Below are 72,089 nucleotides of genomic sequence, written 5' to 3' on the forward strand. Positions count from 1 at the left end.
TTTGTTCTGGTCTCCTAAAGTTTATTTTTCCTCGAGCTTGAAATCCCGGCCTTTTTTTGAAACGATTCTGAAAATTCCCTGGTCCTTTCTCTTTCTGAGCTGCTTCGCTTTCTCCTTCAATAATCATAGCCTTCTGAACAACAGCCGTATAAATTGTCAATTCAAACACAGCTACCCTGCTATGAATCCATGGTTTCAGTCCTTGCTGAAATCTCTTGGCCCGCTTCTCATCCGTATCCACCTGCTCTGGAACAAACCTTGCCAATTCAGTAAACTTAGTCTCATAATCCGCAACCGATAAGTTGTCTTGTTTCAGCTCCAGGAACTTGATCTCCATCTGGTTCTTCATAAAACGAGGAAAATATTTCTCCAAGAAAAGATCAGTGAATCTGTTCCAGGTCACCACACCTTCTTCCAAAGCTTTCTTTGATTCCCACCAGTAATTAGCTTCGCCTTTTAGAAAATAGCTAGCGAAATCTGTCTTCTGCTCTTCCTCAACCTTTACCAACGAGAAAGCCTTTTCCATCTCTTTCAGCCAAGCCCTCGCTTTTGTAGGATCTGTGGAACCCATAAATTCCGGTGGCTTCACCGACTGAAATTGCTTGAAATTAGTCGTAGGTGCTGCGGGTGGTATTTGATGTCCTGGATGAGCGGCTTGTTGTAACATCTGTTGCTGGAACTGCTGTTGCTGCTGCTGCATTTGTTGTTGCATCATCAACATCTGCTGTTGCATGAGATTAAACATCTGATCCATCTGTTTATTATTGTTTTGGCCATCGGTGTTTCCATTCGATGAGTCAGGCTGCGCTTTTCTCTTAGGTGCCATTTTTCTGGTAAATAAATAATGGATCTTATTTAATAACAGTATATTACACATATATTAAAACAGTCGATTTGAGAAAATAAAATAACTTATTAAATGACTGAATAGATAAAACAGTATGATATGTTTTAAATTTTTTTTTTTTTTTTTTACAACATGATCGTGAATAAAACTACATTTGTAAATATGCAATGGTACTGAAATAAATGTAAATGCTTAAATGACTGGAAATAAAATAAAGAAAACGTGCAAAAGATTATCTCATATATATATATATAGGTAGAACACCAGCTACAGGTGTCAGTGCTTGATACAAAAACCTATGACATAACAGTCGTACTGCTACTACTATCAGTCAGAGTCAGTAGCTACACTCATACAATACTATACTGCCTCTATCTACAAAATATACATAATACAGCACTCATCGATCTGCTAATCTCAAAATCCTGGTGGTACATGGCTCAACTCCTCCTGCACTGCCTCTAGCACTGCCTCGGTAAGTCCCAATGCTCTGCGATATGCTGTCTCCGCACTAAGATCCTGCTGTCTCAAATCAGTAAGCTGCTGAAAACTAACCCGGTGAATATGATGTAGTCTCTCTCTCAGTATATAATCCGGTCGTAATGCTCTGACAGGACCATCCGTCTGTGTCTCATACAATCCAAGGATCTCTCTACACTGGTTCTGCCATCTAATCCTCTCCTCCCTCTCTGCCTGAAAGCGCTGGTAAGTCACGGTATGATGCTCATGAAGATCAGTGCTGGAACCTCGAGAAGGTAATGGTCCATCTACCACGATCTCATCCATAAACTCTGGCTGAGGAAACTGATACACTCCTGGAACAGGTGCATAAATGGCTAATGGGGCAGGAAATAAGACAGGCTGCTCCATAGGCGCATAAACAGGCGGCTCTGCCTCTGGCTCCATCGGTGGCATCTCTGGAATCTCAACTGGTGGCATAGGAATCTGAGGCTCTAAATCCTCCCACTGCGGAAGATCAACCATATCAGGAATATCAAACATCGGAAACTCTAATGGTGGAATATCTGGTATCTCTGGCTCAACGTATGGAAAATAATCTGCAAAACCTGGTACCTCCGGGGGAAGTGGTATCTTTGGTGCTGGCTCAGGTGGCAATGGAGGTAAGACCTGCTCTGACACTGGGGCTACTACCTGTGCATCCACTGGATCTGTCTCGGTCCTCTCTGTAGATGATGATAAAGAAGCCATCTAATATACATAAAAATAATAACACAAAACAATCAAATCACAATCCTATAACTCATAACTTCTAATCACATAGACAAACAATCCTAACACTCTTACCCTCATCCTATCTTATTTTCCTATCTTATCTTAACCCTAACATTCTTGTTTTCCAAGGTCAATCCTAAGCTCTGATGCCAACTATAACACCCTCCAAATCCGGGGTATAGATTTGGGGCATTATTAACAACAATTACCAACTATACCTGCACAAGCGGAATATTAATATAATAATTACCCCGAACTATCACTACTCAGGATCTTTTAAGGGTTGAGTTTGGAAATAAGAATCATGCACTACACTTTATTACAAACCCAACTAAATAAAACCTGTCTCAAGAACTCTCTTTATTACAAAACTTTATTCTATCTACAGTTTCACTACGCAATCTTTTATTCAAACTACACAAAACTTTTATTCAACCCAACATTACTACTTATCCTGCTACACCTGATCTGGCAATTCAAAGCTCTCTTCGGGAATAGGAAGGAACACTCTTGGTATAAGAGGGTCCCGCTGCTTGACTCGCTTCTTGACTATGCGGGTTCTGATGGGTTTCATTCTCTACCTTAACTGTAAAACAATAGGAGTGACAATAAAAGAAATGAGCCAAAATTGCTCAACAAGCCTGCAACAATATATATATATATTATAAAGAGAGAAAAATAAATGAACCAATAAGCTGCTGGTTTGAACAACCATCTGTATCTGTATATGATAATAATTTGCCAATGATGGCGAGTGCCAAATGAACAAGACTGGAAACAAGAACCAACATATGCACTATAATCTGCTGATCAGTCAGAATATAGTGCGGATCTATACCCAACTGCATAGACCCAACCAACATAAGGAGTACTCAGGCAACTGTGGCCTATTAATTAATGGTCTGGGAAAAACCCAGCCTTTATAGTAACCATCCAGTCCAAGGCTGAGCATCCGGAACAATCGGTATGCTATTGATATATCCCAACACCAGGATATACCGGAATATATGTAGGGTAAAAGAATTGAAATATGAACAGGGAATTCAATAAATTGGGTAAATCAAGAATTGAAATGAAACTGGAACAAGTAATAATAAATGGACAACAGTGTATATGAACAATGATTATCAAAGAGAATTGATATGATAGAAAAGAAATATAATTCACTATTCTGAATTTAGAATAGGGGAAAAACTTGCCTTGCGCGTACTTAACCTGGTTTAATTCACTGCCTTCTGACCCTAGCTTGCTCTGCCTTGCTAACACTGAACAAATCATGGAAAGATAGGTGTTTAGATAACTTACTATATACGTGTATCTTGAATTGATATCACGCAACCTTATCAGTCTACCCATGCGTTTCTATCTGACTCGCATATATATATATATATACATACATTTATACAGCACATCTATTCATATAATCACATAAAGCACGTAGCACGTAAAGCACATAATTAATTTCTAGATTTATAATTATTTTTAGAATCAATTCTAGGCTTATACCTGCATTACTAGTCTTATCTGATTTTATTATAATTTTTCGGGATTTATTCGGCTCAATTATATCCCTACTAGGACCTACAAACTATCAATTATCACCAAACCACTCTTTTTCAGAAGAAATTATAACTTACAACTATTTTTATTGGATTCGTCTCATTTTTCTGAGTCTAGGGGTCTTCGTTTCACTTAAATCGGACTAACGGTTGAATTGTTATGAATTAAACACTGATAATTCAATTTATTATTCAATATAGATAATTATTACAACCTTTTAAATCCTAAAATAATTTTTAAATAATTATTTAATAAAAATCAAAGTCAAAAATAATTTTTTTATAATTTTTGGAGTTAAAATGAAGAAGTTACGATTTATTGAAAATTATGTGATTAATTATCGAAATAATTAATCACTTTTTAAATATTGAATAAATAAATAACTAATAAATAATTAATAATTGCTTATTTAATAATTTAAAATAATAAATCTCTAATTATCAGGATTAATCACAATTTATTATAATATTTATAACTTATCGATATTTATTCGATTAGATCGATTATTTACAAATAATCAATCGATTCTATTACGGATACGCTATTTATCGAATATCTACTATGTGCTCGAATTATAATCTAACTCAACGATTAATTACTCGTATAAATACGAGCTACTCGCAATCCTCACATAATTATCGAACTATTACATTATTACTGAAACTTATACGATTCGTTAATCAATTAATTATCGGTATTTAATTATACGATACAAATAATCACTACAATATTATTCAAATAACTATCGCTCGAATAATAATTTTCATTATCGAATCATTACTCGTAGTAATAACTAATTATCGAATTATTAATCATATTATTTAATTATTTTTAATCCTTATTTATTAATTAATTACCTAGTTATTAATTAATTACCTAATTATTAATTAATTAGATAACTAATAAATAATTAGATAAATAATTAAATAATTAATTAAATAATTAAATTCGAATTTATAAATTAATAAAATAATTTAGAAATTAATAATACTATTTTTCAAAATTTAGAACTAATTTTTAATTAATTATTAGAATTTTTAAAATCTGATTTTGATTTACTAAAATATAAATAAATAATTAATAAATCAAAAACACAATTCAGGGAATTGGTTTCAGGTTTTGGGGATCAAACCCGGGTCGATTTCCGGGTTGGAACCGGGTCGTACCCGGGTCGACGAAGAACACTCCTGGCTGCCCAGAAACCCGACGCCGGCGGGGATTTTCCGGTGAAAATCCGGCGAACCAAAACAACGTCCAAACACCACGGTTCCAAGCTGGTTTTGCTTCGTTCTTCACCGAAAACACCACAGGGACGTCCTCCTCTTTCATTCGTCCTTCCTCCCCGTCGAACCAGACCGGCGAACACGAACAGCGGCGGCGTCGCCGCTTCTCCGACAACCAAGAAACGGACACCAACAGGCACGAAACCGGTGCCGTTCGACTCGCAAAACAACGATCTAACTGCTTGTAATCATCAAAACATCCAACAACAACTCAATCACAAAACCCGAATTCAAGAATTAAACCCGAAAATACAAATCAAAAATCAAGAAATCAAACAACAAAAACGGTTACATAATCATAAACTACGAATCACCAGCTTCAATTTGACTACTTACATGAACGATTTGGACTCCGGAATCACCCTCAAATTCGCGATTGATTATGCTGCTGTTCTTCACAAAACCCTAACCCTAATTCCCCTTTTCTGATTTTCTTTTTATTTTCTGATTTTTAATTATAATTAACTGATTTAATTAATAGTAATTCAGGTATTTATATTTATGAAAATAATACCCCTAAGTAAAATTAAGGGTCTAATTACACTCCTAATAAAAATATTTGGCCCCAATTTTTATAATTTTTGGGTATTAATAATGAATTTTTAAATATCCAATAAATACAAAATAAATACTAAAAATTCCCAAAAATTGTGAAAAATACAAAAATACAAAGAAAAATGATATATGATAATTTCATAATCATATAAAAATAAGAATGTGATTTTTGTGGGGTTTTTGGTACCCGAAGGGGTCCGGAAAAGTCGTTTTTCGCGAAAAAGGTCAATTTGTAAAACGTCTAGGGGTTCAGAATAGCGATACGGTATAGGGCATTTTTGGCAAAATAGGGCCAATGATTTTGTTTGAAATACGGGCTTTTTAAAACATAGTTTTGAGCTGTACAGGTTTTGATATAATATATATAACTGACGATAAAACGCTCAATAAATATCCAAAACACGTTTGGATCAAAACATCCAACACATAACACATAGCAGTTAGGGTTCAACGACTTAACACATTTAATCACATAATAATATACATAATTTATTATTATTATAATATAATACAAGCGTAATTCCTCGGTCGTTACAATAAGCTCGTAAGTACTTATCGATGAGTGTTTGTCGACCCAACTTATAAGTTGAATTTACAATTTATAAGCTCATAAGTTGAATGTTAGTAATGACGTACTTTTTCTCAACTTATTATGGTTTTTTAATTTTTTATTAATTTTAGTTTTCAAATTTATGTTTTTAAATGTTAAGTTAATTTAAAAATCATGAATTAAGATAATTATATTTAAAAAATATTTATTTTAGTTCATTTAAGTTAAAGAAAATTCTGACTTATAAGTAAAATTAATCAAACACTTAACTAACTTATAAGTATTATCCCAAACGGACACAAAGTGAGAATCGGGTTAAAGTTCCAATTTGCACTCGATTAAACATAAGGTCACTTTTGTACCTGGCACAGGCCCGAGATAGTGTCAGCATCTATCTAGCTACAAGCTTCTTCTTGTTTTGATATGTACCTAATATTTACGTGTACATCCACCACATCTTTTCAAAGGGATTGTTTTGTGATCCCTACTCGAGGGCTGCATCAGCCAGACAGCCACTAATTATCTTATAGTTTAATCATGTTTATGTGGGCTAACTTAATATTCCTCGGCCCTTGGTTTGCAATATAATATTACTCTCTATGGTCGTCCACCAATTTTTAGAATAAATTCCTTAAAAAAATTAAAATACACTATGAAGTACACAGACTCCAAAACTAATTGCCATGAACACATTTTCATATATAGCTAGTAGAATCATAAATAGTTAATTATATATCATTCGTAGACAAAATCAGATCTATTCTACTGAGATACATTCCGATTAATAATTGTTTTGTTTATAAATAAATTCGAATTAAAAAGATAATACAAGATCCAAATACAAATAAAAATAGCAAGGAAGCACATGTCAATTTTAATAAACTCCCCGTTAAATTATATCAACTTTTAAACCAGTTGATGTGTAATTAAGAAAAACATATTTGTGGTGATTTAACGGGAATTTATCCTTCCAGTTAAATTGAAATCACCAAAAAAAATAGAAATCACACTTGTAGTGGTTACGAGTTACTTACAATAAAAAAATACTATTTGTAATTGGTCATGCAGTTACAAAAGTAGTTTAAACAAATGTTTGTAAATACGATCAGACATGCAAATATAATCAACACAAATTCATACTTTTTACTTTTGACACTTTCGAACCATTCACATCTGATACTTTTGAGTTTCTTAGGAGTACAGAAAATTATGAATGAAAATGTTCCGATTACATACTCGATTGAATATATTTTTTGTAGGACAGGGTTTGTTATTGAACGAGGTTTTACCTGTACTTTGTTACTCACTTATCTCGTACAACTTTCTTCATTCCACAAAACTGGTTTATTTTGTTTAAAGTAAAATAATATTTAGAGTGGGTTTTTTTTAAAAAAAATAATTCTAAAAATTTATACGGACTATACCGTTCACGTTCTACTTCAAAAACATAGACCATCTTTTTATGAAGTATTTAACTAGGTTTTTTAATTGTTAAAATACTTATTATATATGCTTGGACACCTTAGATGTATTTTGCCATACCTATTCAAAAATTCAAAATTTTTGTTTGGAGTCGTAAACATTTGTTCAAATGTCATTTTATCACCAATAATTTTGCAAGCTGTTAGTACAATAATGTGTTGTTGACCTGAACTTCAACGTATTATGTGACCGTGACAATATATTGGAACAAGCAGCGAAGTATAATTTACTCCCAACAGCAACAACCGACACTGTAAAAAATAGTTCTCAGCACCATGTACTATAAACCTAGATACACTACATTAATTTTGTTAGTTCTGGTAAGTTACGGACCAAACAGGATTTATGTTTTGGAATCACAACTGTTATGTTTATCAAATTAGAGCAATACAAGATCTGGGACAAGGGCATGGGCACAACATTCAGGTACAAGGAACGATCAGATAAACCCAAAACAGTAGCACATATATATTACATCATCATAAGCTGTTAAGATAAGACTACATAATTATAATATTTATCCCATATGATAGCACTCCACTATCCCTTGTCGTTTAAAGCTTCTTTTCTTTATCCCGCATGTGATTTTGGTGAACATTTGGCCCTACTCGTATCATCCGTACATGTTCATACTCCAGTCCCAGTCATTCCTTGCTTCTACCCACTTGTTTATCATGTGAAATACTTTTCAACAATTTTTTTTTAACTCAAGCAAAGATCTGTACCATGTTATATGTTGATCTGGTAAGCTAACAGTCCTAAAATTTCCGCATGAACTGGAACTGGACTGATGGTGATCATCTCATATTTTAACATTCCCTCGCTCAAAAATTCATTCATTTGGATTTGAAAAGTGCTTCACCGGGTGTCTCTTCCTTTTGGGGTAGTAGGAAGTATTTGCACCTAATTCCTTTTTCTGTCAATCTAAACCCGACACAATGTTAAGTTACCAATTCTCTTAAAATCTTATAATCTTATAATGTTAGGAATTTATTTGACTTATCACGATCATATCTCATATCTCGTATTTCAACATGATTTCCGTACATTTCCACGCTTAGTATCTGTAGATAATTCATCGCAACATATATTTGCCGAATCTAGTCTCCGTATATTTAAATGTGTTTAGGGGGTGTGCAAAATAGGAAAATGAATTTAGTATTTTAAACAAGAGCGAAATTTAGGTAAGGCTAACCTAGGCCGATAACCAAAAAAAATTAGCAATTATATATTTAATTAAGTACCCAATTTTCAGCTTTACTTTAAATTCTGATTAAAATTTTGAAACTTAACGATGTTATTTATTTTAAGCCCGTTCTGTGTTGTGATCGTGGATGCTCCTCCCCCGGTCATAGATGGGATGTAAATGGTCCATAACTGAATCTCTAAGGAACCAAAATTTAGTTGAATCGAGATGTCATTTAGTATAGCTACCTTATCTTTAGTTAGTAACTTGTTGAAGAGGTTACGTAACTAAATATGCTACCATTCTGGATAATGATAATTCTGTTACTATCTTGATTTTCAAGTCTGCGAAGAAAAAAACAATTTCTTCTACAAGTAGGTAAAAGAGAAATTGAATTTGGAAACTACAGTTTCCCTTTTGCTTCACCATAAATAGCGTAAAACTGGAAAAAGAAAGGGAAAAGAACGAGAAAGCAAGTGGGCAAATAGAAGAAGATAAAAAGAGTGGGGAGGGTGTAGTACTGGAAGCACGAACGCTCATCACGGACGAGTACAAAAGCAAATAATAATTTTTTAATAATAAATCCCTCGATGTTGGATATTGGTAGGGTTGGGTGAAATTATTTCGTTTTCAATCTACAGGATAATTAGGTCAGGAGTATAATTGTAATTAGGCATTGCCAAGTTGTATTGTATAAACTAGGCCCCGCAAGAATCGACTCTTTAAAAAGAAGAATTACTATGCTCTTGACCATAAATTCAAATATCACGAGATAATAATTTATAATTATTCCTTCTGATTCAGAGTCTGTCGCTTAAATACGATTTACTTTGATTCACGTAATTTACAGGCTATTATATTAACTCGTGACGTTTACCTGATATACACTCAAATGATAACTGCTGCGGCTTTTTTATAATAAAAAAAGTTGTATTGTATAAACAAAGTAATTGGTGTGATGAGTCTTCATGGACAATTATGTTTTGCTCCCACTTTCTACTGTTTTATAGTAATCTCGTAGTGCATTTGCTATGTGAATCTTATGACATCTGCAATCAGGATCTGTAATCGCTTTTTGCGCAAAACAATGTGCGTTATCTTCCAAGTAACGCCCAAGTGCATAGGACACATTTTATTAGCACATAAATCTTAAAGTTGTAAACTGCTACTACTATTTTTGGATGAACTATTAAATGTTTGTAACGGTCATTCTTGTCACACAGTCATACTTTTGAGTTCTGATAAAAAATATGTAACGGTTTTTTTCAGAAACAAATATGTAATGGCTATTTATGATAAAATTTAATGTTATATTTTTTTTGTCAGAAATTTAATTTATGTTTGATTGGGGTGAACGAAGGGAATACGATTCAAAATATAAAATGACTAAATACAATAATTTAAAATCGAATGCTCCATTACTTACAACATTCATTTTCTTGACAATTCTTATTATAAAAATTTTGTACCATTTTTTTTAAAATCTTTTTCTAATTTTTATTAGTAACATAAGAGTAATCGAATTTATGACTAGTATGATAAGAGATATTATTATCGTGTTTTTATTATAATCATACACTCATATATTACGTTTTTTTAACATCCCCGATCTCTTTTGAAACTGACCTGCCCTGCAACTGCAAGAGATAATGGTTGAAACTGACAATGCAAAATTATATAGCTATTTAAAGAGGAGAGTGCATGAGTCATCAAGTTTTGGCAGTAAAGTTCTAAATATGAGAGCATGGATTTAGGAAGATTCTGGAGTGTTTGGGTAATTTTGTAAATTTTGATGTAATTAGTTTGAACGAATAAAAGATGTTGATGTTCTTTCCCGTTAAAAAATTAGGAAGATGTTATTTTCAGATTATTTTTTTTTATTTTTAGAGCTGAAAAAAATATGAAAGGATTAAATTATCGTTATCTTATTTTTCTTTCTTCGTATGCGGCCATGTGGGGCACATTTATTTTTTCAAGCTTATTTGTTTTGAAAAAAAAATAGCTCTGAAAATATCATTTCTCAAAAATTAAATTATAACATTTTTTTTAATTAATTGAAAATTATAACATTTTCAGTATTCAAGTGCGTGTACAGGTTTACCCGTTCTACTTGCTCTTGAATTCAGTAACATGGAAGAGAACTCCGCTTGAATGTTATATTATTATTTGTAAAAAAATCAAAGAATCACAGCATGTGTCAAGTCCAGGACCCGAAAGATTTGTTTGATTCGAATGCAATCGATCGCACTACACACTATTCTCTGTAGTCTACGAAGATATCAACATACAGCATATAATAAGAAAATGACATTGGAGACAAGATTTTATAAAAGTACACTTCCTGTTTCGTCATTATTTGTTTCTAATGAAATTTAAGGCCAAACGCCAATTAATAATAATGCACTTACGAACCCACATTATTATCACTCTTCTTGGCTCTCGTTGCAACATTACTTTTTCAAATACCTCCCTGTTCCGTTTTGGTTCATACTTCCACAGGTGCTAATGCCACAACATACAGAATACAGATACTTCTAACTATTAGTCCAGAATTAATCGAGGTGCGAGTAAACGGTACTCCTGACATTCTTTTCTTTCCGTGACGAAATAGAACTTCTAAATATTCCCCTTTGAGTCGGACGAGCAAAACAATAAAGCGAAAAAGAAAACCAAGAAAATAACAGCAGCTAGCTTTGTTTAGACTTTATATGTTATGGATTTATCTACAGTTTGGTGGATTTATTTTCCACTAGTTAGATTAGTTAAAAGCTTAATGATTCAATTATGCATATGAAAAGTGCAGGGAAGATAAGATAATAAGTTTTGAATCTGGAATTAATAATTTATAAAATATGAGTAATATTTACATTTGGTATCGATTAATCTAGAGGCACTGCTATATGTTGTGGCTTAAGTGGTTTCTGCACCTCTACAATAATCTTCTGGGCTCGCAAAGGCTCGCAGGGACAAGGCATAGCAATGAACTTCGCAATTTGATCTCCAGGCATTATTACCGGCAAGCTCTCATTCTGTTTTTGCTTTAGATCCTGCAAAGTATCAAGCAAAAAGATAAAACTATTAATATACAGACATTTGAAGAGGTTGTTAGAGGATAAGATCCTGAAAAGGGCCGTTCCCTGCAAGAGACGGAAAAAGAGTGAGTACCATGTGGTTGGATTTGGGCTTGGACAGTGAATCATCATAGTTGCCTGCCTCGAGATCATTGTTGAAAGCGCGGCGCAGGGACCGAATCTTCTCCCAGTGGTAGCAGCAGGAGAAGATGCCGCTGAGGCTGAAAATGACTATCAGAAGAAGAGCAGTGCCTAAAGGAAATCCCAGAGACGGACGAGACGAATCGAAGTGTGGTGGTGCATAAGGGCTCTCCATGAGGGATTTGATAACAATTTCGATGTCGACGGTGATGAATAGTTTTGATAGTACCAAAGTTTTCTACTCCTCTCATGAGGGGTGGAAGAACACAGAGTTGGTGTTTTTCTTTCCCTTTGGGAAGGAAAAAGAAGGAGATAAGGGAGTTTTTTTTGTTGGTGTTAAGAGATTTTGGGAGATACAATGTGAGCATTTAGAAGGGGGGAATGTGAGAATTTATAAGGAAGTTGGGTACGTGTAAAGGGTACGTTTTGATGTCTGGGCCATGGGAGGTACGGAGTGGGACATTTGTTGTGGCGGCCTTAGCAAATGGGAATGCTCATAGGCCCAACCAGTCTTTAAACTGTCTATTTTTTGGTGCTCTGCTAAGTGCTAATCTCCTAACTATTTCTGTATCTTAGCTGTGAATTGTGAGCATGATGGCTCAGTTTGGTCTTTCTTGGAAAGTAAGAAAACCAAGTTGTGTTCAGGCAAGCAAGCAATGTTCTAAAGGATGCTTTCGTTGCTCAAACCCTCAACTTCTTGTTATCGCGAGAAGAGGCGTATCCATGAGGCCACTGCTTAAACCCTCGACATCTTGTTATCACGAAAAGAGGCGTATCCATGAGGCCAGACAAACATCAAATTTGTTGTCGGACGGAGATGTAATTCCAGGTTTTGATGTAAAAAATTCAATTGAAGAAGTAAACATATTCCGACCTTAATTTACTGTAAATAGTTAGGTCATCATTTTTGTCTCACTTAGTATTCACTTAATAGCAAAGGAGCTGAAGTTGAAGGCTGCAGTGTCTGTATCTCAGTGAATGCAGCAATTTGGAATCAATCTTACTCTTGTTCACATGGGATTATGGGAATGACTATCAATACTTTGTAACAACAAGGCTTGCAAAGTTATCATGTAGATATTTAAGCTAGCTAGTATAAGGAGAGGTGACAATTGACATCCCACTAGACATTTTTCAGTAAAGATAAGCAGGAGTGCAGGAGCCTATGGAACATCATGTACATTGACCCCCATCTACATTGAACCCCCATCTACATATGAAAACGAAACAGTTTTGTTTGAATTACAAGAGGGAATTGGAAACACACTTTAGCTGACATATAAATATCTAATATTTTTCTAGTATTTGTCCATGAGCAAATGATAAACACGGAATATTATAAGTTTAGCTTATTTTAATTAGTGAAGTTTTTGTGTATGCAAGAGGTCCACTATTATTAATAAGGGTACCTTTAAATCATTATTTCAAGAGTTCAGATCTAAGTATTTTTTTTTGGGCATTTCCGTGAAAAGGCATTTCTCCTTTCCGCTAATAATATTCGCGGAAAGGAGAAATGCCCTTCCGCGGAAGGTTAAAAAAAATTCCTTAAATCTAGTCCCTTAAAATATAAATCCTATGCCCCTGCATTAGTATGTTAGATAAATGCAATCAAAATGAGTTAAATTGATAAGATTCTGCGCTTAGCATGTATGCCTGGACACACACCGGAAATACCGAAATATCTTATAGCTACTATGACTACATTCACTTTCACTGTTACTTTCCATCTCTGTTACGAGTGCTCAAATGCAGGATATTTTGATAGGATATTTTGATAAAGTAGTCTGAACTTTGTAGGAATATCAGATGCCAGTCCTTTTTTAGTTAAATAGATTAACACAAACTAAAATGAAAATCATAATTCTACATTTCAATACTTCTCTTCTTTATTACTAATATAAATGTATCAATAACATTCTCATTCTTTTCTCTCCTCGGAAAACTGAATACGTAGAAGAACATATATTTAGCAACCGTAATTAGTTCTACTTGAGTATAATATTTTACATCGATAAAACATAACTTAGACGCTTATATAAATTTAAATACTCACGAACACACACGTATTTATACAAAAATTAACCTTCTCGAATTCTTGTTTCCAAAATATACTCATCCTTCTTCTGACGTTGCAACTGGAGAGAAACATGTAGTGGGGCCGAAAACTCATAGCTTTGATGTACAAAATTCAGTAGTTGCAATCTGTTGAAGTCTTTCTCATCCCATAAATGGTGGTAGTCTAGTAAGAGTAAATATATACTATTTCTTAATCTAAAGATGTTGATCTCCGTCAAGTGCTTACGTATCATAATGATCTTGTTCCCTAAATGTGGTTTACAATACAACATATGGAGGGTTTTTGATGGGTTTTCGTATGCCTAATCTCAACTTAATTTGCACTTATCTTGGCCTAATTCCCGTATCACTGGAGATCTAGAAAATTAAAGTATCGTGCATCCGAAGCCTCTCCCTTTATAATCCGTAATTCTACACTCTTAAACAGTTAAACGTAAGAAGCACATATTCTCGTAAACCTCGTAAGACCAGTGGAAAATAATCTCATAAACCTCGAAATATAGATTTTAGCAAATCTAGTAACCAAACTTCGAACACTTGTTTACTAAAAATATAAGAACATATCGGGCATATAAAAATTGTAATTTACTAAAAGAGGCAAAAATAAGTAAACAAGTAAATGTCTATTTTCTTCAGGATGAACTAAATTGTGGTATTAACTTAATAACAAAATTGATAAAACTAAAAATACAGCAACCGATAGAAAGAACTAGATGAATCATAAGTGCGACAAAGTCTCGACTCTCCACTGGTTATTGGCAAATCTACTTAGCTAAATTTGTGGCCCAAATTAACAATGCAGGGAAGGAAAAAAAAGAACAAATCAACAGAGAACCAATGATAATAAAACTAGCATGATATAACAGATCATCAAAGACAACCGAATTGGCCCTAGCCAGTCAAAATGCTTCCCATTTTAAATGCTAAGAATAGATATGCCGGGAAATTAACGTCAATGAATACGACATACAACATACTGCCGATTAACCAACAAACTAACACAACGGATAAGCAAGTTTACAATTTTAGAGAGAAAGATGCACAATATTCTACACAGTTTTGAGGGGAGGGAAATGGCAGAAAACTTTGTACATATACATCGGAGCAACTGACCACCAGGTCCACCAACAGACTAAAAACAACAAATAAACAATACGGAAACTAGAAGTTCATAAATTATGAGAGATAGAGAGGGGTAATTTGGCAACAGCAGTACAGATCTTAACAGATCAGAAATGCAGCTGTCTGCACTGACCTACCTCAACCTCAGTCGGGCAGTATGGGCACTTGAATGGCCGAGTGCTGTTGTTCTTTGACAGCTTTGTAATAGACTGCTTGCACAGCACATGTCCGCATGATAACAACATTGGCGGATTCTCTTCACTGGCCTGGTCCCGGCTTACTGGACATACAAAAATAGAATGAAATTGAAGCTCCTTAGCAAGATCAACCGGCACAGGCAAGTGCTTCATGGATTGCCATTCCTGCTTCCTACCTGTCATCACATTCATCAGCTTCAAGAGAGTTGGCAAACCTTGAACTCCAGCGGCTATAGTAGTGCTCAATGGGCTCTCATATGATTCTCCTAAAAGCTTGCAATACTGCTGAGCCAGCTCTTCTGCTAATTTTTCCGCATGGTGCGGTAAGAAAAGATCATAGTATGGGGAGCATTCAACCCTGCCTGCCCATAACAGACATGCCATGAGCTTTTGGATATCTGGCATACAGACATGTGCACAAGGTGTCATATACTTTCTGCAATATTTTAAAGCTTCATCTCTGCCTTTCTTCTGCAGAATATCAATAAACTGCAAGCGGCGAAGCTGTAATTCAATGTTTGATCCATTTTGATTAAGTTTTTCGCGGTTGATTGCTGCCCATTCCAAAGCGGGTTCTAAATCTCCAGATCTCATGGCTTTGAGTATCCTATACATTTCAAGGAAAGGAGACTTCTTATCAGCATATTCTGGCTCCTGTGCTTCCTCAGTGAAGCAGTCACCTATATCAAAAAGGCCTTCCCTATAGAAATGGCTGGCTAATATCTGATTGACAGTGTGAACATCAGAATCAACATTTCTGTATGCCTTTGAAATATCAGGATTAAAGAATTTTTCAAGGATCTTAGGGTATTTGTTTAGAGCGACGCTAAGTTCTTTCTGAGGGTTGTCCAGCTGACTCAGCGGAGATATCTCTTTCAGCTTTGTTTTCACTTCAGCAAGAACTTCTTTATGATCAGGTTGGGATGTTGTGCCAGATACCGATTGCATTCTTGAGATTGCCTGTTCGATTTCTTGGCTCACTCGCTCAATCATATCTTGAGATTTAGAAGAGGAGAGTTTTTGCTTCTTCACAACACGATCAAATGCATCTTTGATGGTATTCAGTTCCATATTACAGTGTATTAGCTTCTTCTCACCTGACTTAAGAAAAGGTGAAACAAATATAAGAAAGACAGTCTCACAAATGTCCACTTGATCATTGGTACCATTCAACATTACACGATAAACTGGAAATTTTTTTGTCTAGCATCATATATGTAAAAGAACATGGTATCTATAGAGCATAGCTAGATGAGAAAACAAGATATCCAGTTTACATGTTCAAAAAAGAGGTGTAGAAAAACTGTTTTCCTAATAGGGGATCCAAATGATTCCAAATTCCGATTTTTTCTCTTGATATTTGAGGAAACAGGCCATCAGATAGCCGGTCATCCTAAATTCTCAATCCAGACAAGTATGAAAGAAAGAAGCTATTAGCTACATAACAATATGGTGAGAACTAATATGCTGATGGCAACCAATATAATATAGACAATGTAAGAGCATCCAAAGTAATTAAAACCATCCTAAGAACATACCTGAATAAAACATTGCTAAACAGAAGTACCCTAACATAATATCAAATATATTGGTAAGTGGTAACAGAATGGGAAATGTATAATGCCTAAAAAGGTATCTATATTACATGTGTATTTATTATATTTGTAATACATAATTTTTTTTTACAGCACTGCATCAAACATATAGGAACAACTGAACAAGTTTGACACTCGTCTATCATATAACTTGCATAGTGCAGCAATGCTTATGTATTAATGAAACTTAAAATGACTGAGTTTTAAAGTGTACATGGATATGAATATCTATAATCTATGAGACTATCCCTGTATTTCAATCATTTTAAATTACGATATGTTTTTAGATAGAATAATTATAACGTCTCTGTAAATGTTGTTACTAAACATTAATCAATTTGAAAATATTTGTATTGCAGTAAATATTTATTATTTATAAAGCATGTCTTTTAAATAATAATCCACTTATTACATTAAATTATACAGAATCCAGACTTAGATACACAAATATCAATATTTATAACCATTTTGGATTAGGTGGAGAATCTTCCCTTTGGTTGTTAGACACATATTCAATATATATTGGGATCCTAGGTTCCCTCTCCAACCCTAGATTAAATTCACCTAATTTGACTAAAAATTTAAAAAACATTCAGCATTTTCATCGATGTTACAAACAAGATATACTTACATTTCATATAGGGTCCGAGACCTAACAATATTGCATCAATGAATTGGTTGGGAAACGTGTCTTTCATATTGTTACTTAAAAGGATATCAACCGAGAAAACAGACAAGTCAAACACTAGTTCCTCAAACCTAAATCAAGCATTCTTTTTTAAGACAGTATTGTCATTTGTAATATTAACATTCACATAATTAGTTGCACTGGCATTTGATAACTTGATCCTACATTTACTAATATCCCCGTATACATAGACCAGATATTAAGACAGTAGTTGTCAGACAGCCTATAGACTAAAATGGTGGTGGAACTAGAAATTACCCCTTTTCAGCATACACTACAGTTATATCAAGGTCCAGCTCTTAAAAAGTAACGCTGTCACTTCATTCATATAATCATATCTATAGATGTATATTGATGAGTATTTTAAACAATTGGCTGTCTAGGTAGCATTAAACTTCTCTTCATATAACTTCAAACATGATGTCCATAACACAAACAGTAACATCTAGTTCATTTTGACATATTTATGGTAGTTCAACTAGGGTTTAATCCTAAAGCATTATTTGCAACAAGACATACATGAAATTAAATTAAATGCACATTACACGATTTTAAATGCATAATTACAAAGGAAAAAAAACTAGTCAAAATAGTATACAAATATCTCTTTATTCCTTAAATAATTTTTAAAATATCAAGTTTAATAAAAATGAAACGATAATATACTCACTGAAGAATCAGGTTCAATTGAGAACTCATTTAAAAAGCGAAGTGAACCGATAGAGAAAAAAATATTAATTAATTTCAAATAAATCATGCAAAACTTCAAAAAATAACCGGGATTTTCAAACAGATTTTGAGACACTCAAACAGATTTTTTAATACTTTTAACAAAAAGAAAATTTTGTAGGTAATAAGATTTTTGAAAATGGACGAACAATGTGGGAATATCTATAACTTTTTCTGAACTTAAAATTTTATTTTAGGTGGACCTCTTGGTTCTCTTTTTAAGAAGGGTATCTTGAGCTTTGGCTACCATCCTGTCACTAAATTGTGTCCAACAATGTGGATGATAGCAGTCTACAAGTCATGTATAACAATGATTGTAGTATAGTGTATGACAATGATTGTTGTAAATGATATGACGCACTTGGTTGTTAATATATATGCAAAATGTTAGGATGACTTACCGTTCTAAATGTGTGATTTATCTAGTTGTATTGTTATTAACAATATACACTAACAACAATTATGTTAATGAAGGAATGTAAACATAAATAAATAAATAAAAGCCAATTCCTACTTATCATTTATTATCAACCCACCCATAGCATTTAGGAATAATATTTGTATATGTGATGACAAGAAAACAAGAAACAAACATGGTTTGTAATTTTTGATTCCGATAAATCCACAAAAAATATACACAAGAGGAAACGCCCAACAAAATATAAGATGCTCGGCATGGGATCATAACCAACTGAAATTCTTTGTAACTATAACCAAAAAACTAGTTTCCATTATCTAAACCGCATCTTCTTCTTCTTTTAAAAAAATTATAACATCTAGTCTAATTTTTGTCAAGTTTTCTTAGAGTAGAGTCTGCATGCCATGGTCACAATGAAAAAGAGGACAGTGCATATAATGTCTGAGAGTCACATATAAAAACTCTACATAGCGTTGGCCGTTGGATTTAATTCACCTTAGCCTTGGAGCAGTGTGGAGTGTAAGATTATATGGTAATGAGTGAGATTAAGAAATAATGATTATTTCCGCAATGAAGGAGCAACACATACCTACCCTATATTACTTCTTTCGATGATAGTTCCATCAAACACTTACAGAAAGGTAGGGCAAGAAATTGGTATGAACCACATAAAATATGGTAGAAACGAGAATATATTTCAGTAATCAGTATACTGTTCTACTTTCCAAGATAGATACTCCACACACCATACCATGCTGCAAGTTTTAAAAGCTCGTGCTAATAGGAAAGAGGGGATCAACCTATCAAGCTAAAGCCCTTCAGTTCTGCATCAGCCATGTAAAGATGCTAAGGGAGAACAAGTACGTCGGCTGACACCAACTTAAAGGATAAATTCGCAAAAAGCTTTTATGCTCTTACCATATCCAGGAGAACCACTCTTATTGGTAATTATTCTGATGAGATGTAATGGTCTTGAAATGTAAACGTTTGAAAAATACAAAAGAAATTAACGCTTGGTCAGAAAGTAGAATAGGTTGTTTTGCTCATCCAAAAGCAGAGGGATTTAGTTTCCTTATAGTAATTTCATAGGCAAACTCATTGGACTAAATACTACCTATATTGATAGTTTCAATGGCTGCTCTTCTCTACTCGTGACCAAAGCTGAGCCCAGAAGTTGGGTATCCCCTATGTTACTCGGAATCTTCAATTTAACTTCGAGTACCCGTGTCGGACACTCGACACTCGGACATGGACACTTATTTTAAGCCAAAACCATGTATTTTTTTCAAAAAGTTGCCGAGTCCGATACTTGGACACGTGTCCATGTCGGACACTTCTAGCCGAGTCCAAGTAACATAGGGTATCCCTTCCTAAAGAGACACTAAAACTCCTCAGCTTGCTAGCTAGGGGCTCGGTATTTCAAGATTGAAACTTTCCCCTTCTAGTGAGACATATTTACAACCCACAGGGCTATAATTGGAGATACCATTGTTTCTTGCACTGTACCGAAAAGTAGGAAATGCCCTACTTTTGAATAAGGTTTGAATTATTGATTTACATATTTGGAAGTAACCAACTAGGTTTACCACAAAACAGCATTTCCCACAAGATTATCAACCTAAATCACACAAAAGTAGATAAAAACGGTAGAATTGTTCTATCGTGTACATGCACATGCCAAGACCTTTCTATTTTACGGAAAAGTAAGTCCACGAGCAAAATGTTGTGCATGAAGGCCCTAACCATTTTCTTTCTAAAAAACCATTTCGCCACAATCCCCTCCCCCGACTGAACTAGAATCAGTTAACACAAAATAAAACACAATTCAGTTAAAAAAAACCGAGAAAAAACTGATCTTCAAACCATAAAAAAGAAGTGCCTAATAAATAGTCAAATCACCTGCAATTACTTATTCTTATAAGACAAACTGATTAGATCTCAAAGAAACTACAAGGCAAGTAAAAGAACACGCACATACTAATATCATTTCAAATCAAAGACTTGTATCAATGCATATCATATAGAATTATAATTTAATTCACACATCCATTAGCATAAAAGTAAAAAAGTTGTAATCTTTATCAATGCTACAGTGAATCAATTCATAAAGATTCATCACAAAATAGAGAATTAAGAGGATATGGATCGAAGCAGATAAGATTAAATTGTAACAAGTAAAATCAAAAAATACCAGGTGAATACAGAGAGAGAGAGAGAGAGAGAGATGAATATACACACCAGAGAGGGAGAAATGAATCTACAGACCAGAGAGAGAGAGAGAGGATGCATACACACACCTTGTATTGAGAAATGTTTCGGTGGAGACCGAACTAGACGAAAGGGAAATAGTTTCGAGCGAAAGTTTGACGATATTTATATCTTGTGTGTGTGTATTACGGAATAAGCGGTGGCAGCAATAATTGCCCAAACTTCACATTAAGGACATCGACTGATCTACATTACACAGCTTTTCTGTATTATAAATTTATAATTTTTATCCCATTTTCGCTGCATAATTTTACTACTATGTGTATTTATGTCATTTTTTTCATAATTTTGTGGCATAAAAAATGTCTTGGTAAATTTGTTTTTTATTCATGAAAAAACAATTTTTCCCTTCTATTTTCAACATGATAGGTACAGTGGTATCCTTGCATTAGTGTGAATTACTATCTTATCTTATTACGTGCGATACACGGATTGCTTTTAACATTTAAATGATTTTTTATAATATATTTTATTTGTGATAATTTGAGATTTGACTGAAAATAAATAATATAATATAATATGTTGTTCACGGAACTCGATCCCTGAACCTGTAAAAAATGTTAAAATAAAGAATATAAAAATTTAAATATAATATGCTGTTGACGGGTTCGAACCATAAATCTATAAGAGCAGTTTAAATATTAATATAATATTATTTTATTATTTCATTCAACGGTTCTCATCTATATGACTTTAGATCTAACGGTTATTATTTGTCGTACCAAAAAACTCTACCGAACAACCGACTAACAACTACCAAATAGAGGGTGTCCGGCTTATAATAGTATAGTATAGACTAGTTTATAATTCGTGTCAAGCATATGCGAGTATAGTCTTTTTATGTATTTTTTTCAATTTATTTTTTTATTTTTTATATATAACATCTATATATGTTGAAAATGGTAGAAAAATTGAGTTTTTTTAAATTTAAATTACTTACTTCGATATGTGTAATTAAATATGAAAATATTTATTTATCAAGTATTATTAACTTTCTAATTAAGTCGTTTGGCATCTTTAGTCACCGAAATTAAGGATATTATTACGAAAAATATAAATTGTTAAATTAATGTTTGCAGCTAATTTCAGTGGAAAAATAAAATACCTGAAATCAAGTAATCAGTATTAAACAAAATTAATATATAAGGTAAACAATTCCCCTAGTATTATTTTTTTTTTATCTTGGCGTAAGCTTTAAATAAAACTAATACATTGATCCGAAATATTTTCCAAATTGTAAAGGGAAGAAATGTAGTGGCTGCTCCCGCTCCAAAATTTGTGCTTAAATATTCACTTAAACTATTATAATTTTTGTGTATAATATATGACATGATCAATATTTTAAAAAACTAATGCATTATAATATACAATAATAATTCGTATTAAACAGTAAAAATAAAAATTAAACAAAATTAAATAAGACTTTTAATGAAAGTGCTTATATGGATTCAAATTTGGGAGGTTATTTGTATTCTTAAATTATAATATAAATATTTGTTATTTGCGTGATTCGAATCCCGAAACTTAAGTAATGTATTTTTTAATATTTATATTTAACGTAACTTGATTAAGAAAATGTGACGGTTATTTGATTAAGAAAATGTGACGTTTATGATTGAGGTTAACCAAACCAAATCAAAAAAATGGTACCAAATTATATAGCATTCCGGTAATTATAGTTTAATATATATTTAAATAAAAATAAACTTTGAAAATCCAAAAAAATCTTAATTAAATACACCCTGTCATGAATAAGGATACTGTATTTAATCAACTTGCAGTGTAAAAATACAAATTCTATAGAATGAGGAGATACAGTAATCTAAATACTGTAATATGAAACTTATCAAGTTGCAAGCTGAAGTGCTGAACCATAAAAAGATTAAACTGATTCTTTTGTACTAAAAAGGAAGATAATGAAGGTACCCAAGGTATACCGATTTAATACTGATAAAAAATTGAAATCCATTGACCGGTAAATACACACAAAATTACAACATTTCTTATCCATTTAAATCAAATCTTGAACAAAAAATGATACAGTTATCACATTTTTTTACAACAATATCCTAAGTTCTGTTGATGTAATAATAGTGGCCTCTCCCATCACACTGTTGCAGAGTTGTGGGCAATAGGCTGAAACAAAAACAAATTTAAATTTGAGAGATATCCAGAGTAGATTTCATAAACATTGTAAAGGCAAGATATTTACTTAAAAAGACAAAAACAGATTAGTCTCAACCTCTAGACTAACATGATAAATAAGACATAAAAGATTTGCGCGTCTCATAACCTTAATGCAAGTTAATTTAAGTTTGTAACCGAAGGCAAATGAATTTCCTTGAATAATGTCATCTATGTTTGCAAAACAAACGGCTTTCATTGACAGATGCATAATACTTCTCTTCGCCATAATGTCTCCTGCAAAAATCAAATAAGCATAGTTACACTTACAACCGAACTCAACTGTCAGCAGAAGAAGAGATGTTAATGGAGCACATCAACCAGGCGAAGTGAGTACGCAGGTGTCAGAAGGGTGTAAAACAAGAAAAAAATAAAACGATAATATTAACAGGTTTTCTATTTTTTTACTCTCCGCATATATACTATTAGGACTTCTCATCCTGAGGCAATTCAATAATATATAACAATAGCAGCGTCTTCATAAAAACTACATTATTAGTCAGCGAAGCTCACAAACTCGAATCTTTTTGGAAATAAATACGAGTTAGCGACTTGTTAATTTAGAACTAGACAGAGTATGGTAGCAAAACAGATGTACGCCAAGGCCCAGTGGGTAGTCGATCGGTAAGTATTCTGTTTGATCCTCAGTGTGAAAGATCTAATCTTATACGCCTTCCCTACCTCCATGATAATACTGCAATTGTTTAAAGGATAGGGAGCGGGGACACATTAATCGTGGGAATTGTACCCTCGTCTTATCCCCCCTCTCCCATTAGCTATCATCACCTAGCAAACAACTAAATATCATAAAGTGTCAGGACAACATACAGTAGTAAGTGATGTCTACGCTCTTTCAAGCACCAACATAGATGCAGGACAAGCAAACTCAATAAATGTGCTTTTAATGTCCAAATAAGCAAGTCTTTCAAAGTAGACAAATATAAGTAAAACTTACGCTATATCAGCATGAGTTTCCGACTTTATCACAGCCATTCCCTCTGGGAGTCCAAGAGATGCATGACATGCTATCATTTCCTTTAGTGTATGTTTTGTGCTCTTGATGTCATTATCCCATAGGATGCACTATACAGAAGAAAGATGGATACTTTACTAAAATATTCCATGACATGAGAAAAAATTAGCCTATTGCTTAAAACATCAAACCCAAAGCTATAAAGCCATAGAACTTGAAGGAAATCTGTCTTCTTTTCTTATATGAGGGAAGAGGGAAGGGGGAATGAGAGTAAAAAGAGTATGAAGGACAGCAGTTAGCAAAAAAATGGACAGCATAAATCTATTGCAAATTTGTGTTTCTATATCAGAAACGGGAGATTAAATTTCAATACGAAGCCTTTTATACGTACTTTCTCAGAATAACAGCATTAAATACCTTTCTAACATACTGTTTTTTCACATCCTCCCTGGGTAATTTGCCTTTAGGAGAAAAAACTGAAGCGTTCCAAAGAGCTCCTCTAGCAACCATCACAGATGAAGCCCCTGAAGAAAATAGGTAATGATTTTAGAGAGAGCCATAACAGAAGAAAATGTGTGGACGATTATCTTTAAAGTCAACATTGGGCAGATACGAAAAAGCTTTAGATATAAGCTTATTAGGAGAGAAACAACACAATAATATCTAAACAAGACGGCGTCAATATACTGTAAATGGTGTTCCTAAATAGGACTAAAATGGCATGTGCTTTACTGAAAAACTATTAGTTCCAAATTGATATCTTAGCTGATATAAAAAGCAAAAGTATGACACAAAGCCAATGTGGTATTCCAGATTTACAGACCACGACATCAACACCCAAATGTTTGCTTAAAACTCAGTACCTTTGTTATCACCTTTCTTTTAGACGTGTTCCACATAAATAATCTATTCAGTTCTAGGGTTTCAACAGATTGAAATGGACCATTAGAATATATAGTGGCAGAAATGCCATGTTTAGAGAGGTTCTTAGTATCTCAGACTCCTTGCATTAATCCTTTACAATGGAATAATGGACAACAAATGCAAATGAACTAAAGCCAGCAGCCAGAGGACCTATTTTCAAATGACTACAAGCCTAATAATATAGGGCTGAGTCTGACAACAAGATGGATTCAGAATAATGCTGTAATACATGAGGCAGCCAAAAAACACAGCTGGTGCCCATAAAGGAGGGTTAATTATATACGAGGTTAACGTTACACAAAATGAAATTTACATGAGATGGAGGTGAGTGGTATGACTGTAGTCATTCATTCAGATGGATAAAATATAAGAGCAACTTGGTGTAGGGAATCAAAACCCTGGGAATACTGATGAGTCACACCGACTTAGGCAAGGCACTACTGCACTGAAAGACCTAACTGGCAAATTTTACTACATCACTAGATTAGACATTAATTTCTGGAAAATCCTATCTAGCGTGAATTAAATGCCTATCTAATACAAGATAATCATAGCACTAAATTACAAAACAATTGTAATCAATAGTGTTTCCGTACCTTGCAATGTTCCGCATGAAATAATAGATAGGACAGTGATTTGGATAATATTAGATAAAAGAATACAATAACAAAACCAAAACCAATTTAAATTCTGTCTTCCTAACATTTAAAATTGTTTATTCTGCTCCTGAAATATGTTAAAGCTATGTCAATTTTAAATATAAGAAGAAATATCACTTGCAACTCAGAAGCCCTCACTGGAAACTTCAGAATCAAAGTAATTGCTACAATAGAGTACAAAGACAAATATTGTAATATTCCAAAAATGATTAATTCTGTTGATGTGTAACCTGTTGTGTCTTTAATTCGCTGAAAATCTTCATACTCAAAGACATCGCCATTTGCTATAACGGGAATTGATAAAGCGGCCACAACATCTGCAATTTCATTCCAGTTGGCAGGATCTCTTGGCCTATCAACAACTCTTCTGCAATTCACCAAATAAATGTAATATAAAGCCATCTCCCAGCTAATAAAATCAACAGGCAGCCACCCTAATGATAACAATGATAGTATCAATGGTAGTAGTATCAGGTGTCACTTTCATTCATTATGTAATTAACTACAATAGTCAGAGTGTAATTTAAACTTAAGTTATAGATAATATACTAGCTCCAATAAGTAACGCTGAACAATGAGAACGCGATTTAAATTTACCAATGAGCAATCTTATTTTTTTTTTCTTTTAAAACATCTAGGTCTTTGTCAAGCTTTCTTACTTAAGTATGAAAGCCAGCTAATAGATCAAACTATTCATGAAACCTTCAATATGTGATCCAATTTATAAAGAAAAATACTTGTCACGAAATATTCTAGAGGTACCTATTTTTTATGAGATAATAGATACCTTCCAGAAACTCTTAAGCTATTGTGAATTGTGATTGCCATGATTAAGGGCAACTGGCTTTTAAAAAGCAGTCCAACCGATTGTTTCACTCCATATAGTAGTTTAGGAGACTGATGGATGGTAACATGTTATTACTCTGTTGGGTAATTAGAGATGAAATAACATTTATACATGCAGCTAAATTTAATTAACAGTTTATCATTAAAAGAACAGCCCATCAACTACAACCTCGGAACACTACATCTTGTGTAAAATGGAAGGAAGTGATAAGTTATCTATCTTTATATTAGAAGTATTATTACCTCCCGTGAACAGCTAGGGCAGAAACTCCCGTTTTTTCTATTCTCCGTGCCAATTCTACTGTATCATTGGACGATTTTAGCAGTCGAATCTTGCATGTAACTGGTATGTCTAAATTCCTCTTTAATGTAGTCAGTATCTGCGTTAGAAAACAATATACGAAGGAAAAAAGAAAAGATCAACTACAAAAATCAATCAGCAAGGAAGAAAGAAAGAACTTGAAACAGAAAACAAATGCACACATCATGAATGAGCTCTGGTTTAGTCAAAAGTGCAGCACCCATTCCTCCGCTGATAGAGAATGACTTTGGACAACCCATATTGATGTCTACGGCTGCAACGTCTTTACACCTGAAACAGAAAACATTGTGTCAAAATGGATTTGATGTACTGATCCAGACAGATAAAGGCCTTTCTTCTCACTTCTAATGTCCAAAAAGGCAAAAACCTTCTGTGCTTAATTAAGTCGAGGACTCTAGTTAAATTGTTACGGTTTCTTCACGTCCTACAGGAAAAATAGTGCAAAAATCGGGAATGCTAGTTATATTTCGATGAGACTAACATTTCGTATTGATGTTCGTTAAACTTTGTACACCCACTTCACTCCTGGCTCCTTTTATATTTGTATAATGCTACTTAACTAAACTTTTAACAAAAATAAAATATTTATGTAGAACCTAGTTGCCCTGCCAGTGTTTTAAACATAAAATGTTGCACCAACATATGACTCTTTTATATCAGACGCAATCTATCATATCCAAATATGACTCCATAAATTTTCGCTCAACAGAGCAATAGGAGTAGCCCGTGAAATTAAGACCAGATAAGGACATCCTATAAAGTTAGGGGTTCAGCCCAGCGCCCATTCGTCTTAAACTTATAGATAATGGCTATAATATATGAAAGTTAAAACTTACACTATCTGAGCGGCAGTTAAAGCCCTCACAGCATCAGACGTGCCCATTTGAAATACAACCCGGCTTTTTTCTTCATCACAGGTTCTAAAAACAACAGCCTCCGTACCCTTTTCAACAACGTCAATTGACCCAAGGACATCTAGGTAAAGGAAACAAAAGTTTGAACTCCATGTGTATAAGCTGATATATGTAGGAGAATTAAAAGAAGGCTGATTATTGATCTTCTCTGTTTTCAACTATATTAAAAATATATGGTAGTATAAGAAGTCTCTAAAACATCACTCCGCTTCGGGTATACAAAAAGATAAGAAGTAATCAACCAATTGCTTGATATTTGATAATTAATTGTAGTTACAAAATAGGGATACAATACTCCATATACACCTTTGATCACACGGATTTCATTTATCAAGTTGAAAAAATTATTTATCAATATGTAGCACATTTTTCCAAGTATTATCTCAACTTTCAACCTATGTAGTGTATCGTCTTTTTGTTAACAGGTTATGTGCAATTGTGCATCACTAAAACTCCAATCATCCGGGGCTCGAACATCTAAAAAATCAAAGCTACATACATATACCTAATTACACATACACAATAGCCACAGCAGCAATACCAGTACAAAGAAAAATACGATAAAATACCATTAACACGGCGCTCGCATTTAATAAGTTTATGATCAATAATCTCCTCCCCATATGTGATATCTGCACCATATTCAGCAGATAATAACCTAAACGGCAACGTACCCTGATACAATCACCAAAAGCATTCAACTCAAAAAAATTAGTATTTATTTCAATTTGTTGCCCAAATATTACATAATCACATATATAAATATATATATATATATATTAATTTTCCTAATTAACATTAATAAATGAAATTAATTGTACCATATTATAAAAAAAGTCAGAAGAAAACTTACAACTCGGACCATAGGAGCCAGAACAAGCTTGTTCCTGTAATCCATGTTCTTCTTCCTCCAAAATTACACACTGAGTGGACTACAAATCGGAGCTCCAATTTGCTATTGGATATCAGTCAATTGGGCTTCTGTACCTCGTAAATAAAATTATAGGCCCAATTTTAAATGGGCTAAAATTAATTTAATTCATGGATTCAAACCCATTACACCGCTACATCTGAATTCATATCCTTCAAATCTGATTAGCATTCGGTTTCTATATAATTTTAATCTGATTCTACGTAGAATAGGAGTTTAAAAATACAATTTACAGCCTAAAACTTATTCCTAGTCCTAATCTAACTCACGCTAAATCATCTATATAAACAGTCGTATGTTCATGTAATTTTATCAATAACTTATTCATTCATTGCTTGCTAGTAATACAAAGATGAATACTTTTTTGTCCAAGAATTCTCGTGTTGTTATTCGCGAAGTTTGGGAACATAATCTTGACAGTGAATTTGCTATATTATATAATAGTGTGAAAAACTATTCTTTTGTCTCGGTTGATACTGAATATCCGGGCGTTATTTATCATCCTGTTGTCAAAAATAATGTTCGTGTCACTCATCTTTCTCCGTCACAAAGTTATTCGTCGATGAAAGTTAATGTGGATGGTACAAAAATAATTCAACTTGGGTTAACATTGTCGGATGCCAATGGAAATCTTCCTCACTTGGGTTCAGATTCATGTTACGTGTGGCAGTTTAATTTCAAGGAGTTCGATGTGAATAAAGATCTCTCAAACCCGGACTCAATTAAGTTACTTAAACAACAAGGAATCGATTTCTTGAAAAATAAGGAACAGGGCATAAGTGCAGCTAAATTTTCGAGGTTGTTTTTCTTGTGTTTTGGACCGGGACGTATGTTGTGTAATCCAACCGAGAATCTAAAAATTACTTGGGTGACTTTTCATGGAACTTATGACTTAGCTTATTTGTTGACCTTGATCATGCAATCAAAGTTACCAAATGACTTGACAACTTTCATTCGTCTCCTAAACTACTATTTCGGAGTTTCGGTCTATGATTTGAAGGTAATGTTGAAGTTTCAAGGTTTGCATGGTGGTTTAAAGAGGATGGCTGAGATACTTGGAGTTGATCGTGTTGCTGGAAATCATCATCAAGCTGGTTCAGATAGCTTATTGACAATGCAGATGTTTATGAAAGCCAAAGAGAAGTACTTCAGTGGCAACAATCTCAACAAAATGAGCCACTTCACTTACATGCTGTTTGGATTGAACCTCAAATGCGTGAGTACAATTTGTGCCCCGTATATGCCTGTGATATTAAACCATCAGTACCCTTACTTTTATTAGTTGCAGTCTATTAAAGCATGTGTAATTTGTAATTTCCTTTAGTGTAACTTTCTCCGGTTAGTCGCAGATTTAAGACACAAGATTTTTTTTTTAATTTGACATAATTCTGATATTTGCTCAAATATTGTAGTTTGTATTGGGTGTAGTTTGTTAACTTTCTTTAATGATTATAGACATTTTATGTTGTATTGCTGTATCAGTATGCTATCAATCCCCATATAGCTAATTTTTGTTTAAAATATATATACTCCAGCAGCCTACAAACCATTTAACAATACGAGCAGCCCAAAAAAGAAAAGCTGGGCTTTATAACTTAAGAAACCAAAAAAGAAAAGCTGGGCTTTATATAACTTAAGAAACCAGAAACAAAATTGGGCTCATAAGAGGCAAAAGAATCAGATTTTCCCCTGTAAAAACCCCAGTACATTAAAATATTGGTATGGAAAGTAATCGTTAAAAAACTAATATAATATCCTGAAAATGTTCTTCTTCAAGGTTGAAATTTTAGAGGAATGTTATTTACGGAGGATCTTATATTAGTATTTTAAAATATATTAGTATTCTAACAGTAATTTTATCTTCGATTGATAAGTAACCAACTTTTAAATGATCATATATAAACAAGTATTTAAAATTACATGTAGAATCTTTCATCTCATAAATTTTTACTGTTTTTTTGAATCTGTATGAAAAGCTCAGAGGAGGAGGCAATGTGCCATACAGCTTTTAAACTTGATGGTGCACAATGAATACTTAGGTGCTATAGAGTAGCAGTAATAACACAGTAGCAATAAGTTGGCCTCAGTTCTCACCTGGTGAAGGTCATAGCACAGCCGGCTTTATACTGTGTAAGGGGGGAAAAAGGGAATACAGCAAAGTGCAACTAATGGACATAAAGAAAAATTAAAATACAATACAAAAATTCTCTATCACACCCAGAAAAAGTTGTTATGCAGTAAATAGGTTAACAAAAAGATTGCACTTTCAATTTTTTAAGTTGGAATTAGTCACACTAAAACATGCATTTCATGTTGTTTGGTTAAACACTTAAACTTCCTACAAAAACACTTACTACTAAGCCGGCAAAACGGACGGTTTGACTCAGCACGCTCGTGAATCGGCTCGCCAAACACTCATATAACTCGGCCCGTGATGTGCCGGTTCATAATTCGGCCAAAGTTGCTACAAATTTGCATGAATTAAATTCATCCGGGCCAATCTCAAGTGTCGTCCCTGACCTATTCATTGGCAACCTATCCGGCTATACATATCGGTCAAAGAATAAGTTGCTAGCTATAGCCTATAGTTATCCTCTTATTTATACGCAACATTGTAAAATTTAGAAATCGGATCTACTCGTTCACGTCTCCAAAATCCGAGTAAACGGTCAATTTAGCGAGTACTTGTTTTTCAGCATCCACATCCAAGTACTCAGCCTAGTACTTGTTTAAATTCGAATCGGTTCCCCTCCCATTTTACTTAATCGAATACTTGTTTGAGTTGATCGATTTTTATAATACTATTTATATGTATACGTGTAAAATTTCACGTCGATATAAATAGAAATTTTTGAGGTATTTATAGATATACTTCAAAAATTAATATTTTACCAAATTGTTAAATTTTTCAGATTAATCTATGCTAGTTTGTTGGGTGTCCGGTGATGTTATAATATGATTGGAAAGTTGAATCAATTACTACCTTAAAGTTAAATTTGGATAAAATGAGAAACTGACTCCCTCAAATTTTTTTTTCGAATAAAAGTTTAAACATAAAATTTTTATTCAAAATTTTTTTAAAAAAAAAATATTGTAAAATTATGTTTTAATTAAATATTGTAAAGCGTGCCGAAAAGTAATGTATAGAATTTAATTTAATAGAAATGTCAAAAATTGAAGAGGAAACAAGAAAGCATGTGTCATCGGCCAACTGTTAGTCATACGTGCTCAGTTTATCACTCGCGGGGCTGCCATATCTTCTATCTAACTCTCATCCATGCTATTCATCAATTCAATGCACGAATGTGAATATGTGTGTGTGACACTCTTGGTATCGCGTCACTGTCCATTATCTTCTTCTCTTTTCTAAGTTTCTTTAATTCAATTCATTCATCAGAGTCGTAACTCGTTGCTTGAAAGAATTGACCCCACTTGCAAGATCTAACCTCCACCGTGACCCATATTGGATTCTCTGTCCTTTTCTGCCACCTGGACACAACTGGATTTTTTTATTTATTTTTCATCTTTCTTTCAAACTTTTATAGGTGTAGCAAATTTGCATTTCTACGTTTGTTGAGTAACTTTAGAAAATCTAAAATTTGTAAAAAAAATAAAATAAAATGACATTTAATTTATGGGTGCATATGAATTTACACGGAGTTTTATATAGGAAAATTTTCATTTATAATTTTTTTTTGAAAAATAATATACAGTGTACATACATATAGTCTAATTCCTACCACTTTCCAAAATTGATACCTTTATTATTCTCCTACTCCGGTTTTCTCCACAAAATTTTTGCACTAATCCGTTTTTGAAATATGTGCTCTATATTTCCGGGATTAAACCAGTGTACAAAAAGAAAAAGAAACAAATAAACATAGCTTGGCATGCCCTAGGCTCACCATGTAGGATAGAGGAAAATAAGGACGCAACTTCACCACTTTCCCCAAGGTTTGCAACCATCACTCATCTCATTTGAGCGGGGCTGCTCGCTACCATTTCAAACTTAAACTCTTTTAAAAAGACTCGATCATGCTCGAACTCATATATGAGTCGAACAAACTTGAGTCCGAACACGATTCCAAACTCGTTTAGTTAGACAAGCTCAGCAGAGTATATGTCTAACTCGATTGAAACTCAGGTTAGCTCAAACTTATAAACTCGGCCCGCTTAAACTCAAACACGTCTATAATTTTAAGTAAATACTTTTGAAATTTTATTTATTTTTAATTATTGAGCACGCTAATAAGTTTGACTCGACTCGTTTAATTTAAGCGAATGACTCGGCTCATTTACCGAGCTAGGCTCGACTTGAATCACGGTCCTGCAGCTTAAGAAAAGGGAAAATGTTCAATTAAAGATTTATGCACAGATTCCCAGCTCGACATAGAAATCTGTCAATTGACAATCATGTACATGCATATTGCATAATGACTGATTACCAGACAATTACGATCATCAACGCAACAATATTCATTCATTAATATGTGGGGATGTAATGTATAGATTGAATACTGATAGATACCATACAACTGTACAAGTCCAGTAGATGTATGCTCTGTAGTTTTAGTGCAGAGGAAAGGGCTTGAGTGGATCATCAACTGGGGTACACAAAGATGTCTTAATATTTATGAACACATACATAAATTATATAGTGAATCAATCTCCCCTGTGCTGGGGGAACTGCACACAATTCAACAATTTATTGCCTCAAGAAAAGGCAGATTCATACAGTAGGCACCTTCCCCTCAACGAGACAAATTTCAGGCCATATCTCTCCATGCAAAATCGAACACCCTCACTTTGACACGTCAGCGTCATGCATGTAACCATTTTATTATTAGTATAAAATCTTCCCAATAAATAATTAAAAGAATATACATTGCTTTTGCACCGCCACCATATATGACCTTCCCTGTTATGTTTTCTCTGTTACACGCATATTTACGTCTGAGGAATTGTATACCTTATCTGCTTCACAAAACCATACCCACCCTTCATAATTAAAGTCACTTTTCTGAAGTTTGACAGATCAAATTAAACTCTGGCCTCGCTACCTGCACAATCAGGAAACTTATTCCCTGTAATTGGACCTTACAAGTAGAGGTGGCCAACCGTGCGGGTCGGGCGGTCCGGGCCGGGTTGGAAGCGGGTTGGAACCGTAAAAATTGAGCACTTAACCGGCACTGGGAGGTGAACGAACCGGGCCGGGCTGGGCTGAGCTGACAAACCGTAAACCGTATTCGGCTCGTTGAACAGGCGGGTTGCAGGCGGGTTGGCGGGTTGGCGGGCGGGTTGGCTGTTCAGGAATATCGGCTGTTCATTTTTTAAACTTTTGTGCTATTTTTTAATATTTGAAAAAACACCCCAAACACGTACATTAAATGTTCTCTTTTCGTCGTGGTGTACAATATCTTTCGGAGTACACGGTGAGTAGATGACTCCCAGCTAGCATTAAATATCCCCCGTTAAAAAAGTTATCGAGATATGTGCATGTGTATCGTAGTGACATACGTGGGCAGCCCAAGTGGCACTATACTAGCAGTATGTGTAGAGTACACACACCACTGGAGGAGTACTAAACACTACTCGTGAATCACCAATATTTGTGTTTTTTAATTTTTCTTTAATTTTTCTGCTATCCCGCTGTTCTGCATAGCAAATAATTCGGACTTTGTGTTTTTAAAATTTTCTGTTAAATAATATATTTCATATTTCATAATTACTTCAATTTTTTTTATTTGGTAAAATAATAATTTTATTATTTTAATTTTTTGGATTGAAAGAATACGACACCTCATATAAATTTTATGAATTTAAAAATATTACAAATATTACAAATGAATAAAAACAGAGATTATGTATATGAATTACAGAGAGAAACAAAACAACTAAACAAATGTGCACTTTACTAAACAAAACAACCCGCGGGCTCGTGCGGGCCGTGCGAGCTGTGCGAGTTGCCTGGTCCGTGCGGCTCGTGCGGGCTTGGCTTCGTGCGGGCTCGTGCGGGCTCGAGCGGTCCCGGGTTGTTAAAATGAAATTCGTACTCGGTTCGTATAGTTTAGCGAGTTGGGCGGGTTTAAACCGGCCCGGTTCGGTCCGAATTTTCTCCGGTTTCGATACGAGCCGGTCCCGAATGAGCGGTTCGAACCCGCCCATTTGGCCGGCTCTACTTACAAGTTACAAGTTGTAGCAGTGTTGTAGTATAGTCGGATGTATAAAATATCGATTTTTAGTACTTAGCATGTGCTCATACATACACACCAAACAACCCCATAAAATATAGTCTTACGTTAAGTTTAGCTATCTTTTTGGGAACTGAATTTCAAACTAAGTCAAGCCGAACTCTTAAGTGATCATAAATGTATGGTTACAATAGTTATATTCCATTGCATATTTAGTGATTGAAGGCTTTTTTTGTTTGTCTAGTACAAAATATTGTGTATAGCTATTTCTGATCACTGCATTGTTTTGTACTGATTTGACGAGTGCAAGTGATATGGAATCCAATACTCGTGATCGGCATCATGGATTCATCAGTCATGGCTAACACACATTATATATTCATCTATTTACCTAAGTTGATATTTTAGTACTTTTTATATAAAGGAAAGGAGAGTTCTTATTCCCGAATACTAATATTGTTATAGTAAAAAATGTTGGTATATTTATTGTGCGTATTTAAAGTTAGAGTTTGATGAGTTTCAAGTTTTAATGATTGCGCTTGTGTTTTGTTACTTAAATCTGTCTCACAAATGCCCATGTAATTTGTTGTATACCAAGTATCAACCAAAACGTTGTTCTTTACGAAATTAATTGATAATTAGAATTTCGGGTCTCATTAATTGGACTTAACCTTTGAACCAAATCAGGTCTAATTAATGCAACATTAATTACACGTCTAAGGTTATTTTTAACCCATGTTATTTGGCCCCAACTTCTAGGAAACCTCGAATAGGTTTCGTAAAAGTTAAGTTATCTCTTGCCCTCCCATGAATATCATTTTTAGCATAAAATTTGGAGCGACATACACGTTTACAACAGCCTTAGTCGAGGCCTCAATATTATTTTTTTCTGAATTTTTTTTACAATTTTCTATATATATTTTTGTACTAATTCCCATTTTGGGGAAGTTTATGGTATTTTGCCCTTAATTTTCATGGATTATTTTACCCACATGTATTTTTCTTAATGTTTTCCAAATATTTTAAAAAATTTCCATACCTCTAGGGGTATATTTGTAATTTATCCTAATAGTTAGGAATAATTTTTTATACCAACATGTATTTTTTCGCAATTAATTCCTAATATTTTAGGAATTATTTGGTACTAGCCGGTATGTTTTGAATTTTTTTCTAACATTTTAAAAATTATTTCATACCTCCAGGTATTTTTCCTAATATTTTAAGAGTTTTCTTGTACTCACAGGTACTTTTCCTTATTTTTTCTAATATTTTAGGAGTTATTTGACACCCTCATGTACTTTTTTCTAATAATTTAGGAATTTTCCGTACCTCCAGGATTTTTGAAAATGTTTAGAAATTATTCGTACCTCCGGGTATTTTTCCTAATATTTTAGGACTTATTCCGTGTTTTCAAGAGTATTTTAGGAATTCTACAGGGCTAATTTCGTAAAATTTCTAATCCCGTGGAATTTTTGAAAATTTACAATAATTAGGGACTAATCTGTTATTTTGTAAAATGCAGGGATGAATTTGTCAGTTCAAAAACTTGATGGAACAATTATGTAAAGCTTGCAAAAGCTCAGGTACTAAATTGCAGTTTAACACTTTTTTTAGTCGTCGCAACTTCGTTATCACATTTTTTGTCTGCCTAGTCGTTGGCAATTACGACTAAGAATCTCATGTCGTTAACAACTAGAACGAGCTCGTCACGACTTCACACACGATCCTTTTTTTGCCTTTCTTTTTTTTTTAAAAAAATACTATTATTAAATAAAAGTATTTATTTTATTCAATTCCTTAAATAATATTTTCCCTTTCAGGGGTGTCTAACCAGGAGTTTTTTCGAATAAAGTCCAAACCGGACTAAATTTTTTTGAATAAAGTTCAAACCGAACTAAAAAAATTCCAAATAATGTCCAAACTGGACTAAAAAAAATTCAAAATAACGTTCAACCCAAATAAAAAATTTTCGAATAAAGTTCAAACCGGACGAAATTTTTTTAAGTAATGCCCAACTCGGATAAATTTTTTACGAATAAAGTCCAAACCAGACTAGTTTTTTTTTAATGAAGTCCAAACCAGACTAAAAATATTTCGAATAATGTCCAAATCGGATAAAATTCTTACAAATAAAGTCCAAACTAGACTAAAAAATTATGAATAAGTTCCAACTCAGATAATTTTTTTTTGAAATTCCTACACAATAAATCGGTCTCCGACCATGAACGACAAAAAATTCTAATTTTCAGGACTAGGATTCTAGTCTTCCGACTAGGAATCTTGATCCTACAACTAGGTTTCTAGTCGTATTATGGCCTTAAATTCCTTCTACCCTTATACTCTCACGACTAGAAATCTCTAGTCGTGGACAACCAGGATTCTAATCTTATAACTAGGATTCTTGATCCCACGACTAGGATTCTAGTCGTGTTATGTCCTTAATTTTTTTCCACCTTTTGGATCTCACGACTAGGACTCTCTAGTCGTAGATGACCAGGATTCTAGTCTTATGACTGGGATTATCGATCTTATGACTAGGATTCTAGTTATGTTATGGCCTTAAATTTCTTCCACCATTTGCCTCTCATGACTAGGAATCTCTCGACGTGGACGACCGGGATCCTAGTATTACAACTAGGATTATCGATCCTACGACTAGGATTCTAGTCGTGTTATGACCTTAAAATGCCTAGTCGTTGGCCTGGTAGACTAGAAAATCATAGTCGGGGACAAATAGGATCCTAGTCGTACGACTAGGAATCCACGTCCAAGGACTATGTACTATGTTGAAACGATCTTTCTTTTACTCTTAGGCAGTAAGGAACTCATGATCTTTTTATATCCAACAGTCAAGACACTGGCTTTTTTGTTCTTCTCGGAGCTCGACCTTTGGGGATTCATAAGTAATTTCCAAGGGAACAACAATTTTAACTTCATAAACTAACAAGAATGACGTATGTAATATCTCATATATATGTTAATTATATAGTTAGTAATAATTATATAATTAATATATGTATATTATTTTATATTCTACTAATAAATTGATTAGGATGAAGAGTAATATACAATATTTTAATATATTATTCTAGTCCTATTAGTTATACGATAAGTAATCAACTATATATATATTAGTTAGGTGAGTTCTAAAACAAGTCTCGTGTATTATTTTTAGAGCCGCTACTTGGAGACTAGGGTTTGAGAAGGGAGAAATATTAAGAAGGGGTCTATTGTGTTATTCAACTGATCAAGGTGATGGATTTTGATTCCTTATTCTTCTCTATATAAATGATATGTATATGTGTTCACATTCTTATTTGTTTATGCTGAAATTCGTACATGGCAATCTCTGTGTTTCAGTTGTTTTGTAAAATTCGTATTAAATTAGAAATGACTCGTATATTATTGATTCTGGACATTCTGGAAAGATCATTTCTTTATCCACAACTTTTGTCTCTTCCAATATTTCGAAATTCGTATTAGAACTGTACTCAAAATTGCATTCTTTGTTATCCTTCAGATTTAGGTATTAAGAATCATTCTCAAAGTTCTAAAATTCATTATAAATTTTTCGTAACATCCATTATAAATTCATTATAAATTCCAATATGAAAACCCTGTAACATCCTCTTTGATTTTAAACTGTGCCCATTCATATATTTATTGACATTTCTTATGTTAACGAACTTGTAATGACTCTGAGTTCTTTTATATTTTCTACTGATTTGCTTAATGTTCAAAATTTGATATCTCCTTCATTGTTTATCTTATTTTATGATCTTTACCATTTTGGAATCCTCATAAAATGTATTCTAACTCTTCATATGATCACTTTTTCATATTCATATTCAGTCCATTATCAATTTTGGAATTTGTAAAATAATGTATGGTATTACCCTTTATTCAGCAACCGAATTGTATTGTTTATTGGTATTTATTTCATTGTTGTCCTTTCTTAAATCTAGGATACTTTTTAGCTACTTCTTCAGATTATGATGAAGTGTTTGGAATTATTGTATTCGTTATTGATTTATTCCGTGATCATTAATTATGAGTGATTAGTCCTAAAACGATTTGGTCTGTTTATCGGGAACTACTAAGATATTATTTTTCCTAGTGGCAGTTTTATGGACTTATTTGGCATGTTTACAAGCAACCCAAGGGTGGCTTCTTGTAAAACGCCTCTGCATTACCAGTATTACATTTGTATTAGTATTTGTATTTGATATTCGTACATTACATGATTACATTACCAGTCATTTGAAATTTTGGATCGATTTGTTATCTTTTAAAATTGTTTTTATTGGCCTTTGTATTTGACTTCTTGGACACCTCGCTGATCTTTGTTCACTCACCTCTTTTATTTATTTTCCTCCCCCGGTAAGAATGATTAGATTCGCGGTGAGGATGGGATTGCTTTTGGATAAAAGAACTTTAAGAGTCTTCAGAATTTAGTATTTGAATAAATTGTCAAACTTTAGACAACCATTAGTTAGTTATGATTTCTCTCATTTTGGTTTGTAGCATGGTTTATGGCTTGAGACTTATTATTCCTCATTCATGAAGTTTATTGGTTGGTACAAGTAATTTTAATGCTATTTCGTATTTTTTTATAACAAAATGTCTTTTTGTCAATTTAAGGCTAGCATATTTATAAGGCGTGCCCACGGCTTAATAAAGTGCTAATCTTGAATTTATTTAATGAGATATCCGTGCCCACGGCTTATTAAAATTTTTCTCTTGAATTTATTAAACTCTACATCATAAAGCTTCTGCATCATTAGTATTATTTAATCTTCAGTATTATAGTCACGCCTCAGAAATGAGGTGTGATAGTGTAACCCCGGCAAGCACCTTGTTGGTGGCACGATACACTTATAGTATGGGAAACAACGTTTTTCTTCAAACATTCTTCGAGCATTTGACCATCTTCTTTACTCCATCATGAATTATTCATTTGGAAACCTCGGCTTGCTCTCTGCCTCAAGAATGAGCAATCAAGGTGAAGCATAACTTAATGTCACTTATCTCACATTTTCTTCTTAAAATCTCTGTTGTCAAATTAATGTCCATTATCCGTCACTAGAATTCGTGGAAGTCCATATTCACATCTTCGTGCCCATTTATGGCATCAATCATTCTTCTTACTACATTCTATGTCATCGACCATCATCTTTGGCCAATAGAATTCCAACATGTAATTTTTGAGCGTCAACCCTGCCCCTCGAGTATAACTCAAAGATCTTTCGTAAACTTCCTTCAAGGTTAACTCCGTTTCTCGGGGTCCTAAGTATTCCGAGTTTGGAATAACAAAAGATTTCTTACGTAAAATTCCTTTAATCAGAGTGTGTCTCGGTGTTTTTCCAACATCCTTCATGTCTCCAAGGCATCGAGCAATCACTAGTTTTCAGTTGATGTGACGTCCTAAAACTCGGGGTTAGGAATGAGGACCCGCGACACCTTTAAAACAACTAAAGTACAATAAAATTAATAAAATAAACCTCGAAAAGTTACAAGGAACGACACAGGATACAGTATAAGACAAGATTACAACTACCAACCAAAATAATAAATATTACACAACCCTTTATAAAATATTAGAATTTACAATTTCGACGTGGAATTGTCAGATAACCCAAAGGTATCTGAACACAAATTATTACATTTCCAAAAGTCGATCGATGATTCCTCACACGAACTTCTACCTAATCAGAGTGTATATTATGGTGTAAGTTTATACCCTCAAGGTATAAAAAATGTACCTTTTAACCCTTAGAATATAAGAATAGTATCTTTTAACCTATAATGGTACAACTCTGAGAGGGTAAAATATCTTCTTTGCCCCTCCGATTTATACCGGTAACAGTAAAAAGGTCTAAAGGGTACGAAATTTCATACCTTAGTGGTTAAAAGGTACGAGTTCAAACATTTGGGGATGATGGGTATAACGTTATATACTTTAAGGGTCAAAAGGTCATTAAGCCATTAGATATTTGTGACTGGCCCTTGAAATTTCTATCTTCCTCCTCCGTGGAAGGTCATTCGAATTATTTACGGGGGAATCGACCCTTGGAGCTCTGAGCCTTCTAATTTTGCAAGTTGTTTATTCTGGTGTTTCCTTCTAGGTTTCTTTTTCTTCATTTAATTATTAGCTTTATGAGATGAAAATCCACTCTTCATCATCCTAAGCTTTCATCTTCATCATCCTAAGCTTTCAGTCCTTAAGGCCCTCGAGGCATAGGACATCCTCCTCTACACGGTCCTTTTTATGAGTGTCACATTCTTGGAGCGATATTCTTGTCACTTGAGATTTCATCATCCTCTATGTAGGGGCCAGAACAACCACCAATCTGGTAATAGATGAGTTCCAGATCTTAAATATATGGGGCATATAACCTTTACACGATCGACGTTGAATTCAATTTCCTCGGTCATACTATTTGAATCTATATCCAGTATTTATTTATAGACTGGGAAATGAGAACAGTGTTATGGAATCGTGAATCTTATGTCATACTAAAGCTAAGGGTTAAACTAACATTTGAATTTCCGGGGTCAGAAGATTTGGTCGTCACTATGAAACCTCAATCAAAATCAACCTGTTTAATTAATAAACAAATGCCAACAGAAGATATTTAACATCTATGACCCCAAACTAATCCAAGATCTTTTCAGGATATAGTTATAGAAACTAGTTATCCAAATTCCATAAATAAATTTTTCTCTTTCTTTTAAAACTCTTTTCAATATTTCCAAACTCACAACTTAACCCACTAGTATAACTTCGAAAAGAAGTATACTAGACCAACGATTTAATACATAACTAATACATATATAAATACAACTTTATACAATAGAACTTACTTAAGTCCGCAAACCCTGGACCAACCACCTTCCAAAAACTTTTTCTTTGCCTTCTCGAATTACGCCGTTAAACAGCACAAGCTAATCCTCACTTTGAGATTTAGCAGTTAGTCACACTCGCGGCAACGCAATTATCTCTATCTGGCATCTCAAGACGTCACCGTCTTTCATTTCAAAACTTCACTGATATGTTGCTCCTGCGATTGTTAGAAGCCAGATATCCAATACCATTCTATTTCATTTTTTCCAATATCTGGTCCTGATCAACTCGAACGATCCGCATCCCAACTACTGAAATTGATATCAAAATGAAGGGCTCGATGAGAGCTTCAAATCGGTTATTCAAGCTTCAAGAACGGATAAGAAACGCTCTCAAAATCATTGGATTTGTGTCAAGAACAAAATTATACCCCCAATTTTGTTTTTCTATTATAAGATAATTATGAAAATAATTATAAGAAATCAGCTATTTATATTTTTGGAAAATAAATACCCCAAAATTAATTAAGGGTGTTTTTTATCCCTTAATTAAAATAATTAGGCCCAAAAACAATAATTACGAGGAATAATTTTTAATCGAATAAATATAAAAATTTATGCAAATTTTCCCAAAAATTATGAATAATCCAAAAATACAAAAACAATGGATATTCGAAATATGCATAATTTTATAATAATAAAAATATGAATTTTGTGACCTTTAACGTCCCGGTGGGGTCCCGGTACATTGATTTTTGAGAAACTGAAATATTTCCTAAATTAATAGAAAATCCTGAAAACACATATAATGCATGCAAATACACATAAAAAGATTTAAATAAAGACGCACTTGGACACGCATCCAGATTGCATATATTTTCATATAAACGCCTTTTAAACACTTAACGAGTATCCGAAAAATACTCTGGTCCTTACGGGACCACATATAAATCTACTGCATATTAAATCATAGCAAGACACACTTTTAAATAATATCAAACATATAATAACTCATTTAACACGTACCAAAATAACCGTAAAATATTATTTTTAATATTCTTAAACCTCACCCTATGCCCGGGTGAACACGGGTAAAATATCAAATAAAATTTCTGACACAGATAAAATATTGAGGCGAGTAAAATATTCACTAGATCCCAAAAATGGGAAAATGCACTCAGTTTTACCGATATTGATAAAACAATCAGCTTTTAAAATAAGCATTTTGAAAATAATACCTTTAAGTAAATATTTTCAGAAAACCAACAGGGACAAACATAATTTAACAATTAGCATATTGAGTCATTGAATGACACGAACTCATCAAACAGGAATAAAATATCCACCAGTTTATTCCTTCCAACTCAGAAAATCACATAAACATATTCAAATAATAATAATAATTCTGAAAAATACGGGTTATCACAATCTACCCCCTTATAAGGATTCCGTCCTCGGAATCAGCAGAAGAGAACATTGGGGATCTTCTTACCAACTTTCCAAACTTGCATACACAACTTTTCTCAAAATTTTTAATAACACCGAAATTCCTTATACCACACAGTTATCACAGAAGCTTTGCTCTGTACCATTGTTCCTTCCACATACATTTGACCAATTTCTCAATAGAATCACTTTTACTGATAACGAGAAAGAACAATAGAGAGGAAGATAAAGAAAAAGAACAAGAAAGAGAGATAGAGACAAATAGAGAGAGAATAGAGAAACATACTGACTCAGTTATATGCCACTGATATTTCAATCCCATTGCAATCCACTGTTGCTATTGGTAATCCCATCACATAGCCTTACTTTGACCTGACCAAGATAACTCAGCCCAACTTGATTGGCGTACCTTCGTATATTTGATATAATAAAAACATGAAATTTCAAAGAGAAAAAGAATTTCATATCATAACGGGTGTCCCACCATTGTGGTTATCAAAATCCGAATTTGTAAGAAAGTATTTTCGAAATGAAAAAAATAACTGAGAGGTCAATATGATCAAATGAACTTATGTTGTGTGCCTTAGTGAAGACACTTACAAGTGAAGGTAATTAGCCTTTTTGTAATGCACAACACACCAGTGATGGCGTCTCATCTAACTTCTATCACACAGACAGAGAGTCCTGACGTCCCTTATAAATAAGATTGTTCATCTCAGGCAGAGTAAAATAATATGGAAAGAATTCAAAATCAAATGAATAATCATGGGTTTATAATAAATGTCTTGTTAAGGCAATCCCCGATTAAAACTAAAGAGATTTCAAAACTGATATTTCTGGAGGAAATGAAATCCAGAAAACAAAATTCTGGCACAAAATGGCCAAGTTGTGTCACATCACCAAGAAAACTATCCACCATATAAGAAAGGTGGAAATTCCAATATCACAACTTGACAGAGCTATCAAAACCGGAAAATAGGATTTATGACAGCATCTGGCACATTTAAAACACTTACGTAATTGAAAACGAGTGTTAGGGAATATATCCACTAATAATCAAAAGAAGGTATAAAAAGAGAAGGTATTGCCAAGGTCTTAATACTTATCTTATATTTGAACTTTTCTGATGATTCATCATCCACTTCCACGTCTTAAATTTATCGATATTCTACGTCGTCGTCGACTCGTAGTAGCCTTGGAAGATTCCACAATATGCGTTTGCAGCTGCCAGGAGTTCTATCCAACTCAGCATAACCAACTCAAAATAGCATGCCTATCTTAACTTACTCGTTGGTACTAAATCCAATAGTCCAACACGAACTCTATATGAGCTCTGGCGTTCTTACATAACTATACACACTCCTACCACTCTCGTTTCTAGTTTACTATAACCTCGGCTCTAATACCAACCTGTAACGCCCCCAAATCCGGGGTCAAAGGATTTGGTCGTCACTATGAAACCCCAATCAAAATTAACCTGTTTAATCAATAAACAAATGTCAGCAGAAGATATTTAACATCTATGATCCCAAACTAATCCAAGATCTTTTCAGGTTACAGTTCTAGAAACTAGATATCCAAATTCCACAAATAAAGTTTTCTCTTTCTTTTAAAACTCTTTTCAATATTTCCAAACTCATAACTTAACCCACTAGTATAACTTCGAAAAGAAGTATATTAGACCAATGATTTAATACATAACTAATACATATATAAATACAACTTTATACAATAGAACTTACTTAAGTCCGCAAACCCTGGACCAACCATCTTCCAAAAGCTTTTTCTTTGCCTTCTCTAATTACGCCGTTAAACAGCACAAGCTAATCCTCACTTTGAGATGTAGCAGTTAGTCACACTCGCAGCAACGCAATTATCTCTGTCTGGCATCTCAAGACGTCACCGTCTTTCATTTCAACACTTCACTGATATGTTGCTCCTTCGATTACTAGAAGCAAGATATCCAGTACCAATTTATTTCATTTTTTTCAATATCTGGTCCTGATCAAATCGAACGATCCGCATCTCAACTGCTGAAATTGATATCAAAATGAAGGGCTCGATGAGAGCTTCAAATCGGTTATTCAAGCTTCAAGAACGGATCAGAAACGCTCTCAAAATCATTGGATTTATGTCAAGAACACAATTATACCCCCAATTTTGTTTTTCTATTCTAGGATAATTATGAAAATAATAATTAAAAAATCAGCTATTTATATTTTTGGAAAATAAATACCCACAATCAATTAAGGGTGTTTTTTTACCTTAATTAAAATAATTAGGCCCAAAAACAATAATTACGGGGAATAATTTTTAATCGAATAAATATAAAAATTTATACCAAAATTCCCCAAAAATTATGAATAATCCAAAAATGCAAAAACAATGGATATTCGAAATATGAATGATTTTATAAAAATTAAAATATGAATTTTGTGGCCTTTAACGCCCCGGTGGGTTCTCGGTCTGTTGATTTTTGAGAAACCGAAACATTTCCTAAATTAATAGAAAACCCCGAAAAACATATAATACATGCAAATACACATAAAACGAGATAAAACAAGTACCTTGATAAAGACGCACTTGGACACGCGTCCAGATTGCATATACTTTCATATAAACGCCTTTTAAACACGTAACGAGTATCCAAAAAATACTCGGGTCCTTACAGGACCACATATAAATTCACTACATATTAAATCATAGCAAAACACACTTTTCAATAATATTAAACATATAATGATTCATTTAACACGTACCAAAATAGTCGTAAAATATTATTTTTAATATTCTTAAACCTCACCCTATGCCCGGGTGAACACGGGTAAAATACCAAATAGAATTTATGACACAGATAAAATATTGAGGCGAGTAAATATTCACTCGATCCCAAAAACTGTAAAATGCACTCAGTTTTACCGATATTGATAAAACAATCAGCTTTTAAAATAAGCATTTTGAAAATAATACCTTTAAGTAAATATTTTCAGAAAATCAACAGGGACCAACACAATTTAACAATTACCATATTGAGTCATTGAATGACACGAACTCATCAAACATGAATAAAATATCCACCATTTTATTCCTTCCAACTCAGAAAATCACATAAACATATTCAAATAATAATAATAATAATTCTGAAAAATACTGATTACACTTTTAAATTTTCAAAATAATGACATATTGTAGGCGCCGATGCTATGTAATCCCGCTTGTTATGAGTTTTTTAATACATGTATGTTCTTCCTTATATTTTTGCTAAAGTTTTGATTTATAATCTAGCATAAGGAGGTTGGAAAAATCGGAAGTCGGGAATTTGATTGAATCAGTAGTTCACTTCGATAGTGGAGAGCCTTGTAGCCTTGTACTTGCAAGAGTCTATAACAGGCGTGTTGTATGTAGGTTACTTTTGTTTTGTGTTTTTGTAATCTCTTCTATATATAATAGGAGAACAAGGGGATAATTAGTGAGATTAAAAAGTCTCATTGAAAAGACTAAACTACCCCTGTTTTTAATTTTTACATAAACAATGTGCTTTGTGGGAATCGAACTCGAGATATTTCATTCAAATATACAACCTCATACCACTACACCATAATGTCACATGTGTTTTTTATCATACACATAATATGTAAGTGTGCTAAATGAATATTTTATTTAACTTTAAAGATAGTTACTTGAATTTCGCAAAAAAAAAGATAGTTACTTGAATATTTGTACAATTAATTTTAAAGAATTAAATTACGGATACAAAATTAGATGTTAGGTCTTACACACTGTAGAAGGGGGTTGAATACAGTGTATATCACAATCAAATTGAATTCAAATAACACAAGTAACAGTAAACGGACTTTATTCAAAGCAATAAACTCTGTTACAATATGGAACTGTCCTCTCTCAGTGATGAACAAATATCACGAGAGCTGCTAGGGTTACAATGAATAATATTCTCGATAATGATAACACTTATAGTGTAAACACTATGTCTGTGTTTATATACTACACAGTTACAAGATAATCGCTAATTGATATGGAATATAATTCTGCTTACTAAAATATATCAATCAGATATCTTTTCTTCCAAGTATTCTATTCTTCATAGAATTCCTTCTTCATTCATATCTCTTCTTACGTTTATCTTGATCTTCTTTCCTTTCAATCAGCCGCCTTCCTTATCTGAACGTTTCCTTTAAGTCCTGATATTATCTCCTGATAAATATCTCCTGAACCTTAAGTACTGATGACTTAAGTTCTGACTTCAGTATAAGTGCTGATTTCAGTTAAGTACTGATTTGTCCTGTTTAAGTAAGATCTGAAAACTAAACATAAATCATATTAGTCATGACATTATCAAATATATCTAAAAATCTCCCCCAACTTGTAAATTAGCATAATATACAAGTTTAACAAATATTTGATGATGTCAAAAACATTAAGTACAAATGCATGATAAATTAACTAGATAACTACAACTTACAGTCCTTAAAGCTTTACCAACTTTAACTTCTGATAACAACTTCAGTCTATATACATATCAGAATTTGAGCAGTTGTAGATCTTGACTTGGCTTCACTTTCTGATCTCTCTGATGTCAGAAGTTGTTCTGAGATAGTTCTTTAACAAACATCTCTCAGCATATCTGAGTTCATCAACCATCCTCCTTTTAGCATCTTTGAGTTCTGCAGAATCTTCACCAGTTTGGAAGATAGCAGCCCTGAGATCATTAATTCTAGCTTTCCTTATGTCCTGATCCAGTCTGATCAAATACGCCTTGTCAGACTCAAGATTGAATTCTACAGCCTTATAAACTAGAAAGGTAGTTATAATCTTAGCAGAGTTAGGCTTCATCTCAACAATATCACCCTTGTGATCTCTATACTTTGGAAGATATGTGCTGTCAGAATTTACAGAATAAAGCCTTTTATGTCTCTGAATTTGAGTCTTCAAATAGTTTGCAGCACTTTCTGTTATTCTGTCATTCACTTGAAGTAAGAATAATACATGTTCCAGTTCTTCAAAATACTTCAGTGGAATAGCATTTTCCCTTATATGATAAACCCTACCATATGTCATGAAATATAACAAGATGTGTTCTTTCAAGTAAGTATGGTAAACCATTTGTACAGATTCTAGTTGATTCAATCTTTCAAAAGTTGCTCCAACACCTGGTTCACTTAAGGAAGTTGGATCATTGGTTGTGTTCTGTACTCTTCTTTCATCAGCACTACCCAATCCAGATTTATCTCTCGCTTCCTTTCCAGTAACCACTCTTACTTCAAAATCACTTGCAACAGTCTTCAAAGGTTGAGTCTGTTTGGCTTTGGTGAAACCTGGTAGGAGTATCTTTGAAGGTTTAACATGAGCAATGTCAGAGGTTTCCTTTTTCTTATCTTCTGATATCAAGTCAACTTGAGCTATGTCAGAGGTTGCTTGCTTCAAGATTATATCAGAACTAACTATATCTTGACTCTGAACAACTTGAGCCATGTCAGAGGTTGTCTTAGAAATCTTTCTTGAAGTTAGAGTAAGATCAGCATCTTCAACAGAAATTTCATCATTAAGATCCAAAAGTTCATCAGAACTTATTCTTTTACCAGTATCAGAGGTTATTCTTCTCCCAATATCAGAACTTGTTCTATGACTTGTAGTTTCAGCTCTTCTTGATGAGAGACCACTACCTTGACCATGACCCCCACCCATTCCAGAGTTTCCCTGGTCATCTTTTTCATCATCCTTCCCCTTCAGTGTCTTAACAGTTTTGCATTTGGACTTAATTACTTTCTCCCCTTTTTTGGCATCAGCAGGTAGGAGAAGAGGGACAAGCAATTCCACTGAGGATTGGATTTCATCGAGTTGAGATTTCATCGAGTTGAGATTGCTGAGAAGCTTGATTTTTCAAAATTTTATCAATCTGAGATTGTTGCTTCTCTTGGGTTTTCTCAATGTAAGCAACTCTGTCAAAGGTAGGTTTGAAAAAACTTTTCTTTTCAATTTTCATAGTCATTTCTTGCTTGAGTAAGGCTTCTTGAATTTTATGCAACTCAGCTTGAGTTGTTGAGTGTTGACCTTGAAGATGTCTTGTACTCAATGCAGTAACTCTCAGCTGTGTCTTGAAATCATCATTAGCTAGCATCTCATCAGCTTTTGCCAAGTGCTCAACAATAATATTGTCAGATGGAACAAAGGTAACTGTGTTCCAATCCTTAGTCCACTCCTGACCTCTAGGAGTTTCACTCCAAGGTACTGGTGCATCTCCTCTAACAAACTTTTTGACTAGTTCAGCAGCATCACCAGTATCATCAGCATTTGCAGCATCAGAATTTACAGATTCAGCATCCTTTGATAAAACAACAGTATGAGAGGCTATGGAGGCTTCAACATCATCCTCTAAGTGCTGATCTGCTTCCAAGTTCTGATCAACAGCCATATTTTGATGCTCACCTATAGTCTGATCTTTAATGTCTAGATGCAGAGAAGGTGTTGTAGACAATTCTGGAGTATCATTAGCATCAGGAACTGGTGTTGTTGATGGATTGAGTGGAGCTTGTGGAGCTTCTAAGTAGTGAACCTCAGGCACAATTAGGTTGTGAATATCAATCTCAGCACTTGTGCCTGGGTCTGCAGTAGATACTGGTTCATGTACAGGAGACACAAGTGGTGTAGATGCTTTATCAGTAGCAGCTTCCTGAGTTGGTGACAATGGAGGTGGAGATGCAGTAGCTTTAGCAAATTCTGGCTCTTTTGAGATCAGAGAATCCTGATATATTAAAACTACGATGATATATTAAATCGATTTATTTTTCATTTTTCACTTTAAAAAAACTGGCTTTTTAAAAAGAATTCTTCTAGATAAATAATATTCATTGATCAAGATAATATTGTACAAATATTTTGAATTATTTTTATATTTTGAATTATTCAAATAAAAGTTATATCTATACTATATTGTAACATTTGATTCAATGCATTTTATACTATTTAAAAAATATATATTGTTCAATAATCCGATTGAATTAACCAGTTCAACTGATATTTATAAAACTTTATCAAATTGAAAAATATTTATTTTAGGAGAATAGTATACAATGTTATCAAATTAATATATGAAGAAATATTAGAGTAGTAATGAAAGGAACTTAAAAAAGGTTTAAATAACGATACAATTATAATTTTTCCTTCGAATCCTTGAAAAAAATCATGAATATCAATAATAAGTCTTTATAATATATAATTTATTTTTATGTTACAACCATGATTGATACTCAGTAACGTATAAACTAGATATAGATTGTTTGTCAGTGATAATATGAATACCTTATATAAATTATTGCAATTTATTTATTACATAATTTTAAACTTTGAATAATTATAAATGCATGTTATTTAAGTAACCATTTATCTCACTAGATATTAATAGTGATTATACATGTACATAAATCAGATATTTAGCATATAAATAATTGAAACCATCGTAATTTACTAAGAAATGTAACATACGACAATTTACAGGCTGACACACACATATAACTTAATGTTACTTTGGTAACCGTAGTGTAAATAAAAAACTAACATTTTTCTGTGCATACATACGTTGAATTTCACTAACCTTTTTCATTAAAAACAACTTTTATATTAACAATAGTGTATATTTTACATTATTGTATATTATGATTGCAAGTCATCCTGACTTCAATTATGCATCTTTTATCTTTTTAAATTAAGTAAGTTAATTGTACGTTAGTAGTGAACTCAGTAATAATATAGACCAGTACATATAGTTTATTTAAATAAAATTTAAAATTTTTGGTTAACTTTGTATTCAACATATATGTCATTTTTTAACTTTTTATTTGTAAACATACTAGCGGCATTCTACATATTAAGTATAATTATTTCGTTTTAAACGTACACTGACTACCCTATTTATATTCATTCATTAAATACAAATTATACAACACAAACAATAGTATATGTATATATTTATATATATATATTATTTAATGAGTTATATTTGAAATGCTGTGTAATTTGGTATTATTTTTTTATGAAAATAATATATATTGATAAACAATCAACTTGTATTTGATATATGTTAGACATTGCAAATAGAAAACAATTAAGAACATTATAATTTGTTAGATATATTTGATAATGTCATGGCTAATATGATTTATGTTTAGATTTCAGATCTTACTTAACAGGACAAGTCAGTACTTAACCATTAATCAGTACTTATACTGGAAGTCAGGACTTAAGGATATCAGTACTTATATTATCAGGAGATAATCATCAGAAGTTAGATATCAGAACTTAAGTGCTGAAGGACGTTCAGATAAGGACATTGGCTGATTAAAGGAAAGAAGATCGAGATAAACATAAGAAGAGATATGCATGAAGAAGGAGTTCCGTGAAGAATGTAATACTTGGAAGAAAAGATATCTGATTGATATATTTTAGGAAGCAGAATTATATTCCATATCAATTAGCGATTATCTTGTAACTGTGTAGTATATAAACACAGACATAGGGTTTACACTATAAGTGTTATCATATTCGAGAAGATTATTTATTGTAACCCTAGCAGCTCTCGTGATATTTTGTTCATCACTGAGAGGTAACAGTTCCATACTGTAACAAAGTTTGTTGTTTCAATAAAGTTTGTTTTCTGTTACTTAAGATATTAAAGTTTGATTTGATTGTATTATACACTGTATTCACCCCCTCTACAGTGTGTGTGACCTAACAAGTGGTATCAGAGCCAATCTGTTAACACACATACAGTTAAAGATCCAAACACAATCATGTCTGACACAGAAACTCCAACTAAGCCTACCAAAACTGAAGAACCTCCAAAGACACAAATTCAAAGTCGGTATGGGACTATCAGAGTTCCCATACTGAGACCATCTGAATATCCCATATGGAAGGTAAGGATGACCATGTTCCTGGAAGCAACAAATCCAGAATACCTTGATAGAATCAAGGAAGGGCCTCACAAACCAACCAAGCTCGCTGTTGCAGTTGCAGGTGAAGCAGCAAAGACCGTACCAAAGGAGAAGAGTGATTATACTGCTGAAGATATAGCATCAATTGCTAAGGATGCTAAGGTACGACACTTACTGCATAGTGCCATTGATAATGTAATGTCAAACAGGGTAATCAACTGTAAGACTGCTAAGGAGATATGGGATGCTCTGGAAACAAGATGTTAGGGAACTGAGACAATTAAGAAGAACAGGAAGACAATACTCACTCAAGAGTATGAACATTTTGACTCAAAGACTAATGAGTCATTGAATGATTTATATGATAGATTTGTCAAACTTTTGAATGATTTGTCATTGGTTGATAAAGAGTATGATCTTGAAGATTCAAACCTTAAATTCCTGTTAGCTCTTCCTGAATGTTGGGATTTGAAGGCAACGGCAATAAGAGACAACTACAATCTTGATGAAACAACTCTTGATGAAATCTATGGAATGCTCAAGACTCATGAACTTGAGATGGAACAAATAAGCAAGAGGAAAGGAGGAAAGTCAAGGACAGTTGCTCTTAAGGCTGAAGAAGAATCCCCCAAAGCAGCTTCCTCAAGGAAAGACAAGGGTAAAGCTCTTTTCATAAAGTCTGATACTGAGTCATCAAGTTCTGAGAGTGATGATGACTCGGATTCTGAAAGCTTGCCTGAGACTGATGCTGATGAGGAGATGATGAAGCTGTGTGCTCTTATGGTGAAAGGTATCACAAAGATTGCATACAGGAAGTTTAGGAAGGGAAAGAAGTTTTCCAGGAAAGGCATAAGTTCTGATAAGAAGAATTTCAGAAGATCTGAAGGCAGAGGAGGAAAGTCTGACAGAGGAGATTATACAAATGTTAAATGCTATAACTGTGGTGAGAAAGGCCACATATCTCCTGATTGCAAAAAGGCAAAGGGTGACAAAGGCAAGGCTCTTGTCACAAAGCAGAAAAGCTGGACAGACACCTCAGACTCTGAAAGTGAGGAAAACTATGCATTGATGGCAAATGCTGATAAAGAAAGTGCTGAGAGCAGTTCTGAAGCTGCTGAAACAAAGGTACCTCAGACTACTTATGCTTTTCGTACTGATGATATTAATGAGTTGAGAAGATATCTTAAAACCATGTTTGTTAGTTATAGAGATCAAACTTTAACATGTGAAAGATTAACTTCTAAAAATCTTGCTTTTAAGAAAAGAAATGATTTCTTAGAAAAAGAGTTAGTTATGTTCCATCAAACTCAGAAGGATAGAGATGATGCTTTTTATGTTAGGGATGAAGTGCTAAAAATGAATGAATCTCTAAAAACTGAGTTAGAAAAGGAAAGAGAGATTATCAGGACTTGGACTAACTCTGGCAAAACAACTCAAAATTTGCTAAGTAGTGGAAACTGGAAAGAGGGCTTAGGTTATGGAGAGGATAAGAATGATAAAGGAACTGAAGAAATTAAGCCTGTTGTTAAGCAAAAGCCAAAGTTAAAACCTGTTAAGTTTGTAACTGTAAAGTCTGAAAATGAGAAATCAGAAGTTAAAGAAGACTTAACTTCTGACAAACTAAAACAAGAAAAGACAGCTGAAGTAAACATAAGCTTAATGACAAAGAAGCAGCTTAAGCATAAGCTGAAAGATGTTAAGAATGCAAACAAGGTAAAATCACCTAGGAAAAATAGGAATGGAAAGGAAGGTGTGAATAAAAGCAATGATTATAAACCTGTTCCTGATGCTCCTAAGAAAACATGTCATAACTGTGAAAGTTCTAACCATCTGGCTTCTTTTTGCAGGAAGAATAAGAATATTAACTCCTTACCTTCAAAATCTGGAGTTAAGAGTCTGTCTGTTAGATACAAACCACAAAATCCTTGTTTTCATTGTGGTAGTTTATGGCATTCCACTTATACTTGTAAGGAATATCATAGTTTGTACTATGATTATTATCAAATAAAACCTTCTTTGAAGAAAGTTTCCATTGTTCCTTCTAGTATAAATTCTGATTCAAAGTCTGATAGTGTAAGTTCTGATAAGAACAATGTTAACATAAACTCTGATGCTAAATCCGCTGCAAATGTTAACAAACTTAACAAGACCAAAGGATCCAAGCAAGTCTGGGTCCTTAAAACTAATAATTAGTGGTCTTTGTAATTGCAGGGCAACAGCAAAAATATTCTAGTTCTGGACAGTGGATGTTCAGGACATATGACTGGAAATAAGGCCCTGCTATCAGACTTTGTGAAGAAAGCTGGCCCAAGTGTTTCTTATGGAGATGGCAACATTGGAAAAACATTGGGATATGGCAATATCAATCTTGGGAATGTCATAATTATAGAAGTAGCTCTGGTCTCAGGACTTAAACACAATCTGTTGAGTATAAGTCAAATCTGTGACAGAGGTTATCATGTTGATTTCTTTGAAGAACACTGTGAAATTGTGAGTAAATCTAAAGGCAAAGTTGTTCTGAAAGGATACAGGCGTGGTAACATTTATGAAGCTAAGCTTTCAACAAGTACTGATGGTTCTGCAATTTGTCTGATGAGTAGAGCATCAATTGAAGAAAGCTGGAATTGGCACAAGAAACTCTCTCATTTAAATTTCAACAATATAAATGAACTGGTCAAGAAAGATCTTGTGAGAGGACTGCCAAAGTCAGTATTTGCTCCTGATGGCCTTTGTGATTCCTGTCAGAAAGCCAAACAAAGAAAATCTTCTTTTTAGAGCAAGACTGAATCATCAATTCTTGTTCCTTATCCTCTACTACATGTTGATCTATTTGGTCCAGTGAATGTCATGTCTATTGCAAAGAAGAAATATGCGTTGGTCATAGTTGATGAGTTCACCAGATACACATGGGTGTATTTCTTGCACACAAAAAGGGAAACTGCATTTATCTTGATTGATCATGTCAAACATCTGGATAAATTGGTCAAAGATTCTGTGAAAATCTTAAGGAGTGATAATGGCACTGAGTTCAAGAATTTGATAATGGAAGAGTTCTGCAAAAACCATGGAATAAAGCAGGAATTCTCTGCTCCTGGAACTCCACAGCAAAATGGAGTTGTTGAAAGGAAGAATAGAACTCTCATTGAAGCTGCACGTACAATGCTTGATGAAGCAAACCTTCCAACCTATTTCTGGGCTGAAGCTGTGCAGACTGCTTATTTTACTCAAAATGCAACACTCATTAACAAGCATGGAAAAACACCATATGAGATGGTGAAGAAAAAGAAGCCAAATCTGAAATACTTTCATGTATTTGGATGCAAGTATTTTGTTCTCAAGACTCATCCTGAACAGCTATCCAAGTTTGATCTAAAAGCTGATGAAGGAATCTTTGTTGGTTATCCACTTTCCACAAAAGCCTTCAGAGTCTATAATTTGAGAACAAAAGTGGTCATGGAATCTATCAATGTCTCCTTTGATGACAAGAAGATTACTGGTCTTGAAGATTTTATTGATCATGATCAGCTGAGGTTTGAAAATGAAGACTCAAATTCTGATGCTGAAAATCCCGACAGTCTAAGTCCTGATACTGTAAATTCTGATGGATTAAACTCTGATGTTATTGAAACTGTGCTGACTACGCCAAAGGAAGATGCACCTGTGCAGGGGGAGCATACTCAAGATCTTACCACATCTCAAGAAACATCAGAACATACATCTGGCTCTTCTAGTTCTGATTCGGCAAGTTCTGATAAGCCAAGTTCTGCTAGTGCTGAAAATCTAAATTCTGAAGAATCCAACTCAGAGAGCATAGTTTCAGGGGGAGCATCAGAAAATGAAAATGAAGACAGCATGGATCATGGGGGAGCATCAAGTTCTAGAGAAAACCTTCCATCTACAAGGAAGTGGACAAAATCACATACACCTGATTTGATAATTGGAAATCCTGATGCAGGTGTCAGAACTAGAACAGGTACTTCAAATGAATATTTTTACAACTCTTTTCTCTCTCAGTCTGAGCCAAAGAAAGTGGAAGAAGCTCTTCAAGATGCTGATTGGGTGCAAGCAATGCAGGAAGAGTTGAATGAATTTAAAAGAAACAAAGTCTGGACCCTAGTGCCAAGACCAAAGAATAGACCTGTTGTTGGTACAAAGTGGGTATTCAGAAACAAAACTGACAGTGATGGCATAATTACAAGGAATAAGGCAAGGCTGGTTGCAAAAGGATATTCTCAACAGGAGGGAATTGATTATGATGAAACATTTGCACCAGTTGCTCGGTTAGAAGCCATAAGGATATTTTTGGCTTATGCTGCTCACAAAAAGTTTACTGTCTTTCAAATGGATGTGAAAAGTGCTTTTCTAAATGGAGAATTGGAGGAGGAAGTATATGTTGAACAACCTCCAGGCTTTGTAGATTCCAAACATCCAGATTATGTCTACAGGCTTGATAAAGCACTTTATGGACTTAAGCAAGCTCCTAGAGTATGGTATGAGACTTTAGCTCAGTTTCTTCTGGAAAGTGGATTCAACAGAGGAATAATAGATAAAACACTGTTCTACCTCAACCGTGGAAAGGACTTACTTCTGGTCCAGATTTATGTTGATGATATCATTTTTGGGTCTACAAATGACAGACTTTGCAAGAAGTTTTCTAAACTGATGCAGTCAAGATATCAGATGAGTATGATGGGGGAACTTAGCTATTTTCTGGGCCTTCAAGTCAAGCAGAATGAAGAAGGCACTTTTATTTGTCAAACTAAGTACACCAGAAACTTGCTGAAGAAATTTGGAATGCAAGATTGTTCAAGTGCATCCACTCCCATGGCCACTGCAACAAAACTGGATAAGGATACTGGTAAATCAGTAGATATTACTGATTACAGAGGTATGATTGGCTCTCTACTTTATCTAACTGCTAGTAGACCTGATATCATGTATGCTACCTGTCTTTGTGCAAGATTTCAAGCAGATCCAAGAGAACCTCACTTAACAGTTGTGAAAAGAATTTTTAAGTATCTTAAAGGAACAGCTGATCTGGGATTGTGGTATCCTAGAGAATCAGATTTTAAACTAATAGGTTACTCAGATGCAGATTTTGCAGGTTGCAAAATTGACAGGAAAAGCACAAGTGAAAGCTGCCAATTCCTTGGAGGCAGATTGGTTTCTTGGTTCAGCAAGAAATAAAAGTCAATTTCCACATCAACTGCAGAAGCAGAGTATATTTGTAATATCCGGGATATAACGTGTAATTATTTTACTATTAAATAATTAATATGTGTGTTCAGTATCTATTCTGTGAGTTAATTGTTAAGTGATATATGTACTTGAATATTCAAAAATAATGTTAATTGAATATTTTAATTTTTATATGTCCAAAATAAAATATAGATAATTGTTATATCTTCCTAATTATTTTTATGTTGATTTATAGATTTATAAGAATCATATGAAATTTTTTAAAATCTTTTTCCGGGTAATTGAAATCTATTTTATAAAACGGGAACCAACCGACGTCAACCGTTGTTATGTTTTTGGAACCCGAAACTCTACCGAGAACTCTTTCCTAACCTAATTGTAATATTCCGAGCATTTTTCATGTTTCGACTTTTTCGATCCGGCGTACGGTTTGTCCTGCGCGGGTCCCGGCACAACATTTTCGATACAATATTCGTTTCGGTAAATTAATAAAACCCGTATTTTCGATAAACGGGAGCTTTTTATTAAACTATTCCAATTATCACTTCGTAGTACGTGTAACTGGGTGCTGAGACCAAGACCGCAGTACAAGTTGTACTGATTTGGATAATTATCCCGAAAACCGATACCGTTTGGATCAGTTTTTATAAATAAACGTACCATTTTATATCTGGAATGATCCAACGGGATACTAATTTTCCGTAATTATAAATAGCCTTTTACCGTATTTTATTTCGTATAAAAATCAATTGCAGACAGATAAATATATAATTTTACAGAGAAAAATCATATATTCATAAACCTTTCTGAGAATCAAACCAACTTTTGAAGGTGTTAGTGATCTTTGTTTGAAAAGCTCGAGTACTGGATTTGAAGGTCTTGAGAAGCTCTATCAGAATCTGTAATCCATACACCTGCAGAATCAAAGGTTGAATTTCTAAAAATTTAATTATTTTCGAATTTATTTTATTAAAAATATGAATTTTTGTTCGGATGATTGTTTGTATGATTTGATGATTGCATGTTGTAGAGCTTGTTTTCCTGATGATTTTCATATGTCATACGTCTGATTTGGAGTTCAATAACATGTTCAAATTTGAGTTTGATTTTCGAATTTTAAAATTAGGGTTTATAACCCGTATGAATGTTCTTAATTGAAATTTGGGGGTTTCTTATTCTGTGATAGATTGATGATGTATTATAGTGGGTTGTGTTCTCTGTGAAATTTACAATCCAGTCGTATAAGTTTCATGAACCAACGAGGTCTGTAGAGAAGGGAGTTGTGTTTTGAAGTTTTCCGATATTCACCGGAAACTGGAAAATTTCACGGCCAAATTCCGGCCAACTCAGGGATTGTTAGGTTGTTTTGATTGCATGGTTGTGTTCCTGGTATTGTGTAGATGTGATCTGGAGCTTGTGGCAAGGTGAGGAGGCCGGAATCGTGTTCTCCGGCCACCCCTGTATTTTCCGGCGACTGACTGTAAAAATTGCAGTTTGGTCCCTGAACTTTTGAAAATAATGCAGTTTGGTCCCTGTAGTTTCCAGACTTTGCAAAAATAGGATTCCTGTTTTAAAAATGTTTAAAAATCATATTTCCCATTTATTTTTATTATAAAAATTCGTTTTTAATTTCTGAAAATTCTAAAAATTATTATTTTAATTCCGAAAATTATTTTTAATTCACAAATAAATCTGAATTAATTATTTAATTAATTTCAGTTAATTTTTAATTGATTAATTAGTCAATTAATTCGAAAATTAATTGATTAATTGATTTAATTAATTATTAATTGATTTTTAATTAATTATTTAATTAGATTTAATTATTAAAAATGATTTAAAAATTCTGAAAAATAGTTTTGAGCTTTAAAATATTATTCTAAATTATTTTCAAGGCTCGATAATTATTCTAAAATTGTTTCGGAGCCAGAATTGGCCAATCGAACCCTGTTTATTAACCCGAAATTGATCCAACGACCCGTTTTAATTCCGAAAAATGTTTTAAAAATTATTTTAAAATACCAGAAAGCCTATTTATGACCGAGACCTCTTTATAAATGATATGTCTTTGATTACGTGATGTATTATGTGTTATACGTGACTGGGTGTTTGACTATCAGTCTATATACTCGACATTTACTTGGTTATTGCATAGATTTCAATCCGTTAATCGGATTTGGGTAAAACGAAGGGTAGATAGAAGTGTGCGTTGAATAGAATCTTGTGAGTCGATAATTGATAGATGCTTATGATATGTGAGCAGAAGAGGCAAGGCGTAGGAAAGGGAAACAGATAGTTGAGGATTAAGACGATTGTGATTGGAAGCGCGTACAGAGTAGTAAGCTAATTCCAGGCAAGTGTTCTGAACTTTCTCGAGATATTGAAATTCTTGATAGTCTTGTTGACATTGCAAGTGCTTTGAAGCACGGAAACCGAAACCCTGATTTTAGTTATTGTTTTTTAGCCATGAACCATATTTTTTCTAAACCATTGATTATTGTAAACTCAAACTCGAACCTCAAGTATACGATACTATTTCATAAATACATGCAAACAAAATCCCAAACACTGAACTAAATTACTTGTACATTCAACCATTGTATCCTATGCTTTGAGAGCCCAAATCTTTGAAACCCTGAAATATTGATTCTTTTGTTATCCAATTCTTTCATTAACCAGCATTTAAGCTTTTAAACTACTTTATTGATCCTTACAAAGATTGAAACCCTTTCATTATTAAACACTCATTGTTGTTAATGATTCTGGTTATTGTTTATTATTGCATATTCTGTTATTATGTTAGAATTGGATTGTTTTTATAAAATTGTGGACCAGATTCGTGGTCAGACCATATAATGGTCAAGTTAGGCCAATGTGTGCCTTGGATCCAGTAGTTAGAGCAATGCTGTGTGCCTTGCTCGGGGTTAGTGCGTGACTGATCAGCAGCCTAACCTTGGTTTTTAAATTAAAAGTATATTATCCAATTCTAAATCATAATCCAATGTTCACTTGATATCATAATCATAGTCACCTGATGATCATTATTCTCAGTTTTGTTATTGTGACTTGCTGAGCTAGTTAGCTCATTTGTGCGATGTTGTTTATATTCTTTCCAGTTAAAAAGGAACCAGTTGGTAGCGAGGATCCCCAGTCCAGCGCGAGAGCTAGGGGTTCAGGTTGAGGAAGTTGAGCTAGTAGACTTCTTTTGGGATAATTTAAGTTTGTAAAAGTTTGTAATAATGTTTAATACTCAGTGTGAGTTTGAAATAGTTGGGATTTGAACGGTTTGTAATCTATTAGTGTGTTGGCTTGTGTGCATACTTTAACCTGTCGCGGTCCGTGGTGGTTGATAAGTAGGGTCACTGCATATATTATTATTATCTTTATTAATGTTATAAGCAGGTTATAATTAAGGTGTGTGTGTGGACCCCAAACTTCTGACCCGGGTTTGGAGGGCGCCACAGGTTGGTATCAGAGCTACAGGTTATAAGTCACTGACACAAGCCTAGGTTAACGGGAATGGGTAGAGGGTTAAGATTAGAAGTAAGGCATAGGATGAGAGAACGTTGAGAGGTTGAGTGCTTCGATATATCAGGTATTAGTATAGTTTGCGTTATGGAACGAGATTCTTATATTGCGATATGATTTCAGATAGCAGAGATGGCCGACTCTTTTATTCCTGTATCAGCTGATCATTCAGAGCCTTCAGTTGGAGTGCCGTTTTCGGATCCACGTCCTGTTGTTCCACTAGCATTGGCTATTCTACCTCCACCGGTGTTGCAGCCCGTACCACTGCAGGCTATTTCACCTCCAGGCATGAGGCCACCTGTTAGAGGACCCCCACCTGCGGATTCAGGCTTTACTAGTCATTCAGTCACGGGAGTACCTTTCCAGTTCTCTTCCTATCCTGTCCCATATCATCAGTTTGAGGCTTGCCTTATGGAGCAGCGATTCCTACAGGGTCAGATCCAGGAGTTATTGCATATCATGCGTACCAGAGAGATGGGGAGTGGTGAGAGGCGACTTAGAGAGAGGCTCCAGGCGTTTCGTAGAACAGCCGCTGTGAGGATTGCTGAGGCTACACATGAGGACATCACCCCTGATTTCCTAGTCGAGTGGGCTAAGTGGGTTCTAGAGGAGCTTGAGGAGATAGGAGGTCCAGATTTGCCATGAGTCAGAGATTCAGAGATGGAGATGCTGAGAAGTGTTGTTATGGTTATGTAGTATGTATAATAGTGTGTAGTGTGTATCAGTAGACTTTTGAGTTATATTTATAGACTAGCTATGATGACTAGTGAGTAGGTTGTTGTACCCTTTTTGCTTTTACTTTCGAAGCGTCTTTACGCTTGTACTACCCTAAAACTTTTGATCTATATATATCAGTACCTTTTTCCTTTCCAGCACTGTCATTTATTTTATTGCACCAGTTATACCCTGTGATACCATGTACCCTGTTTTCCATAACTATTTATATTCTGTAAAGAAGCATGCAATTTACTTAGTTACAACTGTTTTCAAAAAGAGATATTCCTGTTTTACAAAACTTTTCTTTTATGCAAATATTTGATTTAAAAGCTAAATAAATTGATTGATTCTTTACAGAAAATGCCTCCTAAAAGAAATACCCGTACCAACACCAGAAATGAAGAAACCAACAACAACAACAATCAAGATGATACAAACCCGAATGTGAACCCAGGACCTATGGACCCAGCAGTAGCCCAGATTCTTTAAATCTTGGCCCAACAAACAGTTCACCTAGCACAACAACAACAAAGACAGACCAATCCCCAGGTAACCTTCAAAACATTTCAGGCAATAAACCCACCAGAATTCAAGGGTTCCTTAGAGCCAATTGAAGCAAATGTTTGGTTAAAGGAAATAGAGAAGGCATTTGCCTTAGTGAAAGTGAAGGAGGAACAGAAGGTTGAGTTTGCAAGTTATTATCTGAAGAATGAAGCCACCTATTGGTGGGAGATGGTGAAGACATTGGAAGGTACGGATGTTATTACTTGGGAAAGGTTCAAGGAATTGTTTCTAGAAAAGTATTTTCCTCAGTTTGTTCAGGATCAAATGGAGCTGAAGTTTTTAGAGTTAAAGCAAGGGAATATGTCGGTAACAGATTATGAGGGGAAGTTTAAGGAATTGTCAAGGTATGTGCCGTCGTATGTTGATACTGATAGAAAGAAAGCTAAGAGATTCCAGCAAGGCTTGAAGCCATGGATCAGGGGGAAGGTAGCTATTTTTGAATTGGATACCTATGCCGGGGTTGTACAGAAAGCTATGATCGCAGAGATAGAGAGTGAGATGTTCCAGAAAGATAAGGAAAGCAAGAAAAGGAAAGTTGAGGGAAGTGAGGGTCAGTCACAAACAGGGAAGTTTCCAAACTTCAAGAAGGGCAAATTCCAGCCAGGAAGAAATTTTAATTTCAGAAGACAAAATGCAGGAGACGGAGGACAAGGCAATCGTCCAGCTAATGTAAATCAGCCGAATCAGTTGAGATTAACTTTTCCAGATTGTCAAGTTTGTGGAAAGAAGCATGAAGGAGTTTGTAACAAGTTGAATGTGGTATGTTTTAAATGCAACCAGAAAGGGCACTATTCAAGGGAGTGCCGAAATCAGCCAGCAAATAAGGATCAGCCTATCCGGAATCCAGCAGTGAAGGTTCCAGCCATTGGATTTACATGTTTTAAATGTGGGAAGCCAGGACATATGGTCAGGGATTGCAAGACACCAGCCCCAGTCAGTAATGCATTGAGGATTATGGGATCTACCCCAACCGTGAATGAAACTCCAAGGGCTAGAGTTTTTGACATGTCAGTGAAGGATGCTATCCAGGATACGGATGTGGTGGCAGGTACGCTTAATGTGAATTCTTTATGTGCCAAAGTGTTAATAGATTCGGGAGCAACTCGATCGTTTGTTTCACAAGACTTTGTTAGTAAATTAAATTGTCCAGTTGAATGCTTAAATGAAATAATGACTGTGGAATTAGCAAATCAAGAACGTGTAACTGTGAACCAAGTTTGTGAAAATTGTGAGGTTGAGATTTCTGGTAGTAAGTTTTGTGTAGATTTGATACCATTTAAGTTAGGAGAATTTGATGTAATATTAGGGATGGATTGGTTATCTAAGCATGATGCTCAGATAGATTGTCGGAATAAGAAAGTAATGGTGAAAATGCCAGATGAAAGCATAGTAACGTTCAAAGGTCAGAAACAAGTAAAGAAGTTTTTAACAATGATTCAAGCCAAGAAGTTATTACGGCAAGGATGTGAGCATTTCGTAGCATATGTAATCGACAGGAGTCAGGAGCCAGCAAAACTTGAAGATATTCCAGTAGTGAATGAATTTCCAGACGTATTTCCCGACGAATTACCAGGACTTCCTCCAGATAGAGAAATTGAATTTGCGATCGACTTAGAACCTGGAACAGAACCGGTGTCCAAAGCCCCGTACAGAATGGCGCCTGTTGAGATGAAAGAGCTAGCAAGGCAATTGCAAGAATTGTTAGAGAAAGGAGTAATTAGACCCAGCGTATCCCCGTGGGGAGCCCCGGTATTATTTGTCAAGAAGAAAGATGGAAGCATGAGACTGTGCATTGACTATAGGGAGCTCAATAAGCTGACAATCAAAAAAAAACAAGTATCCGTTACCCAGAATCGATGATTTGTTTGACCAATTGAAGGGAGCCAAGTATTTCTCCAAAATTGATTTAAGATCGGGATATCATCAACTAAAGATCAAGCCAGAAGATATACCAAAGACAGCTTTCAGAACAAGGTATGGGCATTATGAATTTCTAGTGATGTCTTTTGGATTGACCAACGCCCCAGCAGCGTTTAAGGACCTGATGAATAGAAGTTTCAAAGAGTATTTGGATAAGTTTGTTATTGTGTTTATAGACGATATTTTAATCTATTCCAAGACAAAAGAGGATCATGCGGAACATGTGAGAACGGCTTTGGAGATTTTAAGGAAAAAGAAGTTATATGCTAAACTGTCGAAGTGTGAGTTTTGGCTACAGGAAGTTCAGTTCTTAGGACACATAGTCAGTAACGAAGGGATCAAAGTGGACCCGGCAAAGATCGAAGCAATTACGAATTGGGAGAGACCGAGAACACCCATTGAGGTAAGAAGTTTCCTAGGATTAGCGGGATATTATCGTCGATTTGTTCAGAATTTCTCAAGGATTGCCACATCATTAACAAAGCTTACACGAAAGAATGAAAAGTTTATATCGAACGACAAGTGCGAAGAAAGTTTTCAAGAATTGAAGCAGAGATTAATCACGACACCTGTTTTGTCACTTCCAGACGATCAAGGGAATTTCGTAATTTATAGCGATGCTTCTCATAAAGGACTAGGATGTGTTCTTATGCAGCACGACAAGGTGATTGCTTATGCGTCAAGACAATTGAAACCACACGAACAGAAATACCCTACTCATGACTTAGAGCTAGCAGCTATAGTTTTTGCTTTGAAAATTTGGAGACATTATTTGTATGGAGAAAAGTGTGAGATTTTCACGGATCACAAAAGTTTGAAATATATATTTACCCAGAAGGAACTTAATATGAGGCAAAGAAGATGGTTAGAATTGATCAAGGATTATGATTGCTCGATTAATTATCATCCCGGTAAGGCGAACGTTGTAGCAGATGTGTTAAGTCGGAAGGAAAGGTTAAATGTGTTATCTGTACCTGAAAAAATATATAAAGAATTTCAGAAATTAGAATTGGAGGTTAGAGTTTGCAAGCCTGAGGAAGCAAGAGTGTACAGTATGATTTTCCACCCGGAGTTATTGGAGAAAATAAAGAGATGCCAGAAAGAGGTAATGGATCAAGATATAAATAGTTTGGTAGGTGAGGAATTATGCACGCAACAAGATGATCAAGGTATTCTTAGGTTTTCTTCAAGGGTTTGGATTCCACCAGTGACGGAGTTAAAGAATGAAATTTTACAAGAGGCACATAGTTCAAGATATTCCATCCATCCAGGGAGTACCAAAATGTATAAAGATTTAAAGAAGAATTACTGGTGGCCAAATATGAAGAGGGAAATTGCGGAATGGATTAGCAAATGTTATACCTGTCAGAGAGTTAAAGCAGAGCATCAGAGACCAAGCGGATTGCTACAGCCATTGGAGATTCCAGAATGGAAGTGGGAACATATTACCATGGATTTCATAGTTGGATTACCAAGGACAAGGGCTAATCATGATGCCATTTGGGTTATAGTGGATAGACTTACCAAGTCAGCTCATTTTCTGCCTATAAATGAAAGATTTTCGCTCGACAAGCTAGTCCATATGTACCTAAAAGAAATTGTAGTTCGTCATGGAGTTCCAGTGTCTATCGTATCTGATCGAGATCCAAGGTTTAATTCAAGATTTTGGAAGAGTTTTCAAGAATGTTTGGGAACAAAATTGAATATGAGTACGGCCTATCACCCGCAGACGGACGGCCAAAGTGAAAGAACAATCCAGACAATCGAGGACATGCTACGTGTTTGTGCTATTGATTTCAAAGGAAGTTGGGACGAGCATTTACCCCTGGTAGAATTTGCTTATAATAACAGTTATCACGCCAACATTGGGATGCCACCTTATGAAGCCCTTTATGGACGCAAATGTAGATCTCCATTGTATTGGGACGAAGTAGGAGAACGCAAAATACTCGGACCTGAATTGGTACAGCAGACAAAGCAAGTTGTTGAACTTATCCAGAAAAGATTAATAGCCGCACAAAATCGTCAGAGGAGGTATGCAGACCAGTCAAGGAAAGACATGGAATTTGAAGAAGGGAGCTTGGTATTATTGAAAGTATCACCGTGGAAAGGACTAACGAGGTTTGGGAAGAAAGGGAAGCTAAGCCCAAGATATGTCGGACCTTTTGAGATCCTAAAGAGCGTTGGCAAAGTCGCTTATGAATTGGCGTTACCTCTGCACATGGAGCACATTCACAATGTTTTTCATGTATCGATGCTCAAGAAATATAATCCAGACTCCAGGCATGTAATAGAATATGAGCCAATAGAGCTTCAGGCAGACTTATCATATGTAGAGAATCCAATAGAGATTTTAGAGGAAAGAGAGAAAATATTAAGAAATAAAGTGATAAAGTTAGTAAGAGTATTGTGGAGAAACCCAAAGGTTGAAGAGTCAACCTGGGAATTAGAAAGTGATATGAGAGAAAAGTACCCTCATTTGTTTTCTTATGAGATTCTGAGGACAGAATCCTTTTAAGGGGGGAAGGATGTAATATCCGGGATATAACGTGTAATTATTTTTACTATTAAATAATTAATATGTGTGTTCAGTATCTATTCTGTGAGTTAATTGTTAAGTGATATATGTACTTGAATATTCAAAAATAATGTTAATTGAATATTTTAATTTTTATATGTCCAAAATAAAATATAGATAATTGTTATATCTTCCTAATTATTTTTATGTTGATTTATAGATTTATAAGAATCATATGAAATTTTTTAAAATCTTTTTCCGGGTAATTGAAATCTATTTTATAAAACGGGAACCAACCGACGTCAACCGTTGTTATGTTTTTGGAACCCGAAACTCTACCGAGAACTCCTTCCTAACCTAATTGTAATATTCCGAGCATTTTTCATGTTTCGACTTTTTCGATCCGGCGTACGGTTTGTCCTGCGCGGGTCCCGGCACAACATTTTCGATACAATATTCGTTTCGGTAAATTAATAAAACCCGTATTTTCGATAAACGGGAGCTTTTTATTAAACTATTCCAATTATCACTTCGTAGTACGTGTAACTGGGTGCTGAGACCAAGACCGCAGTACAAGTTGTACTGATTTGGATAATTATCCCGAAAACCGATACCGTTTGGATCAGTTTTTATAAATAAACGTACCATTTTATATCTGGAATGATCCAACGAGATACTAATTTTCCGTAATTATAAATAGCCTTTTACCGTATTTTATTTCGTATAAAAATCAATTGCAGACAGATAAATATATAATTTTACAGAGAAAAATCATATATTCATAAACCTTTCTGAGAATCAAACCAACTTTTGAAGGTGTTAGTGATCTTTGTTTGAAAAGCTCGAGTACTGGATTTGAAGGTCTTGAGAAGCTCTATCAGAATCTGTAATCCATACACCTGCAGAATCAAAGGTTGAATTTCTAAAAATTTAATTATTTTCGAATTTATTTTATTAAAAATATGAATTTTTGTTCGGATGATTGTTTGTATGATTTGATGATTGCATGTTGTAGAGCTTGTTTTCCTGATGATTTTCATATGTCATACGTCTGATTTGGAGTTCAATAACATGTTCAAATTTGAGTTTGATTTTCGAATTTTAAAATTAGGGTTTATAACCCGTATGAATGTTCTTAATTGAAATTTGGGGGTTTCTTATTCTGTGATAGATTGATGATGTATTATAGTGGGTTGTGTTCTCTGTGAAATTTGCAATCCAGTCGTATAAGTTTCATGAACCAACGAGGTCTGTAGAGAAGGGAGTTGTGTTTTGAAGTTTTCCGATATTCACCGGAAACTGGGAAATTTCACGGCCAAATTCCGGCCAACTCAAGGATTGTTAGGTTGTTTTGATTGCATGGTTGTGTTCCTGGTATTGTGTAGATGTGATCTGGAGCTTGTGGCAAGGTGAGGAGGCCGTAATCGTGTTCTCCGGCCACCCCTGTATTTTCCGGCGACTAACTGTAAAAATTGCAGTTTGGTCCCTGAACTTTTGAAAACAATGCAGTTTGGTCCCTGTAGTTTCCAGACTTTGCAAAAATAGGATTCCTGTTTTAAAAATGTTTAAAAATCATATTTCCCATTTATTTTTATTATAAAAATTCGTTTTTAATTTCTGAAAATTCTAAAAATTATTATTTTAATTCCGAAAATTATTTTTAATTCACAAATAAATCTGAATTAATTATTTAATTAATTTCAGTTAATTTTTAATTGATTAATTAGTCAATTAATTCGAAAATTAATTGATTAATTGATTAAATTAATTATTAATTGATTTTTAATTAATTATTTAATTAGATTTAATTATTAAAAATGATTTAAAAATTCTGAAAAATAGTTTTGAGCTTTAAAATATTATTCTAAATTATTTTCAAGGCTCGATAATTATTCTAAAATTGTTTCGGAGCCAGAATTGGCCAATCGAACCCTGTTTATTAACCCGAAATTGATCCAACGACCCGTTTTAATTCCGAAAAATGTTTTAAAAATTATTTTAAAATACCAGAAAGCCTATTTATGACCGAGACCTCTTTATAAATGATATGTCTTTGATTACGTGATGTATTATGTGTTATACGTGACTGGGTGTTTGACTATCAGTCTATATACTCGACATTTACTTGGTTATTGCATAAATTTCAATTCGTTAATCGGATTTGGGTAAAACGAAGGGTAGATAGAAGTGTGCGTTGAATAGAATCTTGTGAGTCGATAATTGATAGATGCTTATGATATGTGAGCAGAAGAGGCAAGGCGTAGGAAAGGGAAACAGATAGTTGAGGATTAAGACGATTGTGATTGGAAGCGCGTACAGAGTAGTAAGCTAATTCCAGGCAAGTGTTCTGAACTTTCTCGAGATATTGAAATTCTTGATAGTCTTGTTGACATTGCAAGTGCTTTGAAGCACGGAAACCGAAACCCTGATTTTAGTTATTGTTTTTGAGCCATGAACCATATTTTTTCTAAACCATTGATTATTGTAAACCCAAACTCGAACCTCAAGTATACGATACTATTTCATAAATACATGCAAACAAAATCCCAAACACTGAACTGAATTACTTGTACATTCAACCATTATATCCTATGCTTTGAGAGCCCAAATCTTTGAAACCCTGAAATATTGATTCTTTTGTTATCCAATTCTTTCATTAACCAGCACTTAAGCTTTTAAACTACTTTATTGATCCTTACAAAGATTGAAACCCTTTCATTATTAAACACTCATTGTTGTTAATGATTCTGGTTATTGTTTATTATTGCATATTCTGTTATTATGTTAGAATTGGATTGTTTTTATAAAATTGTGGACCAGATTCGTGGTCAGACCATATAATGGTCAAGTTAGGCCAATGTGTGCCTTGGATCCAGTAGTTAGAGCAATGCTGTGTGCCTTGCTCGGGGTTAGTGCGTGACTGATCAGCAGCCTAACCTTGGTTTTTAAATTAAAAGTATATTATCCAATTCTAAATCATAATCCAATGTTCACTTGATATCATAATCATAGTCACCTGATGATCATTATTCTCAGTTTTGTTATTGTGACTTGCTGAGCTAGTTAGCTCATTTGTGCGATGTTGTTTATATTCTTTCCAGTTAAAAAGGAACCAGTTGGTAGCGAGGATCCCCAGTCCAGCGCGAGAGCTAGGGGTTCAGGTTGAGGAAGTTGAGCTAGTAGACTTCTTTTGGGATAATTTTAGTTTGTAAAAGTTTGTAATAATGTTTAATACTCAGTGTGAGTTTGAAATAGTTGGGATTTGAACGGTTTGTAATCTATTAGTGTGTTGGCTTGTGTGCATACTTTAACCTGTCGCGGTCCGTGGTGGTTGATAAGTAGGGTCACTGCATATATTATTATTATCTTTATTAATGTTATAAGCAGGTTATAATTAAGGTGTGTGTGTGGACCCCAAACTTCTGACCCGGGTTTGGAGGGCGCCACAATATTACTGCAGGAAGCTGTTGTGCACAGATTCTTTGGATGAAGAATTAGTTACTGGATTATGGGTTAACATATTTCAAAATCCCTATTTACTGTGATAATCAAAGTGCTATTGCTATGACAGGTAATCTAGTTCAACACTCTATGACAAAGCACATCAGCATCAGGTACCACTTCATAAGGGAACATGTGGATGAAGGTACAGTGGAATTGCACTTTGTTCCAACAGATCAACAACTAGCAGATATCTTCACAAAACCACTGTGTGAAGCCACTTTTACAAGATTGGTAAATGAACTTGGAATGGTTTCAGGTTCTTTTTCTAAATCTGCCTAGTTTTGTTCTGATGCATCAGACTTTATGATCAGTATTTACAGAATGTAATCTCTTTGTGTATTCTGTGATTAATTGATAAATGTCTTTAAGTACTGACTGTTGTCTGATATATGTTTCTAAACTCTGATAAGTGATATGTTTGTCTAAGTAACTATTCAATCCTATGAGGATAAATGTGCTAGATACTGACCTAGTATTTTTCAATAAATAAATGATCCCATGTAAGAAGTAATTATTTCTGTGGAAATTTTATGACACAAGCAAATTCTGATAATTGAGCATTAGTTGAGTTTACTTTGTGTATCTTATTACTAAGTCACAAATTAGAATAATGCTACTCATCTGTTAAGTTCTGATACTAGTAAAACTGCTGAATGTACTAAGTGCTGATAAACCTCACTTATCGAAAGAAAAACCAAAAGGATCAAAGAATAAAATCAGGTACTCCTTTGAGATCTAGAGTAAAAATATGGAAGGGATGACCCAAGTGCATTGATGGTATTAAGTAAATATGCATTAGAAAAGCAAAATATTTTCTTGGTGACTTTTCACACTCTATGATTACTGGAGAAATACTCTGATAATAGCATAAATTCTGATAAGCAGTCGTGACTCACTTACACTGAGAAACCACTGTAAAATAGAATTTAAAAAAATGCATAAAATTAGCACAAAACAGTTGAGGTGGACTCAAGCATGAACTCATTCATCAGTAGGTTTCAGGATAATGACAGCTCTTTAGCAAAATTTTAGTTATGTCTTATTTTTAAGATGTACTGAAGTGAATCAGACTTTACTCTTTGTCTGCTATTTAGCTTAATGCACACACTAATCACTCCATATGAATGATGAAAATCACTGTGGTGATCTATGTTGTTTTAGATGAACAGTCATTGTGTCACCTTGCACTAATTCTGAGGACAAGTTCTGGTTGCATATTCTGAAGATTAAGTTCTGAAGAGTATAACTCAGAAATTGTATGAGGATTTACTCAGATAATCATTCCTTTTTCGAGTTAAGAAATTATGTTCTGATGACTGTTAAGTTCTGAAATAAGTCTAAGTTCTGATATTACAGTCTAAATTCTTTACTTGACTTATCTGCGGATAAAATTTGATAACAGTCTCGGTTCAAACTAGAATATGTTGAAGTGGAAGATTAATAGTCACTATGGTTAGGGTTAATGGTATTCGTACTTGAACAGTCTACTTTTACTTGTTACACATGCGCATTAAACCATGTTTTCTCTTTCCAATGAATGTTATTCTTTTTCAAAGTCTGGGGAGACGAAGTAGAATTAATTCTACCTGTCAGCATTAAATTCCTTTGCGTCTCCTAGCATTCACTTTCCTATATAAGCAACCACTTCACATCAGCCTTCTCATCAAATTCTTTCTCACAAACTTACCTTCATACTTTTTCTTTCAAAAACACAATGGTCAGATACAACATGTTTTTGAATTACCAAACATTTAATATGGAGTTAAGCTGTGCTGATTGGCAGCAGGAATGGCACGTCACGGCCATTCCTGAGGAGATATGGGACTCTGTCCCACAGGAGGTACTGACCCACCTCCTGTTCTTCTATATGGATTACCATCGCCATCTGGAGCAATTGGAGGAGGAAAGGCTGGAAGCTCTCCGCCAGTAAGAGCGAATCATCCGACTCGCCATTCTG

At 34.2% G+C, this 72,089-nt stretch overlaps 4 protein-coding genes across 7 annotated transcripts; 1 reads left to right on the top strand and 3 right to left on the bottom strand.

The window, feature by feature from the left end:
• Positions 1 to 11,505: 11,505 nt before the first annotated feature.
• Positions 11,506 to 12,278, bottom strand: LOC141723494 (uncharacterized protein At5g65660-like). The gene is made up of 2 exons (XM_074525312.1): positions 11,862 to 12,278; positions 11,506 to 11,743 (listed from the first exon to the last, which is right to left on the bottom strand). Exons 1-2 carry the CDS (start codon positions 12,081 to 12,083, stop codon positions 11,576 to 11,578), a joined length of 390 nt encoding a protein of 129 aa, XP_074381413.1. The 5' UTR covers positions 12,084 to 12,278; the 3' UTR covers positions 11,506 to 11,575.
• A 2,714-nt stretch (positions 12,279 to 14,992) lies between these two features.
• LOC141723405 (protein RMD5 homolog) lies at positions 14,993 to 21,189 on the bottom strand. 4 transcript variants are annotated; one of them, XM_074525194.1, is made up of 2 exons: positions 21,031 to 21,189; positions 14,993 to 16,400 (listed from the first exon to the last, which is right to left on the bottom strand). In XM_074525194.1, exon 2 carries the CDS (start codon positions 16,372 to 16,374, stop codon positions 15,214 to 15,216), a length of 1,161 nt encoding a protein of 386 aa, XP_074381295.1. In that variant the 5' UTR covers positions 16,375 to 16,400; positions 21,031 to 21,189; the 3' UTR covers positions 14,993 to 15,213. The 4 variants fall into 4 exon arrangements, with proteins under 4 accessions (XP_074381295.1, XP_074381296.1, XP_074381297.1 ...); XM_074525195.1 differs by having other exon boundaries at positions 14,993 to 16,404; XM_074525196.1 differs by having other exon boundaries at positions 20,972 to 21,189.
• Positions 21,190 to 22,915: 1,726 nt separating this feature from the next.
• On the bottom strand, positions 22,916 to 28,833 carry LOC141723733 (uncharacterized). The gene is made up of 10 exons (XM_074525615.1): positions 28,677 to 28,833; positions 28,393 to 28,498; positions 27,746 to 27,884; positions 27,071 to 27,179; positions 26,831 to 26,967; positions 25,972 to 26,108; positions 24,576 to 24,682; positions 24,141 to 24,268; positions 23,295 to 23,422; positions 22,916 to 23,137 (listed from the first exon to the last, which is right to left on the bottom strand). The coding sequence occupies exons 1-9, from the start codon at positions 28,719 to 28,721 to the stop codon at positions 23,353 to 23,355; spliced, it is 978 nt and encodes a 325-aa protein (XP_074381716.1). The 5' UTR covers positions 28,722 to 28,833; the 3' UTR covers positions 22,916 to 23,137; positions 23,295 to 23,352.
• Positions 28,834 to 29,106: 273 nt separating this feature from the next.
• On the top strand, positions 29,107 to 30,036 carry LOC141659813 (putative CCR4-associated factor 1 homolog 11). The gene has a single exon (XM_074466739.1). It carries the CDS (start codon positions 29,107 to 29,109, stop codon positions 30,034 to 30,036), a length of 930 nt encoding a protein of 309 aa, XP_074322840.1.
• The last annotated feature ends 42,053 nt before the right edge of the window (positions 30,037 to 72,089 follow it).

Source organism: Apium graveolens, chromosome 5, assembly GCF_009905375.1.
Source record: "Apium graveolens cultivar Ventura chromosome 5, ASM990537v1, whole genome shotgun sequence".
Taxonomy (NCBI): Eukaryota; Viridiplantae; Streptophyta; class Magnoliopsida; order Apiales; family Apiaceae; genus Apium; species Apium graveolens.

Excerpts from the sequence above, each read along its gene's own strand:
- LOC141723733 (XM_074525615.1), bottom strand. The coding sequence starts at position 28,721 with ATGGATTACAGGAACAAGCTTGTTCTGGCTCCTATGGTCCGAGTT. Across the intron at positions 26,968-27,070 it reads AACCAGAGCTCATTCATGAT|ATACTGACTACATTAAAGAG; the intron begins GTGTGCATTTGT and ends TTTCTAACGCAG. Across the intron at positions 24,269-24,575 it reads AAAAACAGTATGTTAGAAAG|TGCATCCTATGGGATAATGA; the intron begins GTATTTAATGCT and ends TCTTCTGTATAG.
- LOC141723494 (XM_074525312.1), bottom strand. The coding sequence starts at position 12,083 with ATGGAGAGCCCTTATGCACCACCACACTTCGATTCGTCTCGTCCGTCT. Across the intron at positions 11,744-11,861 it reads AGCCCAAATCCAACCACATG|GATCTAAAGCAAAAACAGAA; the intron begins GTACTCACTCTT and ends GATACTTTGCAG.
- LOC141659813 (XM_074466739.1), top strand. The coding sequence starts at position 29,107 with ATGAATACTTTTTTGTCCAAGAATTCTCGTGTTGTTATTCGCGAAGTT.
- LOC141723405 (XM_074525193.1), bottom strand. The coding sequence starts at position 21,022 with ATGCATCCTCTCTCTCTCTCTCTGGTCTGTAGATTCATTTCTCCCTCT. Across the intron at positions 16,405-20,971 it reads GATTCATTTCTCCCTCTCTG|TCAGGTGAGAAGAAGCTAAT; the intron begins GTGTGTATATTC and ends CCTTTTCTTAAG.